Below are 59,638 nucleotides of genomic sequence, written 5' to 3'. Positions count from 1 at the left end.
TGTCAGCTGTGCGCGGAGCCAAGTCAGCCGGCAGGACGCGTTCCCGCGGAGGGTCAGGGAGGCGGGCTCACGTCCCCTGCCAGCCAATGGGAGTGTGCAGACCAAGCCGCCCTCACCGTTCAGCGGAGACCCCGCCCCCTGAGAGCAGTTCTGCTGAATCCATTAAACTGGAAATTCAAACCGAAATAGAACCGAATATCCAAAACAGTTAATGAACAATTAACTTGAAACGGTAGGGAATGAAATAAATGTAGAGACCAAATTCACTCAAATTTATTAACAGGCACTTAAAATGCAAAACTATCAAAATTATAGAGATAAACACAGACAATCTACATGACCTTGGGTTTGGTCTGTAGATTATGAGCTTTGAGTTTTAACACACAATACAAAAAGCCAATCCACAAAAGAAAAAAGTAATATTGTGGACTTTATAAAATTAAAGATTTCTATGCTGAAAGACCTTATTCAGAAAATCAAAAGACAAACCACAAACTGGGAGAAAAATATTCGCAAAACTTGTATCTGATAAAGGATTTGGACTCAAAATATAGAAAGACCTCTAAAACATCCCCATAAAAAAATGGGTAAGGATCTGAACAGACACCCAGCCAAAAAAAAGATACATAGATTGTAAAAGTCATACAAAAACATGCTCAACATAATAAACTGTTAGGGAATTACAAATTAAAATCATGATATATCAAACCACACCTATTAGGACTGCTAAACTCCAAAAATATGACAATACCGATTGCTAGAAGGTGAGGAACAACAGAAACTCTCCCTGCTTACTGGTGGAATGCATGTACAGCCACTTTGTAAGACAGTTTGGCAGCTTTTTCCAAAGCTAAACATTAGTCTTACCTTGGGATCCAACAATTGTACTTCCAGTATTTAGGCAACTGCTTTGAAAATCTATGTCAAAATGCAAACAAGGATGCAATTATGCACAGCAGCTCTACTCATAATGGCTAAAAACTTGAAGAAATCAGAATGTCCTTCAATAGATGAATGCATAAGCAAATTGGGGTACACCCATGTCAAGGCGAGTAGAATATACCACCCTAAAATACACCTCTCTGGCATAAGAATGATTTTGGTCTGCTTTAAAAACAAACAAACAAAAAAAAACACAAAGAATCTCAGAAAACTGAGATTGCCCTTTTGTGAAGGACATTTACAACAGAGAAATCTCCATTTGTAAGAGTATGTCCCTCTTTGCACCAGAAATAGAAGGATAATTAAATCTCAAGTAATTCTTATCAATGGAGAAGTCCTGACTTAAATCTGCAAGCAATCATACCCTGTGCTTTGCATGATAACCTACCATAACTAGCAGGTTTACTGTGCTTTGCATGATATCCTGCCATAACTAGCAGGTTTACTGTGCTTTGCATGATAACCTGGCATAACTGGCTTCCCCCCTTCCCCAAAATCTTTCTTCTGTTTTTAGCTGAAGATGGTATTTAAGGTGATGGCTTTGGTCATTTCAGGGAGTGACTCAGTTTTCCTTGGTATCTCCCCTGTATTCAGAAGGTATACATGTTATCAAACTTGTTTTTCTCCTGGTAGTCTGTCTTTTATTAAGGGTGAGGGGAGTCTCAACCAAGAACCCAGAAGGGCAGAGTGAAAATTGTTTTTCCTCCCATACATATGCAATGGAATACTACTCAACAGCAGAAAGGAATGAACCATCAACCTATGGAAAGACATGGATAAATCCTCAGTATATACTGCTAAGTGAAAGTGTCCAGTCTGAGGAGGCTGCACACAGTATGACCCCATTGATGACATTCTGGGAAAGGCAAATGTACATAAGTAATAAGCAGATCACTTCACTGGTTTGAAGTGATACTTTAGGATACATGGCACTATGCATTTGTCTAAGCCCACAGATTTGTATAGCCCAAAGGGTCAATCATAATCTATTCAAATTTAGTTATTTAGGGTGTAAGAGTGCCACAGGGTGGAATACACAATGCAACAGCATCTAACTGCATTAGAAATGCATGGAAAAAACCTCACTGTAGGGGATGGGGTATAAGGTGCTGACCTAAGTTACTTTTGGAAATGAACAAAATCTGTAGACTAAAGGCAAAATGGACCGTACATAAACAGTGGGCTTTATTTTATGAAGTTCTTTCCAGAGTGTAGTAGCTAACAATTATGAAAACTTTGCACATGTAATCTGAAGAGGAGAAATGAATTGATAAATGGCAGATGGTGGGAGCCAGGCACCTCACTGTGGGAGTGGGAAGTTACAGATAGCAAAGGAACAAGAGAATGAGGCTGAGCCCCTGATGGCCACCCCTTTTTGGCTCTGAGTTGCTTCCAACAGGACCGCAGTCACCTGCACGTAGTCTGCTGTGACCTACCTGCCCCCATTGGCCTTTCCTCTCCCTCCCTGGGATGATTCCAGTGACATTTCCAGCCCAGACCCCTCTCCTAGGCCAGATGCATCTGTCCAGCCACCGCTTCCCCATCTCACCTTGGGGGCTAACAGGCCCCCTCAGAGGACTGTGATCCTGCAGCTCCCCACACCCAGGAGCAGCCCCACCTTCCCAGGTTGCCGAGCCCAGACACCAGGTGTAACCGAGCAGGATCCTACGGGGCCTTCCCAGGACAGACCCCTCCCCCATATCCTCTGCTGTAGCTCCTCTCTGAAGTACCTGGATAATAGTATCTGATGCACGCTTCCTGGGTTGTTTTACAGATGCTAAAACCACCACCAAGTGGAAGAAATTAACTACTTGATGATCATGAACACGTAGCCCCAGAGCTACTGGTACCTAAGAATTTATAATGTTAACCACCTGTTACCTCTCCATCAACCAATCAGAGAATTGTGTGCCAGCTGATCATATACCCTGCGAACCCCTCCTCCCTCACCAGGCCTTTAAAATGCTTTGCTGAAACCCTTCAGGGAGTTTGGGGTTTTAGAGCACAAGCCACCCGTCCTCCTTGTATTGGCACTTTTACAACGAACGCTGCACTTTCCTTCACCACAGCCGGTGTCAGTAGGTTGGCTTTACTGCACTCGGGCAAGCGGACCCAAGTTCAGTTCAATAACACTGGGGTTTCCCAGTCTCCCCATTCCTTGTGCCCCAGTGGCTGTCAGCTCCTCCTCCAGAGTCTGTGGCCAGTCCCCACACTAATTCCCCTCTACACCCACAGCCCTGGCCCTAGTCCGATCTTGTGCCTGATTTCTCCATCAGGCCCTGACAAAGCTCCCCACCCCACGGTGCATCTCACATCCCACCCCAATGTGGTCTTTCTGAAGCACAAACAAGACCTTGACTCTCTCCCTTGTGTGATCCCCCAAAGGTTTTCCCTCATTTGCTGGAGTGTCTGGTGGGGGAGGCGTCCCCCATGGCCCTGAGAGTCCCCGGCATCCCCACCAGGCCGCCGGTTCCTAGGTTCCCTGACACCGAGCACCTCAGCAGGCCAGAAGACCCCGGGGGCCAACAGGCCCCTCAGAGGACTGTGATCCTGCTGCGCCCCACCTCCCCTGCTTGCTGAGCCCAGACACCAGGTGTAACCGAGCAGGATCCTACGGGGCCTTCCCAGGACAGACCAACTGCTCACCTCAAGAGGGAGCCGGCACTGCCGCTGCCTGATCGAAGGGAGCGGAGAAGGCTTCCCCAGCTGGGACACAAACACTGCAGGAGTGGTCTCTCCCTCGGCCATCACATCACCCCCGTGGGACTTGAGGAAAGGAGGGACCGAGGCACATGTTAGTTCCTAAGCAGGATGGTGTGGGCTCAGTCATGTCCCCCAAAATTCACATGCTTAATCCCTAACCCCCAGGACCCCAGGATGTGGCTGTATTTGGAGATGAGTTTTTAAAGAAGTGATCAAGGTAAAATGCAGTCACTAGGGTGGATCCTAGTCCAATAGGAGTGATGTCCTACAAGAAGAGATTAGGACACAGATTGGCACAGGGGGAGACCATGTGAGGATATGGGGAGAAGATGGCTGTCTACACGCCAAGGAGAGAGAGGCCTCAGGAGAAACCAGCCTGCAGACACCTTGATCTCAGACAGCATCCAGGACTGGGAGATGTCTGTTGTTTAAGCTGCCCTGTCTGTGGTGTTTGTTATGGCAGCCCCAAACAGACTCACACACAGGGTAACTCAGGGCTCTGACTGGACAGAGCCCACTCTCCATTCCCCCTGTATGTGAGTTCCAGGAGCCTCAGGAACTGAGGAGGGGGGTCCCTGAGGAGAGGCACAAGATACAAGACCTTAGGCACAACACGACTGCATTCACATTAAACATGCCTGAACTACACTCACACAAGATGGTTTTGTCCTGTATATACACCCACACTGGCACCTTCAGTCTGAACTGCAGACCTTTGGCTTCACCACCTCCACTGAGAGCATTAGCTTCACCTGCTGTGAACCACCTCCTATAGGATTTCCAGAACCACAAAGCATCGAAGAGCTCATGCTAATGTGTAATCACATTTCATTAGCCCACAGGGACTGTGGGCTAGTGTCCTGGCAACTCTGCCACAGCAGAGCTGCCCAGCTGCTCACCAAAACCTGTTTTCATTTTTCTTGCTCACGGCTACGCTGCGCCTCCCAGCGATCCCACTCCTTGCAGCTGGGACCACCAAAATGTCTGTGGCACTGTGTCTCATGTTACCAAGGGGAAGGGGTGGAGGTGGTGAGGGCCTTGGCCAGCCTGCACCCTAGGATGGAGGGCATGGTGCCCAGGTGGTCACCCCACCCTGCTGGTTGGACCCCTCACCCGGAAGCAAGGAGGAGAAACAAGGTGGACACAGCCTGGGCCCTGGCACCCACCTGCCCTGGACTTTCACATGAAGGGGACAGAGACACCTTGAGCTTCAGCCCATTTTTGGGGGGACACTTTGTTCCAGTAACAAACATTTGCCCTAAAAGCCGAAGTGCTTTACAAAGCCCTCCCCAACTGTAACAGAAAGTAAGGCTTACTTTATCACACTTTTCTCAAACCATAGCCCAGGCTGAGACCACCACTCTGGTAATGGTGCTTCAGAGCAGCGCCTTTAAAAGATCCCTGGAGTTCAGCTCCCCGAGCTCTGCCTTCGGCTTAAAGGGGAAGGTTCCTTGACAACCTTGACAAACCTGCTTGGTTTCCTTGACAACAAAGTTTCACAATCTCCCGAACTCTTCTCCTTCAAACATTCCTATTCTAGGCTTGATGAGCCTAAAGTGACAGTGCCATCATCACGTGCCAGAAAGCAATTCCTCCAAGCCCATAGTTATTGGTTACATGATTGTAACCTATTGATGATGAAATCCCAGAAGAGCAAGCTTTGCAAGGTAACCACTTCTGCACTTGGCACTAGGTCCCTTTCCACAGGCAGGATGGAGTGGCTGCTTTCACGGGCCCTATGGTGGAAGAGCTCACCTTCTGATGAAGCCAGGCCTTGATCCTTTCCAGGTGATTCCAGGGTTCTCATTCTCCCCAAACCCCCACCCACATGGCTGCTGTCTGTGCCAGTCTATACGGGACCTTAGTAATCTCCTAAAATGAGGGTTATTTTATACACAGATACCGGGTTGAATGGTGGCCCCAAAAGATGGTGGCCCCCAAGAACACATGAACAGGACCATATCTGGGAAAACGGTCTTTGTAGATGTAGTTAAGGATCTCGAGGTGAGGTCATCTTGGGTTAGGGTGGCCCTCAATCCAATTGACAAAGTCCTTATAAGAGACAAAAGAGGAGAGACAGACACAGAGGAGAAGACACGTGAAGACGGAGGCAGTGATGGGAGGGATGCAGCTGCAAGCCTGGGGACGCCTGGAACCCCCAGACTGGAAAAGGCAGGAAGAACCCTGTCCTGGAGCCTCTGGAGGGACTTCGCCCTACAACACCTTGATCTCAGATGTCTGGTCTCCAGGACTGGGGGAGGATGAATTCCCGTTGATTTAAATCACCCAGCTTGTGGTCATTTGTTACAGAAGCCACAGAACAGTCACACAGACCCTGCTTGGTAGGATCCTGGAAGTGTGGGTCTCACTAAAGGCCGACAGAGGCTGGATTACAGAACCCTTAGAGTCAGCATTGGGCCCCCGGAAACCCTAAAGCAGTGGCTGGACACCAGAATGTTGAGGGGTCAGTCAGAAGCCCATCCCTAAGGGTGCCGGCTGCACACGGCCTCCCCAGGTCCTTACACCTGTACATGGGGGGTAAGGTACCTCAGTCCTGATTGAGGATATTGAATGTCACCATTCACGTTGCTAATTAAGAACCCGCCAGTTACACAGATGAAAACCCAATCAGGACACTTACTACACCGACGAACAATTCTGAAGATGTTCGGAGGTGGGGAATTGTCTCACATGCAGCCAGCAGACCCCACAAGGAGGGTCCTCACTGGAAAGCTCGTGGGCCCTGCGGAGGCGTCTCTGAGTAAACAGTAGCTGAACCCCAGGCCAGCTGCTCCTGAGCTTTACCCACCCTTCCCAGGGAAGCAGACCTAAATACGTGCAAGGACCTTACAGGCTGGAGGAAAGGGCTTGGAGCCACGCCAGTGACAGCACGCTTGCTGAATTGGCTCCTGCAGGCCATGTGGGATGGTCCTGGCCCAGAGCCTCTTCGGAAAGCTTTCCATTTACCTACCTGAGTTACCCCTGCTGTCCTGGCTCCGACTTCTTTTTTTCTTGCTTCCTCACCTCTGCCTGGGGAGAACTTTCAACAGCATGTACAGGAGACACACCTTCTTCCTTAGCAGGTGGCAGCCTGGCAACTCCTATAGGCAGTCCAGCAGAGGCCCACTTAGGCCGGGACACCCACAAAGCCGTGGCCGCTCACTCCCTCCCACCAGCCCAGCCCAGCCCCGCGGCTGCTGATGGAGCAGACAGTATGGCGTCAGGCACAGCTGCAGGGGATCTTGATGCCTGGAGGGGGCCGGGGGTGGGGGTTATATTGACCTCAACCCAGGCACACCTGGGGAGGGCTGGCCGGCCGGGTCAGGCTGCCCAGATCAGCCAATCCTCGCCCATCAGGGGCTCATACTTGCAGAAAATGGCCTTGCTGAACCGGCCAGGTCCAAGGAACAGGTGTAGGGTCCTGAGAGTCAGGATAGACAAGGGGTTGCAGCTCTGGCTTGTTTTCTAATCATTTTAACTGGCCCATGAGTAGGAAACAACTTCAAGAAGACCCTCTCCACACAAGAGAAATCTGGAAGTCAGGGAGAGGAGGGGTGGTGGGTGGAGACAGAGGCCTGGTTCCCCGGCTGCAGTGGAAGCCTCTGGAAGACCTGGCGGAGGGAGGCCGCAGAGAGTGAAGCCCAGGGTCACAGACCTGTCCAGGAGCTGCTGTTTGTTAGTTCAGATCCTGCTCTGAGGTGCTCAGGCTGGGGGTGCTCTGCAACAAGGGCTATGGGCACGGTTCCTGTGCGCTGAGCCCTGCCAGGTGCCTGCCCAGGTGAGCTCCATACTCTGGGAAGGGCCTGCCCACGAGAGCCCCGTGGGCTGGGAGGGGCATGTGAATGAGCATCCTGTCTTTGCAGGCAGCACAGCTGCTTAGCAACTCCCCCGTGAGTGGTGCTGGGGTGAGATGAGAGCCAAGAGCTACTGCGGGCCCCCTGAGCCCCTGCCTGGGCCCGTCCAGAGTGATGAGGTCAGTAGGTGGGTGCTGGCCTCTGTGCTGCATGAGGGGAGCCCCACGGGTACCTCTTGTTTCTTCCACCTGACACCACGGAGGCCTCCCCCGGACAGAACAGACAGCCTGCTTGGGGCAGGTGGGAGCTCCTGGTGACCCTGCAGGGGACACGGAAGGGAAGGACCAGGCAGGATAGGAGTGGGTGCCCAGGTGGAGCCGTGGGGTGGGGACCGAGGGGGCATTTCTGGGTCTAAGCTGGGAGTGGACAAGCAGGTGGTGAGTGTGACCCAGGAAAGCTGGCCTGGTGACGTGAGGCTGAACCCACTTCAGGGTGACAAGCCTCCCGAGTGACTGCCCCGCCTAAAAAAAGGATTGTGAGACGAATCCTGTTAAAAGGTTTTGTAACGTGAATCTGCTGAAGGGAAGGTTTTGCAAAGTGAATCCCCCTAAGACGAGGCTCTGTGAGCTGTCCCCTCAGAGGGGACACGTGGAACCTGCCGGGTGTGGGCAGTCACCCTGGGCGGCTGGTGGGTTCAGACCCCACTCTGGGGCCTCACCTTGTGCTTTGCCTAATAACCTTCCTTAACTGGGTACCCCCTTCCCCCAACATCTTTCTTCTGTTTTTAGCTGAAGATGGCACTCAAGGTGATGGCTTGGGGCCATTTCAGAGAGTGACTCAGTTTTCCTGGGTATCTCTCAAGTATATAAGAAGTATACACGCTATTAAACTTCTGTTTTTTCTCACTTATTACAGGAGGGCCTAAGCCAAGAACCTAGAAAGGTATAGGGAAAATTATTTTTCATCCTTCCCCATGCAGTTGAGTACTATGCAGCAATAGCAAGGAATGGACCATCAACCCATGCAAAGACATGGATGAATTTTATGTATGCATTGCCAAGTGACAGAATCCACTCTGAAGAGGCTACACAGTGTGACCAATTTACACAACATTCTGGAAAAGGCAAAACTACACAGAGGGTAAACAGTTCATGGGGTGGGGGTGGGGTAGAAGTATTCCATGCAATTCTTTACTGATACACACCACTATGCGTTTGTCAAAACCCAGAGATTTTTTTCCAGCCCAATGAATAAGGTAGGACATCCAGTTGGTGTCAGAGTATCGGTCGTTGGTGTGGGAAAAACTGCATGCACACCACACGTGCCTCTGTACCTAAAACCAGCATTTCCTTTATGGGACACATGCTGGTCTGCTTTACTGTCTTGTCCACACATGGCCTTTTTACTGGAACCTCCTTTTCATTCCCAACTTTGCCCTCCTGGACTTTATCTCATTCTACAGGAGTCTGCTTACTTAGGCAGTCTCCTTCTGAAGAAAAAAAAAAAAGAAGACTTTTTTTTTCTAAATTCAATGTATGGCTTGCAAAGTGAAGTAAGCACCAACCTCTATGGGAAATACCCTAAGAGACTTAAGGGCATGAGGCTACCTGGGATCCACAGAACTGTCCCAAGGCCTCTGTCCAATTAAGTGACACTCAGAAAGTGATCAGGGGATGCGTAGAGGTGTCTCACTTAGGGTCCAGGGATTAACTACCAGTCCTCCAAGCTCCCTGTATCTCCCCTTTCCCATATTACATAGTCTGAGATTCCCGCCTCCTAGGTTTGGGGACATGCATCTGTGCATATCATGGGAAAAGACTACCCGGGGCAGCAGAAGAGGGAATGCTGAGAAAACGAGAGAAACTCTGCTCATGACTGCTTAAACCTGGGAATTCTTGAGCTCTGGTTTTAGGTACAGAGGCATTTACAGAAAGAGCTCTTCAATGCAATTAGAGGGGTAAGTTGAGCTCGGGGGACATGAACTCAGCCCTAGAGACCTGGAGGAGCAGTGAGCAGAGCTGCTCCCCCTCCTCTGTATGAAACCCAGGGTAGTTCCAGTTCTACTGCCTAAGAGAAAGATATCTTCCAAAATTTAAATTGATTTTGGTTCACATGTTAATATGAAATAAATGTTAAACTTGGAGAAGATGGTATTTGTTCTATCAAGCAAAAAATAATGCAGGAGGCTGCAAACAACAAAAGAGTTTATTTTGGAGGGGTCTTAAGAATTGCAATTCAGGAGACACAGACTTGGTAACCCCACAGGAGTGTTCAGGAGAACAGCAAGAGTCAGGGGCTTATAAAGACAAAAAGCCACAAGGTTGTTAAAACTTGCCTGGTGAGAACTGTAATTAATGCTGATGCGAGTCAGAAAATATTTGTCCTTGGGAATCACAAGTTGTTTTAGGGTAGGGGTGCAATACGTAGATAGGCTGTCATGAGTTTCTGGCAGATGTTCTGGATGACTTCATCAGGTCAAAAGGTCAGATTCCATCCAGGCTGAGAGATGCATTAGGTCACACTTCCTTAAGGGTCTCCAGGCTCCATTTTAGAGAACTCTCTCAGCAATAGTGACTCCATTTTGATTTTCCTTTCACAGTTCTGGGAAAATCAGAAGTGTGTCTTCTTTTGGAAAAATCTCTGTAGCATGAATAATTGGGATCTGATCTTGCCAAATTCTAGCCAGCATGAACTTCAAATTTTCCAAAATAAATAAATAGATAGATATTAACTTAAAACATTCTTTTTCTATTATTTATCTATTTTATATGTATTAGTGTATATATGTCAATCCCAATCTCCCAATTCAGCCCACCCACCACCCCCATTCGCTTTCCCCCCTTGGTGTCCATACGTTTATTCTCTACATCTGTGTCTCTATTTCTGCTTTGCAAACCAGTTCATCTGTACCATTTTTCTAGATTCCACATATATGTGTTAATATACGATGTTTGTTTTTCTCTTTCTGACTTACTTCACTCTGTATGACAGTCTCTAGGTCCATCCACATCTCTACAAATGACCCAATTTCGTTCCTTTTTATGGCTAATATTCCATTGTATATATGTACCACATCTGCTTTATCCATTTGTCTGTTGATGGGCATTTAGGCTGCTTCCATGACCTGGCTATTGTAAATAGTGCTGCAATGAACATTGGGGTGCATGTGTCTTTTTGAATTATTGTTTTCTCTGGGTATATGCCCAGTAGTGGGATTGCAGGGTCATAAGGTAATTCTATTTTCAGTTTTTTAAGACACATCCATGCTGTTCTCCATAGTGGCTGTATCAATTTACATTCCCACCAACGGTACAAGAAGGTTCGCTTTTCTCCACACCCTCTCCAGCATTTGTTGTTTGTAGATTTTCTGATGATGTCCATTCTAACCGGTATGAGGTGATACCTCATTATAGTTTTGATTTGCACTTCTCTAATAAGTAGTGATGTTGAGCAGCTTTTCATGTGCCTCTTGGCCATCTGTATGTCTTCTTTGGAGAAATGTCTATTTAGGTCTTCTGCCATTTTTTGATTGGGTTGAAGACAAACATTCTTTGCTTGACCAGACTTTAGGCTCCTAAAGCTTCTCTTATGCCCATCTATGCACTTCCTTGTAAAATCCAGTTTTAGCAAGAATACTGCTAAGTCAGTTCAGCCAGAATCCACCACCCTCGCTATCTGCTCTGGTTCCTCATTCTCTACTATTCCACAGGTGATGTCTGATCACCATGGAGTATCTTCTGAAAGAAACCTGCTCATCAGTTTAGCCAGAATTCCCCTTACCCATGATGTTTCCTCTTAGTAATTTTCTATCCACTGACCCCCCGACCCTGCTCGTTGGCTATAAATTCCCACTTCATCCTGTATTTGGAGTGCAGCCCAATCTCTCTCACCCAATACAAAATCCCATTGCAGTGGTTCCTATACCAGTGTGGAGATAGCCCACCCCCAGAATAAAATCTTCCTTACGATGCTTTGTCGAGGAACATTCAATTAACTGTCAAGTTAAGAAGAAAACTTGATAGTTAATTGAATTAAGAAGAAAAAAGGGAATTTTTTTTTAACCAAACTGAGGATTATAAGCCGGGAAGCAGATTCTCAGAAAGCTCTGAGAACTGTTCTGCCTGTTAGAACTCTAGGACATAGTCAAATACATTTCTGAGACAAAGGATCATACATCAAAATGACACACTGATATTTTACAGAAGTTCACCAAGGATACATAGTCCAGGTAAGCCCATACAAAGCAAGCTGCAAGTCATCATTACCCCCTACAGAGCTGGGAAAGAACATTATTCTTTTAAGAAGTTACATTGCGGGCCTCCCTGGTGGCACAGTGGTTGAGAATCTGCCTGCTAATGCAGGGGACATGGGTTCGAGCCCTGGTCTGGGAAGATCCCACATGCTGCGGAGCAACTAGGCCCGTGAGCCACAATTACTGAGCCTGTGCGTCTGGAGCCCGTGCTCCGCAACAAGAGAGGCCGCGATAATGAGAGCCCTGCGCACCGCGATGAAGAGTGGCCCCCACCTGCCGCAACTAGAGAAAGCCCTCGCACAGAAACGAAGACCCAACACAGCCATAAATAAATAAAAATAAATAAATAAAAATTAAAAAAAAAAGAAGTTACATTGTTAGCTTAAGAAGAAAGAAAAAAAAATTTATCTTTATGGTTGAGCAGGCACCCCCATCTTTGAGGAGCTCTGGTTAACGTGTAATGCAGATGCACACAGCACATTATGGAGGGAGGAGGTCCAAACACAGAAAATTTTATGTTTAATTTTTTTCTTGTCCCGCCTTAAAATATAAACTTATTTCATCAGCTTTAACAAGTATCACTGAAGTTTTTTCTTTAACACAAACATTCTTTCAGATAGCTGGGGAAATATAGATAAGGAAAATGGGAAAATATTTAGAAATTAATGACAAATTATGGGATGCCATCCACGCTTGGCCCCATGAAGTCCCCGATACTGAGCCCAGGGCTGCGTCTCTAGTGAACAGGGAGCAGAAATGGAAATAACGTTAGCTCTGGTTTCCATCGCCCGCACAGACAATTCCAGCCCTTGCTAAACTGAATAACCCATTGCAAGCGCAGGAACCACAGACGTTGGTCGGGATCCCACCACGGCCCACTTGGACCCAGCGAGGTCCCCGCCCGAAGCCGAGTCGCGCCCAGAGCACTCGCAGGACGAGTCTCCAGGCGCGAAAGGGGATTTCGACCTAAACCGTTTTCAACATGTTAACAGGGAAACATCCCAGCATTCACTAGGAAGGCCTCACAGCTCTAAGCTCGTACCTGGAGTTGTCCGAAACATTTAACTTGAAGCCCCGAGGAAGCAGCCCGGCTCCCCGGACACCAGACGAATCAAACGCACCCAAACGCTGAGACTGGAGGTGTGCCTGGCCGGGGTAGGGGCCGACCCGGAAACGGCCTGGGGCGGGGCGGGAAGGCTCAGGCCTCACCCACGCTGCTCCGCCCCGCCTCTCCCTGACTAAGGCCCCGCCCCGCGTGCGTGATTTCCTGCCGACGCGGAAGCGGATTTCGGGAGCAAAGGGCCCCTCGGGTGAGTGAGCCCCTGGGCTCTGAGAATCAGAGCTGCGCTCCACAGCCCCCTCCCGACCGCATCCTTCACACGCAGGTTCCGGGGTCCCCGTTCTCTCCCCTCCGGCCCGCGTCGCCCTGAGACTCGGGATGCCGGGCGCTCGGCTGCCGGGTCCGAGTCCGCGTCCGTTTCCGGTCAAAATCGCTCCGAGGCCGTCCCCGTCAGGCCTTTCTGCCTTCGGTCTCTTCACCGTCTCCCGGCCCGACCCGCGCCGTGTCAGGTCCCCACTCGCGACGTGGACTCTTCGCCCTTCGCGCCCCGCATCGCCCCTCTCGGCCCCTCAGGGCAGCCCGGGACGCCGCGCCCTCCCGCGGCCCTGGGTCTCCGCAGACCCCAGTGTTCTCCTGAGACCAGCTGCCCATCCTGGGCCTCCTGCGGCCGGGCCCTGCCGCTCGCTGCCGTTCGCGGTCACCGCCTCAGAAAGGCCCTAGAGCCCCGGGCTGGGGGCAGGGGCCCAGTCCTGTCCAGTGACGCCGCGTGTCCTTCTGTCCCAAATCCTATCCGCTGGCGATACCGGCCAACGTGTGTCCACATTCCCGATGTCTCACGGGAAAGTGTGCTCTTCTGGGCAGAGCATCTTTGTTCCACCCCTGTGGATGTCGAGTGGGCAGGGGAGGATGAGACAGAACAAGAAGACCGATGGAGTAAAGGAGAGTGAGGACTTGAAAAGTAAAATAGAGGAGGGAGATAGGTGGGTGCAATGGAATTGGAAAGACAAAATACAGGTGAAAAAGAACGTGACCTGGGCAAGAAGCAGTATGGTACATGAAAACAGACAAAAAGGAGATCAAGAGGGAGATGGCCAAGGACAGAGTAGATGCGGGGAATTTCACCAACAGTAGCGGTTGGGGAAAGTAGAAGGATAGATTACAAATTCATTAGATTTTTTTTTAATTTTGAAATTACTTTTCTTTTTAAATGTATTGTGTCAGATTCAGATCATGAGGCCTCAGTGCTTTTCCTGTCTTTATTGTATACTAAAAGCATTCTTTAGTGCTTAGTAAAGAAGTTTTACACTATTTTTCAGTGCAGTTGGTAGGGATATTGATGATTTTTGTCTTAAAAGTCAAAACCAGGTAGTTTAAGCAGGTAGTCCAGTATTCAACAGCATCCTTTCTTCTGTATGTGACTTTTTAATTTATTGGTCTGTGAGCTAGTTTCCAACTAAGTATATGCTCTTTTCAAATTCCCTTTGTTTTTTTGTTTTGCAAATATTGAACGATAGGCTGGATGGTTCTAGAACTTTGTTCTCACGGATCTCATTTGTTCATGATGAATACATTATTAAGAGCTATTTCCACAGCTGAACTTTTGTGTTTTCCAATGCCGATAATTAAGTGTTCTTAATATTATATTTTTTGATATATTCATGGAAATGTATATTTTTATATTTATTATGGAAAAGAGAAATTAAATGATTTTAATCAGTATGATTAAAAACATGACAGAGAACTTGCCCTTGCTTGGGAGAATTAAATATTATCTGGAATCTTTAGGGGCAGGGGTGAGAATGGTAAGCCTTGCCACTATCCAGTCCAGACCACCCCATGCCTGTGAGGCCAGTAATGGTTACTCTCTCCTGTTGACATCTCTTCCTGCCCCCAAACACACACACATAGTACAAAGGCAGCTGGTAGGGAAAGACCAAGATTTTTTAAACTAAGCACAGAGCAAAGGTATTTCTCCAATGAGGAGATGACACTTGGCTCTGGGAAGGGAGCTTGGAGGAGAAAGGGCAGTGCAGTTTGGATGTTAAGGAATGGAAGAGAGCCTGGGGAGCTCAGGAATAGGAGAAAAGGAGACCTCTGCCCATCCTTACTTGGGGATCCTGTGCTCAGCAGGTACTAGAAGACACTGTGAGGATGGTGACTTGAAAGGGAGGGTCACACCAACTCACATTCCCATATCTGCCATGTGATATGTGGGCTTTACAGTATAGAAGGGTGTATGGAGTAAAGGGCAGAGAAACTTAGCTGTTGGTCTCCATGTAGGAGTTTATCGTCCCTGCTCCCTGATAGTTCAGCAGACAGCAGAGGACTATTTTTTCCAAATGTTGAATTTCTCCCTACATATGTGGTGTGGCCAGGAAGGGGATAAGTTATTTGAAGACCTGAATGGCACATTCTCAACACTCAGGAGTGACTTCTTGCCTGAGAAAGACACTCAGAGGAGGAAGAAGATGAGGAGTCAGGAATAAATCTTTATCTGGAAAAGGTCATATTATCTGTTGATTGTTCTGTCCTCTCCTTCCTGAAATGCTGTTTTTAGGACGTGCTAAAATCTGACTCTCAGATATCCTGCCTAACACATTTCCTCACTCACTGATGGCCTCTCCTATCTCCAGACCAATTCTATCTCGCTGTCAACCAGTGACATGGAACTTGTGAAGTGGCTCCATTTGGGGGATCATTATGAGAAATGCTGCATGCCCAGACATTGATTAGAGACAAGGACTGGGCACCATAGTGTCAGTAAGATTTGCCAGTAGGGATTGCATAGTGACCAGATCTGGATGTACTGTAGACCAAGATTAAAGAAATTGCACACATTAGTACTGAATTAATGTCAGGAATACCTAAAAAATCATGGAGAAGGGGCAATTTGTTCTACCTGATTTTGTAATACATTTGAAGCTTAACAAAGTGAAGCTGTGTATTTGGCCTCAAAATATTAATGATTTGCAATAGAAGGGAGAGATTAGAAACTTAGCCCTGACAAATTAAGGTGGCATTTCATCCACATCATGTAGTATATTTTATTCCGTAATTGTTTAAAAATAGAATCAACCCAAATGTCTAACAGTAAGAGGATTTAACACTGTTCACATCACATCCGTCCCAGGGAGACCTTGGTGCTGATGGATTTGTAAAGAATTGACGTTTCTGCAGATATTTGAGGGTTCCTCCTCTTTGGGTATGTTGGGGTTTCATTGCTGGGCCAAGAGATGGTACGTTTCATTTTGTAATAGATTCTGGCACGATCCCCCGTACACACATAATACACAACTGTAAAGAAATCCTCATCCATCATCAACTCCTGAGGTTTCCCCCATACTTTAACCAGGATTCATTTAAAATTTACTTATTTATTTATTTTTGGCTGCGTTGGGTCTTCGTTGCTGTGCGCGGGCTCTCTAGTTGCGGTGAGCGGGGGCTACTCTTCGTTGCGGTGCGCAGGCTTCTCATTGCGGTGGCTTCTCTTGTTGCGGAGCACAGGCTCTAGGAGCACGGGCTCAGTAGTTGTGGCTTGTGGGCTCTAGACGCAGGCTTAGTAGTTGTGGCGCACGGGCTCAGTTGCTCCGCGGCATGTGGGATCTTCCCGGACCAGGGCTTGAACCCGTGTCCCCTGCACTGGCAGGCGGATTCTTAACCACTGTGCCACCAGGGAAGCCCCTCATTTTATTTATATAAACATGTGGTTGTAGATTTGGATAAAATGACAACTCTGTTTTTAATTTCCATTTTCCTAATTACTTAAGAGACTGAATGAATGTTGTTCTTTATAGACATGTATATGTAAAATGAATTTTTCTACTTATTTTTCTGCTTATATTTTATAGTTTATAGTTTAATTATACACACACACATATGTGCACACTTTGGTCTGATAACGTTGGTGAAGTGAAACCAAAATCCTTCCTTCATGGCCTTTGCTTTTTTTTCTTTCCTTTGTAAGGTGTCACCTATTTCATAGTATAAAATATTATGTTCATTTAGTCATAATATATTGTTTGTTTCAACTATTTAATTTGAATTATTTTAAAGTTTCACATAATATAGGTTCAGATGTAATTTGACCTATTTTTTTTTCCCTTTTCACAATTATTTTGGCTGTATCCTCATCCCAAATCAAAATTGAGACAAAATTGACCTTTAGGATAATTCTCATTTTTTTATGTGAAATATCACATATGACTTTGGGGGTGGGGTATACTTGATTTACAATGTTGTGTTTCAGATGTACAGCAAAGTGGTTCAGTTATACATATACATATATACATTCTTTTTTAGATTCTGCATATGACTTTTAAATTTGAGTCGCACCAAATTTCTGCAGTCACTGAGACATTTTTGTCACCATGTCCTCTAGTCTAAGAATTTGGTTTGGCAGGCTTTGTTCATGTCGTATTTATGTCCTCAAAAAGTTTTAAAATTTCTTTACATGGGTTTGCAAATTTATTTCAAGTGAGTCATAATATTTTGCTGTTGTACATAGAGACTGGCTTTTGTGTGTTTACTTAGTTTTTAAATTTTGTTACTAAACAGGAAATATTGATTTCAGTATATTAAGATTGGATTTGTTCTCTTTAAAAAATATTAGGTATGATAGTTAAAATGAATTCTCCTGTTTTTTTTTGTTTGAAATCATGTCTTCTGAGAATCAATACAGTTTCAGCTCTTTGATGCTATTTTTGAATTTCCTCTCCTTTCCTCTCTTTTCTTGGTTCTGATTCAAGCACCCAGTGCACTGATTTCTAGGATACTTCCTACTTCTATTTCCTTCTGATAATTTTTGAATAAATTAGACAGACCTCAGACAGGCCATCTTTATCCTGTGCCCAACCAAATAAGTTTAGTTCTCTGCTAACCTGTCTTTAGGTTTATATAGTAACACCGTAATGTAACTTAATATTTATGTTAATTAAATTGTAAATGCATTAAGGGGAGGAAATAATCATGTCATTGTTTTGCTTTACTGTATGCCCAGCCCATAGCACTAAGTCTGACTTGTGATCGGTGCCCAGCAGTATCTGAGAAACAACAAAAAATTGTTTTGTTTATGTTTCCTTTTCTTTTTCTCTCATATCCTTCCACCTCCCCCACCATAATTTCACTACCCACACCCTGTGCCAGACAACCATCATCTAATTCTTAAAACTCATTAAACCTTTCTGAATTACTTAACTCCATTCTTCAACAAAAGGCTCATGTACAAACACAAGTCTTCCTGTCACTTTCTTGCTATCAGTTCTCCAGTGAATTCCCACTAGCTTTAGAAGAAGGACCAATCCAATTACAGTGGCCTTTAGGCCCTGAAATCTACTTGCCTGACACCCTCTCCAGGTCTTCCTGTCACTCAGCTGCCTTCCAATGTGTTCTCATTTCCTGGGGTACAGCACATTCTGTGATGTGTCCATGATTTTATACTTGTTCCTTCATCAGAAAGAAAAAGCAAACTTCTGAACCTATTTCCGTCTCTGCAAAACTCCCTCAGACTTTTTGCCCAACTGAATTTTTAAGGTGTCATAAATAATGTGTGCGTTTCTAGAGAGCTTCCCCACCTCCACAAATGAAATACTTTAGTATATGTTCACAGAGTATCCTTGTCATTATTTCTTTTTTGTTTTTTTTGTTTTTTTTCATTATTTCTTTAATCTCTTCTAAGCTCGTATTTAACTCCATAATGACAAATGATCTCTCTGCTTTATTCATCAGTATGATTTCACTCCCTGCTACAGTCTTGGCCCTGAATTGACATGAAACATATTCATTTATGGCAAAAGGAGATCATCACTTGCCTCAAATATGTTGCAGTAAATAGGCTGAAAAGACATAGACCATCTCAGAAATACATGAAAATCAAATAGTTGATACAGTTTATTACAAAAGTAATACATACTAAATCCTTTTTTTACTGTCAGAAAAGTATAATTTTAAAAAAGAAAATTACAAAGAATTTCTTATGGGATCAAGTATTTCTTATGCCTTATACCTAAAATGAAAACATATTGCTTGATTTTCCTTCAGAAATAATATCCTTCTATAAAGTAATATCTTAAGATTTTTAAATGTTTAATTTCCTTTTTAATATCAGTTTTTAAAAATATGCTACTTAGATGGGAATTCCCTGGTGGTCTAGTGGTTAGGATTCAGGCTCTCACTGCCATGGCTCGGGTTCAGTCCCTGGTCGGGGAACTGAGATCCTGCAAGCCCCACGGCACAGCCCCACCCTCCAAAAAAAATCCTATTTAGAGACAGAAAGTAGAATGGTGGTTTCCAGGCATTGGGAGGAAGGGGAATAGGGAGTAGTTGTTTAATGGGTACAGAGTTTCAGTTTTACAAAATGAAGAGAGTGTTGGAGATGGATGGCAGTGATGGTTGCACAGTATTATGAATGTATTTAACATCACTGAACTATACACTTAAAAATGACTAAGATGGTAAATGTTATGTGTATTTTACCACAATAAAAAAAATTAAATTCTGTCTACAATAAAATCAATCCTGAAACTGATCATTTATTCTGGAAATCCTTAATATTTTGAGGATTGTAGGGTTTTTAGGACATGAGCTAGATCTGACTTGAAGAGACCTAACACTGGATGAGCTTTTTCTCACTTGGTAGTAAAAATGAAAGATATTTTCCTTCGGTAGATATTTATTCAGCACAAACACTTACACTTCTGTAGAGTCACACTTATGTCCACAGCCTGAGAAAATGTTGGTAGATTACAAATCCTCCTACAAATAAAAATAGAGAGCAGGAAGGGGTCTCTTGGCTGCAGATTCTCAGTACTGCCCTGAACAACCAAAATCCATAAAACACTGAAGTCTCTGAGAAAAGGCATGAAGTTTGCTTTTGAGACTTTTAGAAGAAGCAGAATTAAAGGATATAATTTGTTGTCCTTAATTTCATCTACAGGGTTTACCTAAAGAGGCATTTCTTGATACATTTATCTTGATTGGGACCCAAGTTAATCAGATTTGTCCTTTGGATTACAAAACTGCATTAAAAGAGAGTTCACCATCAAAATGATGCATTCTCTAGAAAGAGAAAGAAGCTCTGAACTCTGGAATGTTGTGTCAGCATCCTCAATAAATATTTGGTTTCACTGGATTTTCCGTCTGTTTGGGTTCTGGTGAGTACTGGAGATCATTTTCACCAGGAGGGATGGCCCTCCTTTATTTTGTAAATGATTTTTTGTGAGAAGTGTTCATTTTGGTAGGAATTCAGTGACAGGATCTCTGAGGAACTGACATTCAAACAGATTGAAGGAAATAAGTATGGGGTAGGAAATTGTGTTTGTGGATTTGAGTAGAAATGAAGGATAATAGTGAACAGTGTAGAAGTAATAGCAATGCTAAATTGTATTTGCGATGTTCTGAGACAGCATATAAAATGTCAACCCTTGGATGTCTGGTGGAGACATTGAAAAGTTTAGAGACTAGATAAAGAGTAATATTTGGGGAAAGTGGGAGATAATGGCCTGAGATCTATTTCCTTTCTAGTGTATGTTAGTTTCAAAAAAAAAGCAAACTCAGAAATGGAATTCAGATATGAGTTTTGTCACTTTCAATTTAGAAAAAGCAATGGAAGAAATTGAAGCAATTGAATAAATATGTGGGCATACCTGGGCAGTGTACATAAGTAGAGAAGGATAAAGGAGTAGGATGGAGTCTTGAGATCTTCCAACAATATTGTTTGAGAAGTTCTTGGCAAGTGATAAGGAGTTAGAATGACCAGATTCCTTTGAAGACTGTAGACTGAGAGATTAGAGAAACCTAGGAAAAAGTATGTTCCCAAAAAGAGGTCATGTTATACTTTTTATTAAGCTCTAGGTAAAAGCCTGAGGCGCATACGTTGGATTTATTTATGCAGATATTATCAGTACGATAAGTCAACTGGTGACTGGGATGTGAGGATTCGGCAACTGCACCTTCATCTTTTAGTTTGATTGTAAAGGCAAGAAGGGAAAAGTAGGGATGGATTGAGGCACCAGAGGGCTGGAACGGAGCTGGAGAAACTGCTAGTGCACGGAGTAAGAATGATTCAACCTGAGAAGTTCCATGGTGGTTAGTAGAGGGGGGGACACATGTGGCATGAATCAGGGATCCCTATGGATTTTAGGAGGGGATTGGACAGTTCTGAACACCAGGGGTTAATTAGCATACAAAACTCAATGGTTTTTCACATTCTGCTCTCTAAATTGAAGGTATTTATATCTTCTTTACTAACAACAGTACTCATAGCCTTCTTGCGTTTGATCCTGGTAGAGGAGAGCTGTAGCCCTATTTCTCTTAGAGCACACTGCATGTTTCTTTTGGTTGTCCAGTGGGCTACTTCCAGGTGAAGCATTGGGGCTTCATGATAAGTGAATATGGAGGTTGTGAACAGCTAGAGTCTAATGACTTTTTTCTTCCTCAGCTTTGCCTCCTGTTGCTTGGACTGTGTGTAAGTGAAAACCCGGAAGTCAGCTGGCAGCTGAGCTAGTTACAATGGAATCACAGGTAAGTAGGAAATTACTCTTTCTACTGAAATTGCATCTCTGTTTTCAGTATATGGACATATTTCTCCTACAGGCACACATGTTCTAAGCACACTCGAGAGATTTTTCAAGGATCTGAGCTTCAGTTAAGTTTCCCCAGAATTCTGGAATGGTCATGTTGGATCAAGGACTCATCAAGTGGTAACTTCTTCCCAACATCACACTAAGATATTCCAGTCTCTATTAATGCTGTGTATTCATAGAAGAGATGAGAGAGGTTTTCTTTTTCTCGTCTAGCCCATGGCCTAGTTGGCGGAAAAAAAAAAAAATTAGTCATTAACCACTTTATTAACTGTAATGAGCTTAGGATTGAGGTGAATACTGGTGATGAAGATGAGTGAGGAGGAAAACATTACAAACCAATAGAGAGGCAGATGTTCCCACAGGTGAGGTCAGTCAATCCAGTGTTACAGGTGCTGGGGGGAGTCTCAGAGCCTCTGGCTTGAGCTGCTGAATCATTTATCCTTTATAATGAACACCTCAGTTTTGTAGAGATGAAAGCCTACACCTTCTGATCCCAAGACCTGTTTGAATTCTAGTCAGTTGTGCAGAATCCTGGATGTTGCTTCAGTATTCTCTGCCATTTCATGAATAATAAACCTAAAAGTTATATTTAAGAAATATTTGCTAGATAGTTATTACTTTACACATTAGCTCATTAGATCTTTCAGAACTCATAACAGATTATTAAACCTTTTCACTGATGAAGAAACTGAGACCATAAAGGGGAATAATCTAACCATAGCCATGCTTTTTTTTTTTTTTTTTAATATATTTTTGGCTGTGTTGGGTCTTCGTTGCTGCACATGGGCTTTCTCTAGTTGCGGCGAGCAGGGGCTGCTCTTCATTGTGGTGCGCGGGCTTCTCATTGCAGTGACTACTCTTGTTGTAGAGCATGGGTTCTAGGTGCGCGGGCTTCAGTAGTTGTGGCATGCAGGCTCAGTAGTTGTGGCATGCGGGCTGTAGAGCACAGGCTCAGTAGTTGTGGCGCACGGGCTTGGTTGCTCCGCGGCATGTGGGATCTTCCCAGACCAGGAATCAAACCCGTATCCCCTGCATTGGTAGGCAGATTCTTAACCACTGCGCCACCAGGGAAATCCCACCATAGTCGTGCTTTAAAAGTGGCATATCATGGATACTTCATCCCTTGTGAGAAGTCTTTAAAAGATTTACTTGAAATTGGTTGAGAAGACTGTTTTCAATATAAGTTTTCAAGTGGAAATGTTATAATCATGATCTGGAAGTCGTAATTACAAATTTATTGGGAAATCTCCAGGGTGTATTACACCACACCTCATGTGTTATCTCTTTATAATGAAGTTTTATGTATCTAGAGTGTGTATGTCTCTGTAGGTATATCTGGAAGTCAGATGTTCATGTCAACACTGAGAATGATGTGATTGGACCCAAAATACTGTTTGAGATTTCTGTACACTCGACCCCCACCTCTTTAGTGCTTGACACCTGTACCATCCTCCCCTGGCAGAGATGGCCCTGTCTGAAACAATGTCCATAATATTTTAGGAATCAGTGACCTTCAAGGATGTAGCTGTAGACTTCACCCAGGAAGAGTGGGCCCTACTGGACACATCCCAGAAGAAACTATTCAGAGATGTGATGCTAGAGAACATCAGTCATCTGGTCTCAGTTGGTGAGTCTCTTACTCTTTATTATGTATGTATTCATTCATTCAACAAGTATGGGGAAAAACTTGCCTATTTCTTACTCCAAACTCTGTCTTGATCCTTTCATAACTCTCACAACTACCTTATCACAGTTTTCTTTACTTCTTGCTTACATTTAGTTTGTCAGTCCCATTACAGTGTAATCTTCTTGACATAATTTTGTGTCTTTCTTGCTACTCAGTCTCTGATGCTCAAACAGTGGTGGGAACTATTTTTGTATGGGTGAGTAAATGTATTGATTTTTAAAAATTTATTTCTCAGCAAGGACTGGTTTGATCAGATCACAGTGTTAAAAATAACAGATATATTGTTTTCCACATAGAACTTAGATTTTTGTGGTGTATTTATTGGAAGTTATATTCATTGGATTGTTTTTGGAGGCTGTATTTTTTGGATTCTTTTTGGATATAATATTAAAACACTGTAGAATGAAAATATTGCAGATTCCACAGTCTGTCTTTGAACTTGGGCATGGGCATTAGCTGTGATAGGTTCTTAATGTCCTTGGGAACAAGTTCAAGAGCTATCATTTTGCTGGTCAAAGAGTATACATGTTGTTTTCAACGTACTCTTCTCTGTGCTGACCCTCAGAGGTTATTGTATTCTTCCTCATTAGTCTGCCCTATACTGATGCACTGTTATGAGCACAGAACTCAAAATCCACATATCTTTCTCCTACAAACAGGCAATCAGCTCTACAAATCAGATGTGATTTCCCATTTGGAGCAAGGAGAGCAACTTTCAAGAGAAGGGTTAGGTTTTCTGCAAGGCCAGAGTCCAGGTGAGATCCAAGAAGCTGTGCTTCAATAGGAGGAGGAGCCTGGTCAGTGAGTGAATAGGCCCTAAGAAATATCACATGAAGATATCTAAGTTTAGTGATATTTTTAAAATTTAGACAATATCATAGGAGAAAAATTTTTCAGATGATGTCATACCTTGCAGGTATCAATTTTCTATTCACGGGTCGTTCTGCCTTTGTCCTTGGCTTTAGGCAAGGTGAAATTTATATACTCACTGGAGTTAATAAACATTCACAAAAAATCCCTTTTCATGGTCCTGTTCTATGAATAGGATCTTCTCTTTTCCTCCCCAACTTGCCATCTTCTTTTTTTTTCTTTCTCTTAAGTGTTTGTTTGTTTATTGGCTGCCCCGGGTCTTCATTGTGGCACATGGGCTCTTCGTTGTGGCATGCGGGCTTCTCTAGTTGTGGCACGTGGGCTCAGTAGTTGTGGCTCCCAGTCTCTCTAGTTGTGGTGCAGGCTCTAGAGTGCGTGGGCTCAGTAGTTGTGGTGCACAGGCTTAGTTGCCCTGTGGCATGTGGGATCTTAATTTCCCCGACCAGGGATCAAACCTGCATCCCCTGCGTTGGAAGGCAGATTCTTAGTCACTGGACTACCAGGGAAGTCCCCACCATCTTCATTTTATTTTTCTCATATTTCAGTCCTGAGAATGACAATTGTTATAGTCCTATAATGTGTTTCTTCTCTTTAGAATATTCCTTAATTTGATGTTCTTTCGTTTTTTCTCTTCAGTCTATTCCTTAATTTGACATTCTCTCCCATCTGTGTGTCAGTATTTGAAACATACACAAATGGGCATTGGGTCTCTTCACCATTTTAATTCCTAATACCACTATAGAGATTTATTTTTTCCAGTCATTTCAGGTAGAGAAGATGATCTGAGAAAACAAGAAATGATATCCATGCAGCATATCTACAAGAAGGACACATCTGTAATCAGTGCAATGGTAAGCTTCACGGGTGTAAACGTGTTCTTCCAAATGAAGACCTAGGAATTGAATAAGTTGGGAATTTGGCACACTTACCTGATTTAAGTTGGGATCATGGGCTCCCACAGGAGAAAATTTTAGTTAGGTGGTTTTAGGGAAGAAACATTAACCTGTAGTCAAAACCATAACTTGAGGTCTTATATAAACAGACAACTATATAATCATGGCTTATATTCCTAATCACTGAAACATAATAATGTCTTTAACATCTGTATAAACAGATGTCTCTGCAGTTGGGTTACTACAAAAGATAAAATCTATGCTTGCAAGAGAGTAATGTCCCATGTTTATGTAAATAACATAGGGACAATTTTAACTGGAGTCTGTCACTGCATGATTACTCTAGAATTTATATGTAGAGGAATGAATGAAGGAATGAATAAATGTGGGCAAACCTGTAACAGTCTCTCATTTCCTTTCAAAAAGCAGAGATCTCACAGTCAAGAGGATCCTTTGGAATGCAGTGATTTCAGAGAAAAGTTTACTGAAATCTTAACATTGGCTCAATATGTGATACCTCAAGTGGGAAAGAAACCCTTTATCAGCCAAGATTTTGGAAAAGCCATCAGTTACTTGTCATCCTTTAATATACATAAGCACATTCATGCTAGAAGTAAATCATATGAATGTCATCAACGTACGAATGCCTTTATTCAAAGTTCTGCCCTTAGGCAGCACAATAATACTCAAACTGGAGAGAAAACATTTGAATGTCATGTATGTAGGAAAGCCTTCAGTAAAAGTTCTAACCTTAGACGACATGAGATGATTCACACTGGAGTGAAACCACATGGATGTCATCTGTGTGGCAAATCCTTTACTCATTGTTCTGACCTTAGAAAACATGAAAGAATTCACACTGGAGAGAAATTATATGGATGTCATCTGTGTGGGAAAGCCTTCAGTAAAAGTTATAACCTTAGGCGACATGAGATGATTCACACTAGAGAGAAACCAAATGAATGTCATCTGTGTGGGAAAGCCTTCACTCATTGTTCTGACCTTAGAAAACATGAGAGAACTCACTTTGGAGAGAAACCATATGGATGCCATCTATGTGGGAAGACATTCAGTAAAACTTCTTACCTTAGACAACATGAGAGAACTCACAATGGAGAGAAACCATATGAATGTCATCTATGTGGGAAGGCCTTCACTCATTGTTCTCACCTTAGAAAACATGAGAGAACTCACACTGGAGAGAAACCATATGAATGTCATCTATGTGGAAAAGCCTTCACTGAGTCTTCTGTCCTTAGACGACATGAGAGAACTCACACTGGAGAGAAACCATATGAATGTCATCTGTGTTGGAAAGCCTTCACTGATTCCTCTGTCCTTAAGCGACATGAGAGAACTCACACTGGAGAAAAACCATATGAATGTCACCTATGTGGGAAAGCCTTCAATCACTCTTCTGTCCTTAGACGACACGAAAGAACTCACACTGGTGAGAAACCATATGAATGCAATATATGTGGGAAAGCCTTCAATAGAAGTTATAACTTTAGATTGCATAAGAGAATTCACACTGGAGAGAAACCACATAAATGTTATCTATGTGGGAAAGCCTTCAGTAAATATTTTAACCTTAGACAACACGAGAGAACTCATGCTGTAAAGGTAATAAATGTGGAAGATTCACCACCCATAGCTTCAAAGTATAAACACTATTGTGGACTCACACAGTGAAGAAATACTATGTTTATATTCAGTGTATAAGAGCCTTTATTCGTCCTTATTACTCCACTCAACTAAAGTTAATTCAAAGTGGAGAGAATCCACATGTATGTCACCTATGTAACAAAACATTTAGCAGTGGACTCAGGTGGGAGAACTGAAACTGCAAATGGAATGAATGTGGAAGAATCTTCATCCTCAGCTGTAACTGTTAAACTAAATGCATAAATCACATGTCAGAGAAATTCTATGTCTGTAATCAGTGTGGAAATGCCTTGAGTTATAAGTTATCCTTTAAATAAATAAGTAAACTGCACAAGAGAGAAATTCTAGACCTGTAATCACTGTGCACTCTCGTTTAACTTAGCACCACCCTTAGCATTCATGAGAAGATTCAGTGTCAGGTAACTGCTAAAAAAAGAAATAAGTGGGAACAAATTAGGACGTGAAGGAGATTGAAGACATTTGGAATGTCCCATTTCTGGAATGCCTAATATATTTACACTTACTCATGTAATGACAAAGTACTGCCCCTCCTAGTGATGCATAAAACACCCAGAAAGCTGGGAGAGCAGAAAGAAGCCAAGATAATCTGATCTTGCCCATATTCCCCTGTCACAACAGCCATGAATCCACAAATCACCAACTGGGAATGATACCCATGAGTCCCAGCCCCTCCCATATACAAATACAGAAGGCTAAGAGAGAAAAAGTTGGAGCTTCTCTGCTGCCAGGGCAACAGAAGGGCTGGTTCTTGGTACTCATTTGAACATGACTAATATCTGTGTTTCACAGGTGACAAAACTGAGAACACAGATGCTTATAATTCATTTATCCCATGTTTTTCTGAGGGATACATATGGACTCAAAGTGAAGGGATAGGAAAATATATTCCACATAAATGGAAATCATAAGAGCAGAGCTAGCTACACTTTTATCAGACAAAATGGACTAATTCAAAAACTGAGTTCATGAAGAGGATGTAACATTTGTAAATATGTTATACAATATAATACCCAGACTAAGTGCACAAGATATTTTGTAACGACGGAATAGAGGAGGTCTTCCAAAATAAAAGGAGACAACATGAAGGAAAGATTTATATTTTATCATATAAAAATTATAACTCAAATGGATCAAAGTCCAGGCACGTGTACATGTATAAGTCTGTGTGTGCACAGTAAAACTACAGAATATAAAACAGTATGTAAAATTACATGAAAAATTGGCCAAGGAAGAAAGTTAACTTATATGTACATGTCTATGAAATAAAATGCATTGATAAATTTTATTCAGTAATCAGTGATAAGGAAAGAGACAATACTCATTTTTCCACATACATAAAAAATAATGTAGTATCAAGTCCTATTTAAAGCTGAGCAAAAAGCCCACATTCTGGTTGTGGGTGAGGATATCATTGCAGCTTTAGGCAGGGGGTAGCTTGCCAAAATCTGTCAAAATATGAATGCACCATAACTTGAACCAGCAACCAAACTCCAACTTGCCCAAAGCAGGGAAACACTCAGACATCTGCAGATAAGTCATTGTGCTCAGAAACAGCCACAAAAAAATTCTTTACGAATCCAGGAACATCAAGGTCTCCTTAGGATAGATGTAGTGTTAGCTATTTTAGACATTTAGGTTGATTGAATTTTAAAAAAGCAGGGAATAAAACCCACCCCATCATGTGGATAAAATGCAGTCTTAATTTTCACTGTTACCAGTTTCTGAGTTCTCTGTTTTATTTTAAACAATATTTTGTGGCCAAATTCACACTGATTCACTTTGTTAAAGGTGGGATGTGTTATAAATTTAGGTAGATCAAGTTTTCCATTATCAATCTTGTTTTCCAGCTATTCCTGCAGATTAATAAAAAGTTTTCTGTGCAATTCCTTTAATACCTTATCCATAGAGAATTGACAGTGCATCCAGATGTGACCCCTGCTGTGCTATCTCATTTAAACTATAGTGCTCATTCCCCATTCAGGTCACATCTGAGTGTGAAGTCCTTCCCATGATTATCCCCCAAATGGAGCCAGTTCACAAGTCATGGTAAGATGGAATCTATCCTGAGGTGGAAGAGGGCTCAGGAAAGGCCATGAGTGACTGTGAGCAAATGTGTTGGTAAGATACATGAGAGTTAGAGATTAGCAGGTCCTGGGGGGGAAAAAAAAAAGCGTTTTAGGAAGAGAAGGTAACAACCAACAGAGAGGATGATTCCTAAGAAGCATTCCTGACTCCTCATTTCAAACGAGCTTTCTAAGGCAAGATCTAAGTCACTCCTGGGTGTTTGAAAATATACCTTTCAGCATACCCCCTTCCTGTGACACAACCATACAGATAAGGAGGAATTCACTTGTGGATATGACAGTCGTCTGCTGTCCACTAAAAACTGGGAATTCAGGGTCAGTAAACTACGTGGAGCCTGCAGTTTGGTTTTTCCGTCCTTCAGAAAGTCCTCCTATCCTGATGAAACCCACATATTACTTGGCAGCAGTGGGTGTGTGGGAGGGACTGACCTACCCTTGAAGTTGGAGACATCGAAGACACTTCTAGTACCTGATGAACATAGGATTCCCAGGAAAGGATGGGCAAAGATTTTCATTTATCCTAATTCTAAGCTTCCCAGTGTCCCACCCATTCCTAGCTCCTTCATCCACTATAGCATTCTTCTTTTCATTCTCCAAGCTCAGTTCACATAGCCAAGTGTCCCCTCCAAATGGGAGAGATATTTATGTTCTATGCTTAGTTTTAAAAATCTTGGTCCTCCCCTACCCAACTGACCGGGAACTCTGTGCCTGTGTTGGACAGGCAAGGAAGTCAGTGGGAGAAGCCAGTAGAATGTAGAAACCACTAGCCTCAGAGGAATAATGTAGCCTGAACGGAATAGGGCAGGGTTTACTCTATCACTCCTACATCTAAAGTTTATAGACCGTATTTCATACTCTCAAACAAGAGTACCTTCTCTTCTATGGTTTTAATAATTATCTCAAGTATTTAACATCTCTTTTCTAGAACATTACATTAAACTATCAGAAAATATACAATTAAGAACAAATTACCATCACTGGAAATCATGAAGGAAAGCCAGCTATGTAAACACCTCTATGCAGTGTATTCATCCTGAACAGATGGGCCTTGTTGGAACAAAATTCAGGTACAATTCTGTCAGTCCTTGAACATTTACAAAGAAAGGATAAAGGGAGCTTATAGACTTAGTGGGAAACTTCAGTTTACAGACCACTAAGTTAAAAGATCGCATAAGGGAATTAATGAAAATTATTATTAGACAAACTGGTTAAACAAGATTTTGACTGTTAATACAAAAAAAGTTTTGTCGATGTGCTTACCAAGTGCATATTGAAATAGAATAATATTATTTAGTAAGCTCAAAAGAATATTTTCAGCATACGATAGAGTGGAAAATGACATATAATCTGAAAGTGACACAATAAATTTAAGAGAAATAATTTTTAAAACACTGTAATGAATTTGAGATCTATCATTCTTTTACTCTCTTCCTATTCTGTCCTACTCCATCTCTCTGCTGATACCCTTTTTGTCTGTTTTCATTTAACACACTGCTTCTTGCCCAGGTCACCGTCTGACTCTTCTCGTATCTAGATAAAGTCCATCAGACCAACCTGTTCCTCCATCTTCTATGTTACCCTCTCATTTTCTCCCTCCCTGACTCACTCTGTCTCCCTGGTTCTCCCTTTGTCTTTCTTCCCCCTTCCCCCTCCCCTGCCCTTCACCTCCATATTCAGAGGGATGGAATAAAGATGCCACCTGTGCAGGAATGTAAACACACCCTGGCAGGCACCGCCAGTGGGATGGGATCTGGGACAGGACACGGGTGTCACAGGACAGGGCCAGTCACCTTTCCTAGCCAGGGCTCAGGGGTGCCAACTAAAAATCGGCACATGTCATCTGCCTCTATAAGGACTAAGTCACAGACCGCTACAGCTGCTGACCTTCAACAAACCCTGAAAGGAGATCAGGATGGAGATGAGGAAGGAGGCACTCTGTGTTCTGGGGAAAACTGGCAGAACAGGTCTTCAGATAGTTAGCTGTTCTGCTCCTTGTGATGAGCAGCAAGCCTCTGCCAGAAGGTGTGCTTGACTGCACATACCCCCTTTCCTGCAATCCTTTATAACACTGACCTTCCCCTACTTCTCTGGAGCGGTTTCTCAGAGCTATCTGAAGTGCTGTCTCCCGGGCTATTGTCCTAATTTTGCCCCAAATAACACAGCTCACAACTCTCACCTTGTGCATTTTTTTCCCAGTAGACAGGGCCTTCCCAGAGGCAGTGACCGCGAAGGGGAGACCTGTGGAGGTACAGGGCCCAGCTCCATGAAGACAAGGATGAGCAGGTTAGTCCTCTCCCGAGGACTGAGGTCTGCAGAATCCCAGGGCCAGGGAGGGTGTGGCGTCCTGGGGCTGCGTTGAGGGCCAGGATGGGTGATGGGAGGCGAAGGGTGAGAGTCCACGTCCTGAGTGAGGACCTGACACAGCACGAGGCAGGAGACGGTAAAAAGACCAAATGCGTGAAGGTCGGCAAGGACCGCGGAGTGCTTTTTAAGCAGAAAAGGAAATGACCGGAACTCTGCTGCCTGGCCTCCGGGCGTTTCAGGATGAGGCATTCTCCCTGAGGGCGGGACAAGGGGATGCAGTGCCTGTGACAACTGCAGGGACCCACAAGACCCAGGGGTTAGACACTTCAGACACGCCCTCTTGTCATAGGAGTCAAGCACTATACTTCTGCCTCTACGAACTGTCCATTCCCCCAACCCACCTTCCACGTCAAAGCCTCTGTGTTCATGTTTACATGCAGTGGGTGTCTGAGTGACGACAGCGTCTCCCCACCACATCTCTGAGACTCTATTTCCTAATGTGGGAATTAAGTCCAATGAAAGCTGAAGGGTAAAAGGAAGTGACAGTGCTTTGAAGTATAATTTAATTGGTTTTCTTTACTATTACTAGAATTAAATTTTTTTTCCAGGTATTCCTTTGCAAAGCCCCCTCATTAAAGAACTACTCCTTTGAGGGGAGAGATTCAGCCATACCTAACACATCTTGATGAGAGTCAGTCGGATGGCCTGAAAAAGATGTGGCCTCTCTAAAACATAACGCAGTGCACATAAGGGAACCTATTTCCACATTCCTGGGGTGGTGGGGGGACTTTCCTCCTCAAGGTACCCCTGGTCCTAGTACATGTGACCATCAAGTGACCTGAGGGTACTCACATGTAAGGGACCCTCAGCTTGAGATGTTTGCTGTGAGTTAAAGTACAGAACCCTGGTGAAATGAAGCAGTTCATATGTTTGGTTTAGACAGATACAATAAGGGAGATTCCAATTCCCCTTCATGGGGACATGAGCACATTAGGGGAGTTAGTGAATAGGGTGTTTCCCAGTGTTGAAAACGTTTGCAAGGCTTTTGTCCTACTGAGATTCTGCTGAGATCATCAGGATGCTTGTGCAGCAACTCTTGTCTCATTTTTTTCATGAAGAATTGTACGTTTATTTTAATATTTTAACAATGCCATGTTGGAAGTGAAGAAAACACAGCCATCCAGGAGTGGAAAGTGGGGAGTGAAGAACATAAACACAATGAGTGTTGGCTGATAACCTTCACAACCAGCCTCAGATAAACACTTTAGAGGTCCCAGAGCCCCCATCATAGGGAATCACAAGTCATTTCCAAAGACAGACCTTCGTGAACAGGGCAACACGGAAATACCCACATACCCCATATTGCTGTGGTTCACCACCACATCTGTCCAGGGGCCTCTGAGAAAGGATCAGAATGTCCAGTTCTTTGTGAGGGAAGTTCACAGTCAATATTTGAAGTTGGCTCCTTCATACTCAATCAGGAACCCTTTCCTTCTACTATTCCTGGAGGAAGAATGAGTTTTTCAGATGAAGGAAAGAATGGTAGATGGCTTCTGAGTCATCTTAAGTGTCATAATTCCAAAAAACATGTACTGGGTTCTGAGTCTCTCCTGTTGTGGATATTAGGCCACTATTTCTCGTAAGATGCCTTCCTGTCAGGATGAGTGCTGAGGACTAAGGGAAGCTGGGGGTGTGGGGATCAACAGGCCCTGAGAGCCGAGTCTTTAGTAACCTCACTTTTACTCACGGTCCCTTCAGTGCCCACTCCTGTGCACAGAGTACCAACTTGCCTCCACAGAACCAGATGCTACCCCAGAGACAGGCTCCCCACAGCACCTGTCTGACTGAGGTTCCTGCTCAACAGGCTGCACACGTGGGGAGGATCTGCAATTAGCACTCTCCCCTTGCAGGTTCAGTATCTGCAGCAGCAACCTGGTTCTTTCACTGACTCTAGACTCTAGACCCCTGGACCAGTGACAAGGTCTCAGAGCACAGCAGAATTTGTAGCACAATATCATTCTTCCACCAACTCTGAAATTTCCCCTAGATGTCCTTGCTTGCCTTCCGCCTCCCACCATTTCCACTTCTTCCTTCCTTTCATGCAATGAATATTACTAACTGCCAGGATATTGAGGATTAAATTACATAATGTATTGAGGTCCCCAGCACAGTGCCCTGTACACAGTGGAGCCTAACGAACCTGAGAGCACACAGGAGATGCTCAGTAAAGCTTGTTTTAGTGAATTGATGCATGTTGCTTCTCAAATACTGTCTTGCTCAGACACTGCTGATTTCTCTATTCTTCTCTCAATTTGACAAGGGTCAACAAATAATATAATTTGGGGGAGGGGGAGGTAATGGGTGATATTGCTGGAACCAAATCTATTTGTGCTGAGAAATGATGTTGTGTCCCAGCATTTCCATTTTTAAGTTAAAAATAAAATTTCGGGGGCTTCCCTGGTGGCGCAGTGGTTAAGAATCCGCCTGCCAATGCAGGGGACATGGGTTCGAGCCCTGGTCCGGGAAGATCCCACACGCTGCAGAGCGACCAAGCCCGTATGCCAGAACTACTGAGCCTGCGCTCTAGAGCCCACGAGCCACAACTGCTGAGCCCGCATGCCACAACTACTGAAGCCCACGTGCCTAGAGCCTGTACTCCGCAACAAGAGAAGCCACCACAATGAGAAGCCGGCACCGCAACAAAGAGTAGCCACCGCTCGCCACAACTAGAGAAAGTCCTCATGCAGCAACGAAGACCCAACGCAGCCATAAATAAATAAATAAATTTATAAAATAATATAAAATTTCATTGGTCCCTCCCAAACTTCCTGAATCATAATTTCCTAGTGTTGAACCCCTGATCTCTAAGAGATTTGCATGTACATTAGAGCTTAAAAAGCAATATTTACTTAAATAATTCTCAACACTGCTTTCCCATTGGGAAACCTTAGGTAGTTGTAAGAAATACCATCACTCCAGAAATTATTTCAGTTGTTCTGAGGATGAGCCTAGGATCAATACTATTTTAACAAAACCTTCATGACCCCTTTTTTTGCAGATCAAAGAACATTTATTAACCCTCAGGTGATTCAAATATCAGGTTGCTATCTACATTAGACCTTAAAATTCTTTGGCTCTTGTGGTCATCAGAGGATTCCAGAAAGGAGAAGTTTTTCTGTGCTTCTCTAGACTTTCAATTGCCAGAAATTAAGACCCACGACACTCTTGTTTCTGTCGTTGTTGTTGTTTCAAAATTCATGACACAGTGATGAGGCAGGAGTACCACTATCACCACTGCTGGAAATGAAGATGCAAAAAGGTTGTCTTAGGCTGCTCTGAGCCCCTGACTCTAAGCTAAATCCCCAAGGGTGTCCCGGAAAAGGTGGTGCTAGAATGGAAAGCAGGAAGACAGCAACACACCAGCAGGAACAAATGTAAAATTTTCTAAGTCCTCCAGGAAGCCCTGCAGGGTTCGTATAGGCATGTGTTACCCTCTGCTGGCCTGGGCACATTAAAAATGGGATCTACCAACAGCCCCTCTGAGATATGAAAACCAAGATGTCAGACCTCAAAGGAGCTGATCAGAGCAGAAGGTAGAAGGGCACCCAGATGGCAAGGGCTGAGACTGTGCTGGACATATAAGGTATGTTGTAGGCGAGGCTTCTCCTTGCTGGGTATGGATCTGGTTCCTGTCTTTGTAGGGGTTGGCCTAACTCCAGTGTCCAGGGATGGGCAAACCCTGGACCAGGGCCCCTTTTCCTCTCTCTGGTAGTTCTCTTCTCCTAAGTGTCTCACAAGTTCCCAAGTTTTCCCATGCTCTCCTCAGGTTGGTTTTCTTTTCCCTCCTGATGTTTGTCTTTGCCTTGCAGAACAAGTTTCCTAGCACAAACCTAGAACTAAGACTTCAGACTACCCAGTGGGCCCAATGTCATTATCTTGTTATTCAGTTAGAGACGTCTGTATTCTTTTATCTCCTTAGGTGTATTATTATTATACTTCCTCATATTAATGTCATAAGGATAATAATCACTATAGTTATTTATTATTATTAAGTTTCTTATTATGGATTTTCATGTGTGGTTATAGTTACACAGCATTGACTAGTGATTCTCTACTTAAGAAAGATGTCTGATTTTCAGAAGATGATTGCCAAGGGTTCTCGAACAGACACACATTCACAGTCTCCCAGGCTCCTTGCCATACCACTTGGTATCTTTTCAATAAGCAAAACCCTTATTTTTCAATTCCAACTCCAGAAGCAGGGACAAACCTGTGAGTAGGTGAGTTCCAGATGAGGATTCCATTGATCTTAGTGAGGCTCTGCTCACTTTACAACAGCTCTTCAGGGACCAGGAATCTCTTTTTCCATCTGAAGAGACCCAGGGAAGTATTCCTTGACCTGCTAGAGAAACCACAAAGATTTGTAAGTCAACTCAGGGATGCAGAAACCATTCTTATCTTCCTGAAAAGGTTGTAGAAGGTATCTCAACCTGACAGAGCATTGTCAGAATTTTCTATGTCACTTTAGGAGGTCCAAAGTACCATTGATGAAAACTGAGGGGCACAGAGGATGAGCCACACCTGCCAGAGCCCCTGCAAATATTCTAAGTCCTTTTGGGTGCCCAGAAAAGCCAGGGGCTGAAATGGAAGGCAGGGAGAGTGCAACACACCAGAACGATCAATTGAAGAACTTTATAAGTTCTATGTGGCTACAAGGAACCTCTAGTGCCTGCTCGTGTCACACCTTGCCAGCTGGGAGCTCCAATAGTAACATCCTCCAACAGCCCCAGAATGATATATATGAACACAGATGTCTGGACCTCAAGGGGCCTGGGTTGACCAGATGGCAGAAAGAAAGCTAGGCACTGAGAACTGAGATAGCACTGGGGGCTTAATGTATGTTACTGGTGGGGTTACTGTATCCTGGATGTAAATCTGGGGTCAAGCTTTGTCAGCCCATTGACCTGAATCCTGATATCTGGTGGGAATACTTTTTTTTTAAGTATTTATTTATTTATAGATTTGGCTGTGGTGGGTCTTAGTTGCGGCACGTGGGATCCTTGTTGCGGCATGCGGGATCTTCTGGTTGTGGCATGTGGGATCTTTTGGTTGCAGCATGCAGGATCTTTAGTTGCAGCATGCAGACACTTAGTTGCGGCATGTGGGATCTAGTTCCCTGACCAGGGATCGAAACTGGGCCCCCTGCATTGGGAGTGTGGAGTCTTAGCCCCTGGACCACCAGGGAAGTCCCTCTGGTGGGAATCGTATGACTGGTAGGCTCCAGACCTGCGTCCTCCACCTCTGCTAGGGAGATCCCTCTTCCCAGGGTTGGTACAGGAGATCCCTCATTGGCCCATATTCCCCTCCTTTGGGTTTTACTTCCCTCCTGTTCTCATCCATGACTTTCAAAACACATTTTATTGTGCAGACCTAGGGTTCAAACTCCAAAATATTCCATGAGGTCCAATAACAGTATCTGGTCACTTAGGTAGGAGAGCCTGTATTCTATTCTACAATCTCCCTAGGTTTCTAATTATTATCATTTTTATAGTTACTACTTTTATTGTAATTAGGATAATCATCATTATCAATGTTGTTACTCATTATGATTTTTAGTATTACGGTTTTTTATTATGCATTATTTTTGTGGTGGTAGTTATACAGCACTGAGCAGAGTTTCTCTTTTCACCTAGGTGTCAGGTTGACTGAAGATAAGGGAAGGTCCCTCAACATACCTACACATTCACAGTTCTCCCAGGTTCCTGCAGTAGCCTTTTTTTTTTTTTACGTGAAAGCACCTTCATCAGTTTTTTTTTAAATAATATTTTTTAAATTAACTAATTTATTTTTGGTTGCATTGGGTCTTCATTGCTGTGAATGGGCTCTCTCTAGTTGCGCCGAGCGGGGGCTACTCTTCATCACGGTGCACGGGCCTCTCATTGCAGTGGCTTCTCTTGTTGCGGAGCAGGGGCTCCAGGTGCACAGGCTTCCGTAGTTGTGGCACGTGGGCTCAGTAGTTGTGGCTCACGGGCTCCAGAGCACAGGCTCAGCAGTTGTAGCGCACGGGCTTAGTTGTTCCATGGCATGTGGGATCTTCCTGGACCAGGGATTGAACACATGTCTCCTGCATTGGCAGGCGGACTCCCAACCACTGTGTCAGCAGGGAAGTCCCCCTGCAGTAGTCCTTGAGGCCTGTTTGTCAGATGAGCCTTTTGAAATATTAGAAGTCTCCTTCCAGAGGCAAACCCTGCCTGGGCATCTGGAAAATTTTACAAGTCTTATTGAGGGCCCCCAAACTGTTTTGCTGGCCTTAAGGACCCAGAAGGCTGTCTTAGACTAACCAGAGACTTCACATAATTTTCTAAAACAATTCAAAGGCACAGGAGGTGCTGTTACCTTCCTGGAAAAGCTGCAGAGGGCATCCTTGCCCACATGAGCCTCCTCAGGATTCTAAAAGTCAGCAGAGAGGCTGGAAATCTGGCTTTAAAAACAACTGAGGCTCAAGGGAGGCATCCTAGGCCCTCCTGAGCCTCTGGGAATGTTCTACAACCCCTTCGGTGTCCAAGAAAGGCTGGTGCTGGACTGGATGGCAAGGAGGGGACAACCTGTCATGTGACCTACCATCAAAATTTCTAAATCACTCAGTGAACTCAGTAACAGCTCAGGCTGCTACTGTCGCCCCTGCTGGATGAGGAGCACCGGCTGAGATATGTGAACTGAAATTTCTGGACCTGAAGAGGCTAGGTAAAGAACAAGAAAGGCAACCAGGCCATCATGAGGACTTAAAGTGCCTAGTAGAGGGGGCCTTTGAGCAGCAGGTGGATCTGGGCCCTGCCTTCTTTGCAGGGACCCAGGCCATCAGAAAATTGGCTCAACCCCTGAAATTCCGTGAGGTTCCTGTGGCTGGTTGGTTCTAAAACAGGGTCTCTCTATGTCTGCCCTATAGGGATCTCTTCCTGGGGTTGGCATGGGAGTTCCCAAGATTGCCCATGTCCTGAATATTATTACAATAATTCCTTATCTTTATTGTTGTTGTTGTTATAAAACATTGAATAAAGTTTCTTGATCCGTGAAGAACTGTCTGATTTCCTGAAGATGAAAGAGGGTTCCCAAAGCACACACTGCTGCTCTCTGGCTCCCAGGTTAGCTCCACAGTCACTTCCCCCAGGGAACTTCCAGAAACTTTCCAAGTACACTGCCAGATGCTTGGACTGGGGTTTTTTTTTTTTTTTTTTTTTCCCTCAGGAGAAACTCAGGGAGGGCATCTTGCCTGTCTGAGCCCCTGGAAAATATTCTAAGTCACCGTAGGTGCAGCTTTGAAGTGGTTGCCTATTTGAAGTGGATGCCTCAACAATCAAAGCTTAAGTCAGGCACTTGTATTACAAAAAAGAAAAACCAACTGTCACGATATACATTACAGACATTTAAATGAACAAAAATAAGAGTTGTCTCGAATGACAGATTGTTCTTCAGATGAATATTTATGCCCTATCTTGCTTTTACTTATTTCAAAGTCAGCATTTCAGAATAATGACTACATATAAATAATAGTCCATTTCATTTTTTAAATAAGAAAAATTAATATTGTTACTATGGCTTAGTTGGATTACACAAGAAATCAACATGACCAGCTAGTCTAGAACATCATTCTTGAAATAAGCAATATTTACAATAAACGAAAAATACACCATTGGCAAACCATTAATTTAATTTAATTTAAACCTCAATTAACAAATATCTACATTAAATTTGATAGTTTCCTTACATTATTTCTCCTGTTTGACAGAAACCATGAGCTCAATGAAAGTGGGTTCTGCTGCCCCCAAGTGATCTCTTTCTGTCATAGAACCTCCAGATGTAGCATGGGCCTACTTACACCTTGGTTTTGATGTAGCAAAAGCGATTTAGGACTCCCGGGTACAGAGTTGTAAGAGACTAATTTTGTGTTACTTTAAGTCACCAAGTCTGTGGTAATTTTAGAGTAACAGTAAGACATTATCCATGGAAGAATATCAATACAATCAACATTTAGATGGAATACAGTATGACCATGAGCAAGGTGCCTTGCTTTAAAACAGGTTAGGGAGCTACAAGCAGAATTGGGAAGAGCACAAACAAATAAATCAGATCACATACATTGCTATCTTTATGTTTATTTGTTTCTGATTGTTACAGATTATGATTTTTTTTTTAAACTTGACAGAGACATTGTGAAATCTTTTCTTTTTTTTAATTAATTAATTTATTTTATTTATGGCTGTGTTGGGTCTTCGTTTCTGTGCGAGGGCTTTCTCTAGTTGTGGCAAGCGAGGGCCACTCTTCATCGCGGTGCGCGGGCCTCTCACTATCGCGGCCTCTCTTGTTGCGGAGCACAGGCTCCAGACGCGCAGGCTCAGTAGTTGTGGCTCACGGGCCCAGTTGCTCCGCGGCATGTGGGATCTTCCCAGACCAGGGCTCGAACCCGTGTCCCCTGCATTGGCAGGCAGATTCTCAACCACTGCGCCACCAGGGAAGCCCCCCAGATTATGATTTTGATAAGAATAAATAAAGTAGTCCTTTAGTAACTTGATTCTATTTTGAAAAGTGTGTTGGCGCAGACATCTTCATCAGAACTACCGTATGTTATATCGTGTACAAGTTCACAGAAAATGAATTTGTCAAAACTCAATTTACCAAATATAGCAAATTTCCCACTCACCAACCTCACTGATTTACCAAAACGTAATTTGTGTCAAACATAAATACATTTTAAGGAGATTTATATTTGGAAGGAATGATTTTTTAACACAGTTTAAGGTCAGCTAGGTATCTCAGTTGACCAGTTACCACTGGATTTAACAGATCCAGTAAAATCAATTTGTTGACTTTCAGTGTGGTTTAGTCTTCTAATGAGTTAACATTCATTTAGAGATGTATACATTCTGATGTTGTGTACATGTATGCATACATTCACAATATTATTCAGCCTTTCAAAAGAAGGAAATATTGCCATTTCAACAATGTGGATGAACATAGCTGATGTTATGCTGAGTGAAATAAGCCAGACACAGAAAGACAAATACTGCATAATATCACTTACATGTGGAATCTTAAAAAGTGGAACTTACAGAAACACAGAGTAAAATGATGGTTTTCATGGGCTTGAGGTGGAGGAAATGTGGGGCTTTTTTAGTTGTAAGATGAATAACTTTTGGAGGTCTAATGTAGAGCATAGTGATTATAGTTTAAAATAGTGTACACTTGAAATTTGCTAAATTAGTAGATCTCAACACGCACAAAACAGTAATCTGTGAGGTGATGGATAGGTTAATTAGCTTGATTGAGGGAATCGTTTCACAATGTGTATGTATATCAGAACATCACATTGTACACTTTTAGTATATACAGTGTTTGTCAATCACACCTCAATAAAGCTGGAACAAATAGTTTGAAAAAAGGAAAAAAGGAAATAGAGAACAGTATGGATCCTCTTGCTGCAGGTTCTGTGCTGTAGTAATGATAACAATGAAAAACCTCAAAAACATGGGGCTTCCCTGGTGGTGCAGTGGTTGAGAATCTGCCTGCCAATGCAGGGGACACGGGTTCGAACCCGGGTCTGGGAAGATCCCACATGCCGTGGAGCAACTGGGCCCGTGAGCCACAATTACTGAGCCTGCGCGTCTGGGGCCTGTGCTCCGCAACAAGAGAGGCCGCAATGGTGAGAGGCCCACGCACTGCAATGAAGAGTGGCCCCCACTTGCCACAACTAGAGAAAGCCCTCGCACAGAAACGAAGACCCAACACAGCCATAAAAATAAATAAATTTAAAAAAAAAAAAAACCTCAAAAACAGTGAAACCTCTGGGAAAGAACAGGAAGTTTGCTTCTGAGACCTTTAGAAGAAGTGCAGAACTAGAGGACTTGGTCAGTTTTTAAAAGTTGTATCTACATGATTTACCTAAGCAGGGGGACATATTTTGTTACTGGGAATGCTTGATTGGATTTATCTTGACAGACACTCAAGTTACTTAGGATGTGTCCTTTGGGTTACATGGTGAGAGAGGTTAGATGGTTGATGGGATTATAGTTTATGAGGTTATATGATTGATGAGGTTATCAACTGCATAAAAAGAGAACTCACATCAGAGCAGTACTTTGTGTAGAGAAAGAAGTTCTGAGCTCTGGAGTGTGGTGACAGCAACCTCAGGAAAGACCTGGCTTCATTGGATTTTCCATCCATTTGATTTCTGGTAAATAATGAAGATAATTTTCACAAGAAGGGACAAATGTCATTTATTTTTAAAATGAATTTTAATTGAAAAATGATCACATAATCTGTCTACAAGAATTTGGGGTAGGCCCCTTGAGGGTTGGTTCGGTTGTTATTGACATGGAAGTTTTCTAGATTAATAATTTCTACGTCATGGTCACAGGGAATTGTACCTAACCTTAGAATTCAGGTAATATTTTTTTGCAGTTATACCAGTGGAGAGCACAGTAAATAAATAAATGAGTTGCCTAAATGAATAGTAGAATTATATTTAACACAAAGGGGAGGGAAAGAGGAAGGCTAACTGCGGTTGAGATTTAGAAAAGGGATCTTTGAGGAGTTAACATTTAAACCAAGACCGAAAGAAACTGTGTATGGTGTGAGAGTGTATGTGTGGATGAAGAATGCTAATAGGTCTCCGTGTAGGGATGAGAGCAATACCTAATTGTATTTGTGTGGTTCTCTGAGGGCATGTAAAAGATCAACCCCTAAAGGTCTGGTAGAACCATTAATTAACAATGCCAAATAGAGGAGTCTGATTTACATCTTCATTTTGGTAGGGGAGGTAATGTCCTAAAACATTTAATTTTAGTAGCACATGACTATGCAATTAGAGTTGGTAGGTCAGGATTCCATAATCCCTGGGATTAGTGTCTTGATCAGCAGAGGTGGTAAAAGTTCAGACAGACATGAGAATCGCTGGTCTTTCTACTGAAGTGAGTAAATGTGGATTAAACAGGCAGGTACAGCGAGGAAGGTGGTGGACGGCAGGTTCCCAGGTGGTAGGAGAACCTGGGTGGGGAGTGATTCTGTGAGATAAGCTGAAAGGGGAGAGGCTGGGATTCCAGGGTGGGGCCTCTGAGTCCTTCCCTGAGAGGTGATGATTCCTGGTGAAACCTAGGTGTGGCGTGTACCCCTCACGACAATCCTGCTGAGAAATTTGAGTTTGGGAAACAGACCAAAATTGAAAGGCCAGATGACCCATTTCCAAGCCGTGCAATTTTGTCACGTTACTAAAGCTCTCTAAACCCCTGTACACAACATTGGTTCCCTCAGTAAAGGATTCAAAATCAGCAGGGTTATCGTGGGGCTCAATGAAGCCTCTCTATGGAACTCTGCAAGCAGGGATCTCATTTAATAAAACTTTTTTCTTTTTCTCTAGACATAGGAACAAGGAGGTGTGTTGAAACTCCTGCAGAGAGGGCCATCAGAAGGGTGCACAGATCTCACACTCAGGCCTGAAAGATGGGGAACTGCCTCAAATCCAGCATCTTGGATGACAGCTCTGTTCCTGAGTCTCCATCCCGCTGGGTGGGCCCAGGCGGGAGGAGACGCTGGGATCAGGAACCACATCCGGAACAAGTTCCAAATCCCATCCATCTTCCAACACCCAGCCCACTTCACCAAGCAGCACAGCTGACGGAAGAGGAACAAGTGAGGTTAGCTCAAAGAATCAGCCTTAAAAAGCACCTGCCTCAAGGAGTGTACGGAACAGATGGATTTGAAGAAAAGATCCAGGAGGAGTGTGTGATTTGTTGGTTGGAGTTTATGTGTGGGGACTCCATCAGATCTCTGCCCTGCGAGCACTTCTATCACCTGAACTGCATCAATGAGTGGTTGACTAGGTCCTTCACCTGCCCCTACTGCCGGGGGCCCGTGGATGTCGCACAGCCTTCATCCCAGGACATTAATTGAGCCAGGATCTCGTTTGATTTCAAGTGTCCCATCATTTTTAGTGATTTTGATATTTTGTCATCGTGTCTAAATAGCCAGGGATTAGGAATTAAAATCATGCACAAAGACTTCCTAAAAATTCCTGTCATGTTGTAGATGATGGCAAACAATTTATAATGTTTTAGAAACTTAGGGAGATAATGGCATGTAAAGCCTTGACCAAGTGTTCAGAAGTGTAATTATATCTTAGCATTTTTCCAGTACATAGGATGTGTACCATGTTGCAGCAGCTATACATGTTGTATTGTGTCTGTTGAAGATTAGGGAAAAGATAATGGTTACTTTTCCTAAGTGATATAACTTTCTTCTCCCCAATCCAAACTGGCATTTGGACCAAGGTTTTATGAAAAACTACAATTTATACAACTGAACTAAAATGAAATCCAATTATATATGAGTGAATAAATGAAGAATCTTATTTTCAAATAACCCTCCTAAATGGTCTTATCTTTTTGTTCTCCATCATTTTGAGACATTTAACTTTTTGTCTTGTAAGTCCAATCAAGGTGAACAGAGTGTGTCACAGGGAAGAACAGTCCTGAGTAGGTTTATTAGCTGTGTAATTACGGTGTATTCATGTAATTTAGCTGTGTTTGTGTAAAGGGATAATAAAATAGTTTTCCATCTAAAGTCAGAGTTGAGGGAGTGATATTGCTGGAGACCCCACGTGGAGGAGGGAGTCAGAATGATTCAGGATGAGGGTATGCAGAGGTTTGACTTGGATTTGCAATCATGATTTGGAATTATGGAGTGAACTGAACTTCTGATCACTGTGGGCTAATGAGCATACACACCTCCGTGTTTTCCACATTTTTATCTCCCAAATGGAGGTGTTCATATATTATTCATTAGCAATAATAGTCATAGTCGTCTTCCTTGTGACCATAGGCAAGGAAAGCCCTCCCCTTCTTTCTCTTAGAGCACACTGCATGTTCCCGGTGATTAGGCCCACATCCTCGTGAAGGACTGATGTTTATGAGATGTGGGTCTGGAAATTGGAAAACTGGGGTCCCATGGCTTCTCTGTCCTTCCTCAGCTTTGCCTTCTTGATGCTTGTACTGGCGACCCTTCCCCTTTCACCCTCTCTCCTAGTTCAGATGAACTTGTGAGTCCCACCTAAACCACACAGACCCTGGGTAAATGCCTGCCACAGCTCTCAGTGCTCCATCTTGTGCAAACTGTTCCCCTCAGTTCTCTTCCTCCTCTGTCTCGGACCCTGACCCTGTGGAAACAGAGGGAGGTTAGGTGACTGGACACGCCCTGGGCACATAGAATCCTCTAGTCCACCCTGAGCCATATATGTGGGACATTCTCTCCACTGAGACTGTCCAACCAGTGCTGAGAGTGAACAAGAGGAATCTGGCTCCAGGGGATAATTGCACGACTTTCTCAGACCTCCTAGGATTATAAGCCATTTGTGATCTCCTGTTCCAAATACACCCAGCCAAAGGCACTTTAGGTTTGATTTCCCATAGCAATCCTCCCAGGATCTGCACAAACATTACAATTCCCTATCCAATCTTTGGGGATAAGTCTCTGATGACTGTGTAGGGAGTGTCTTCTCTTTTCTCTTCTTTAAAATTTCTTTTTTCTTAATTTAACTATACTTGATTTACAATATTGTGTTAGTTTCAGGTGTACAGCTTCACATTCTTTTCCATTATAGGTCATTACAAGATATTGAATATAGTTCCCTGTGCTATACAGTAAATCCTTGTTGTTTATCTATTTTACATATACTGTAGTGGTGTGGGTCCTCTACTCCTAATTTAATCCCATACTCCTAATTTATCACTCCCCCTCCCCTTTCCCCTTTGGTAACCATAAGTTTGTTTTCTATGTCTGAGGGTGTTTCTGTTTTGTAAATAAATTGATCTGCATTATTTTTTAGATTCCACATATAAGTGATATCATATAATATTTGTCTTTTTCTACCTGACTTACTTCATTTAGTATGATAATCTCTAGGTCCATCCATGTAGCTGCAAACTGCAATATTTCATTCTTTTTTATGGCTGAGTTTTATTCCATTGCATATATGTACCACATCTTATTTATCCATTCATCTGTTGATAGACACTGAGGTTGCTTCCATATCTTGGCTATTGTAAATAGCGCTGCTATGAACATTAGTGTGCATGTATCTTTTCAAATTAGTGCTTTTGGTTTTTTTGGACATATACACTAGAGTGGAATTGGTGGGTCATACGGTAGTCCTATTTTTAGTTTTTTGAGAAACTGCCATACTGTTTTCCACAGTGGCTGCACAAATTTACATTCCTACCAACAGTGTACTAGGGTTCCCTTTTCTCCACATCCTTGCCAACATTTGTTATTTGTGTTCCTTTAGATGAAAACCATTTTGACAGGTGTGAGGTGACATCTCATTGTGGTTTTGATTTGCATTTCCCTGATGATTAGCGATGTTGAGCAGCTTTTCTTGTGCCTGATGGCTATCTGTATGTCTTCTTTGGAAAAATGTCTATTCAGGTCTTCTGCCCACTTATTAATCAAGTAGTTTTTTTTTTTTTTTGATGTTGAGTTGCATGAGCTGTTCATATATGTTGAATATTAACCCCTTATCAGACATATTATTTGCAAATGTTTTCTCCCACTCAGTAAGTTGTCTTTTCACTTTGTCGATGGTTTCCTTTGCTTGCAAAAGTTTTTAAGTTTACTTAGATCCCATTTGTTTACTTTTGCTTTTGTTTCCTTTGTTTTAGGAGTTATGATATGATATCAAAAACTGTAATTGTGAGGGAAGGAGAGTATATATGAAGGATTTTAAAAATGCATTTGGAATTAAGAGATCAGCAACTTAAAACAATCATGAATATATATAGACTGATATCATATACCTATTATTTATTATCAGTATTATAATTATTTATATTTATACCATTCTGATTATTGTCAAGTAAACTCAAATCCAGACTTACATAGGGAGAGACTTTAATTAGAAAGAAAGGTTATTGCAGGAATTCCCTGGTGGTCCAGTGGTTAGGACCCCTCACTTTCACTGCCATGGCTCCTCAGGTTCAATCCCTGGTTGGGGAACTAAGATCTCGCAAGCTGTGCTGCACAGCCCAAAAAAGGGAAGAAAGAATTAAAAGCTATTGCAATAGAGAGAACTATCTGATTGCAGAGATCAGCAAGCATCTCAAAGTCAAACAAAAAAAAGGATTTTCTTTCACATGGTAAAGGGGGTAAGTGGTAAGGGGAAGTTGGGCACTAGGAGGAGCTTAAGCCAACTGTGTGACCAGTGTGGTGTGGAGGGAAATATGTCTTGCCATAGCCCATCTAGCCAGGCTTCCCATGTCTCCAACCCCCTCTGCTTGCTTTCCATGTCTGTCCTCAAGTATCTCTACCCACTGTGCCGTAGTTTGGTTATAAGTTTGCCTACTGAAGGACATCTTGGCTCCTCATAGATTTTGGTCATTGTGCATAAAGCTGCTGAATATATTGCATGCTGTTTATTCTGTGGACACAAATTTTCAAACCAGTTGGGCAAATATACAGGGACACAAATGATGCATCGTATGCTGAGACCATGCTTACGTTTCTAGGAAACTACCAAAATGTTTTCCAAAGTGGCTGTACATTATGCATTCCCACCAGCAATGAATCAAATTTCCTGGTGTTCCCCATCCTCCTTTGTGACTCACATTATCAGTTTTTTCAGTTAGCTATTGTAATAGGTGTGCAGGGTATCTCGTTGCTCTTTTAATTGGCTGTTTCCTAACGACAAGTAATATTGAGCATGTTTTTGTATGTTTGTTTCCTATTTGTATATCTTGCATGATGACCTTTCTGTTCAGATACTCAACCATTTTTTAATTGGGTAGTTTGTTTTCTCTATGTTGAGTTTTACAAGTGCCTTGTATATTTTGGATACAAGTCCTTCTAAACATTTATGTTTTGCAAATATTTTCTCCCAGTCTGGGACTTGTGTTTTCATTGCTTGAATTGTTTCTTTTGTAGAATGAAAAATTTTAATTTAATAAGGTCCATATTATCAATTTTTTTCTCATAGATTGTTGTTTTGATTTTGTACATTAAACTAATTAATGTATATTAAAATTCATGTATATTCTGTTTTCTTATGTCACTTTTTGTTTTAAATTTTATGTTTAAGTATATGAACTATTTTGAGTGAACATATATATAAGTTTTGTGTCTTTGTTCATTTCATTGCATATGGTCATCCATTTGTGCCATCATCTTTTGTTGAGAGACTGTATTTCCCACTGAGTTGCCTTTTCTTCTTTTACTACAATCATTTGACTGTATTTTCCTGGGTCTGTTTGTACACTCTCTGCTCTGTTTTTTTATTTATCTGTCTATTATTTCTCCAATGTCAGGCACTCTTGTTTACTGAAGATTTATAATAAAGTTTGGATTAGGAAGTGTGGTTCATCAACTTTGTTCTTCAATATTACTTAGTCTACTCCAAGTTTTAATAGAGTTAGCTGATAGCTTCAAAATAGCTTGATTTGTATTGGGATTGCACCAAATTTATAGATCAAGTTGGGAAGAATTAACATCATAACAATATTTTGTCTTTCAATCATGATCAAGTGATACCTCTCCCCTGATTTACATTTTCTTTTTTTTTTTTAACAATGTTTTTTTTCTACACACAGACTTGTACATATTTTGTTGGAGTTATACTTGAGGATTATTTGGGGGTATGCATTGAAAATTGCATTGTTTTTCTTTCCAATTCCAATCATTAAGTGTTAGTGTATGGGAATGCAGTTGACATACTTTGCTTCTTGTTATCTCCGTCCATTCCAATCAAAGCACGGTGTGGTAGGCTCCATTTGGTGTTAACTTTCAAAATCGTGGCCTTGAATAATCCAACACTGGATTTCAGTTACTCAGACAGAGACTAGGAGAGGGCGCCAGGAAGCACCGAACAGTGAGCTCCATGCGTCTTCTACTGCCCCCCGGTCCTTCAGCCTGCAGGCGGTGCAAACCCTCCTGCGGGGACCCTCCTGGCACGCGTGCACATTCTGCCTGCTGACGTCACGGCGTCCTCAGTGAGGAAAGCTTTTCCTTCTCCGATGACTCGCCAGAGCGTGCCGCCAGCTTCCGGAAGACATGGGACCGCGTTGCCCTGAGGAGAACGCTCCCTGTCCATGCCAAGGGCTGAAGGGGCTGTGGGCGCGTCTCCCCGACGACTTCCTTAAACTGCAGCAGAGCCCCTTGATTTCCTGGACGATCCCGCGTGGTTTATTCTCTACTTTCCCAGGTAGTATTTCAGCAGGACTGACTCTTCAAAAACAAAACCCAAGAACAACGGACATTGAGAGTTTGGATGGATAATCATAGAATACTGTGGTGTTTGCTATGGATTCAGGCTTGTTTTGAGGAAGGAACCCCTACACAGATTCGGAGAAAGGGAAACACGTGGACACTCATGACGGGAATACGCGAACTGTCGGGTCCTTCCGGGGGGATGAGGGTGTGGGCAGTGCGGGTCTGGCCGTGAGAGAAAGGGAAGTGGGGCGGCCACCCCTAGGCTTCTGTTAATTTTCAGCGGTTAGTTCCCCCACAACTGTAACGTACTTGAACAATATCAGACGGTTGCAGAGTGTATGTCTTCTAACGCTCACGTTATTTTAAGTCCATACATTATTTATACCAAAACCATAACTTATCACACTTTGAAATGAGACTACTGTCAGCTGTCTTTCTCCCAGGTCTTTATGAGATGATGTAATTTGATACAAAGAGTGGAAATTTCGGGAGAAATCTTTTAAAATGGATCAGAAAGGGATAGTGCTTTGTGATTGCGAGAATTAGAATACACATACCCCTCTCATATGATTCAAGGCTTTCTGAAAGTTGGGCCCTCTTCACATCTGCGGTGATCTTCCATCTCCTCATTCTCTGAGAGAGCTCTGCATTTTGTGTCAGAGGCCAGTGGGAGAAGATTTTTAATATGACCCTTTGCCTGACCCATGATTCTGGGGTTGTTTACTCTCCAGGTAACCAAAACCTTCAGGACTGACCACATCATTTTAATATTAAGATACAGTGAACTTTAATTTGATTTTAAGTTTTGAGAGCAATAATGGCACTTTATTATTATTATTTTTTTAAGTGGAGTCTCTGACCTGGGGTGTCAGGTCCCCTGCAGGGCCCTTAGCATATGCAGGCCTCACATCTCTCTAGAGTTAAACTAAGGAGCAGGCTTCAGAGGATGCTGCCACAGCTTTACTTTTTCTTTTTCGTTGAGGTATAACTGACATAGAACACGATATTAGTTTCAGGTGTATGACATAATGATTCAGTGTTTGTATATCTTGTGAACTGATCACTATAAATCTAGTTAACATCCATCACCACACACAGTGACACAGATTTGTTTCTTGTGATGAGAACTTGTAAGACTTACTCTCTTAGCAACTTTCAAAGATGCAGCACAGTTTTAATAACTATAGTCACCGTGCTGTGCATGACATCCCCGTGACTTATTTACTTTATAACTGACAGTTTGTAGCTTTTGAACCCCTTCACCCATTTTGTGCACCCCACACTCCCCACCTCTGGCAACTGCAACTATTCTCGGCATCTGTGAGCTAAACTTATTTATTTATTTATTTATGTATTTATTTATGGCTGCATTGGGTCTTCATTGCTGCATGCGGGCTTCCTCTAGTTGCAGCAAGCGGGGGCTACTCTTCCTTGCGGTGCGTGGGCTTCTCATTGTGGTGGCTTCTCTTGTTGCGGAGCATGGGCTCTAGGCGCACAGGCTTCAGTAGTTGTGGCACTCGGGCTCAGTAGTTGTGGCTCGAGGGCTGTAGAGCACAGGCTCATTAGTTGTGGCGCATGGGCTTAGTTGCTCCACAGCATGTGGGATCCTCCCGGACCAGGGCTCGAACCCATGTCCCCTGCATTGGCAGGTGGATTCCCAACCACTGCACCACCAGGGAAGTCCCTATGAGCTAAATTTTTAAAAGATTCCTCATGTAAGTGAGATCTTCCTCTGTCTGACTTATTTCACTTAGAATAATGCACTCAAGAACCATCCATGTGGTCACAAATGGCAAGGCTTCCTTCTTTCTTATGCCTGAATTAAAGCAAGGAAACAGTCAGTCAGGAAACGCAGAACATTTTTACTGTGTTGCTTACTTGAATTGGCTCCAAAAATGTTTGACTTTTTCCCTTAATGAAACAATCATAATAGGTAGGACTTAACTCTCTTTGTATTTTGACCCATAGTGTCCCCTAAAATAAATTGGAAACATAAAATCATATACGTTGCTGATGAGTTAGTGTGTAAACACCTGGCTCTAAATTTACCATGAGCTGAAAAGCACTGGGTGTCATTGGGTCCACCTGGGCCCATGTCCACGTGGACACCCACACCAGGGCAGCCTTTCTGGACCTGAAATACTGCCGGGCAGAACCAGGAGACCAGGGAGAAGCAGGAGGGGAAGATGGGAGGAGGCTGAGGGAAGAATCAGCTCCTCAACCGCTGCTCCAGGTGCCTGAGGAGCGAGTCCTGTGCAAGGTAGGATGTCCTTGGGCACTGCAGGGCATCGTGAGGGATGGAAGGGTGGAAGTCCTGTGGTCCTGGGCAGCTGTCAGCGCTCCTCCAAGTCACCTGCAGACCGTCCGTTGTTAGGAAGGCCTGTGAGACAGGCATGCACAGCCCCCTCCAGACACAAACTTCCTACTGGAAAGTGCTTGTGGCTCAACTAAGTCTGCATTTTATGGCCTTTTCCTCTTCATGGCCTGCTACTAGTTGCACAATTTAACCTTCATATAGTGTTCTAAATGGAAAACGACAAACTCACAGAAGCAGAGATAGAATGGTGGTTGCTGGGGGCTGGGGTGGGAAAATGGAGAAAAGGTACAAACTTCTAGTTCCAAGTTCCAAGCTTCCAGCTTAAGATTACTTCAGCTATTCAGGATCTTCTGTGGTTCCATACAAATTTTAGGATTGTTTGTTCTATTTCTGTTTTTATAAAGAAAGCCATTGGGATTTTGATAGGAATCAGTTGAATTTGCATATTACTCTGGGTTGTATGGACATTTTTGAACAATATTCTCTCAATCCCTGAGCACAGAATAATTTCCATTTATTTGTTTTCAATTTCTTTCATCAATGTCTTAGTTTTTCACTGTCTAGGCCCTTTACCACCTTGGTTAAATTTATTTCTAGACATTCTTTTTGATTCAGTTGTAAATGGGATTATTTTTTATTGTTTGTTAATGTGTGGAAATGGAACAGATATTTGTATATGGATTTTCGTATCCTGCAACTTTACTGAATATTTATTCTAACAGTTTTTTGGAGTCCTCAGGGTTTTCTATATATAATATGTCATCTGCAAATAGTGACATTTGACTTCTTTTCCATGTTGGATGCCTTTTTTCTTGCTTAATTGCTCTGGCTAGGACTTCCAATATTACACTGAATAAAAGTGGTGAGAGTGGGCACTCTTGTCTGTTTCTGATCTTAAAAGCTTTCAGCTTTTCACCATTGAGTATGATATTAGCTGTGGGCTTGTTATATATGGCCTTTATTATGTTGAGGTGTGTTCTTTCTGTACCCATTTTGAGTTTTTATCATAAATTGGTGTTCAATCTTGTTAAATGCTTTTCTGCATCTACTAATCATATGGGTTTTATTCTTCAGTTTGTTAATGTGGCCTATCACATTGATTTTGTGGATGTTGAAACATCCTTGCATCCCTGGAATAAATTCCACTTGATCATGGTGTATGTCTTTTTAATGTATTGATGAAATTGAATTGCTAATATTTTGTTGAAGATTTTTGCATCTATATTAATCAGTACTTGTCTGGTTTTTGCTATCAGGGTAGCGCTAGCTGGTAAAATGAGTTTAGAAGTGTTCCTTCCTCTTCTATTTTTTTGTAGAGTTTGAGGATTGGTATTAATTCTCCTTTAAATGTTTTGTAGACTTCACTAGGACCTTCTGGTCCTGGACTTTTGTTTGTTGGGAGGTTTTTGATTACTGATTCAGTCTCCTTACTAGTAATCAATCTGTTCAGATTTTGTTTCTTTGAGTCAGTAATGGTAGGTTGTATGTTTCTAGAAATTTGTCCATTTCTTCTAGGGTGTCCAATTTGATGAAGTATAATTGTTCAAAGCAATCTCTCATGGTCTTTTCTGTGGTATCAACTGAGACCTCGTTTTTTCTTGGTGACTCTAGCTACAGGTTTATCAATACTATTTATATTATTATACTATTTATATTATTCAAAGAACCAGCTCTTGGTTTCATTGATCTTTTCTATTGTCTTTTTAGTCTCTATTTCATTTATTTTCTCTCTGACGTTTATTTCTTTTCTTCTACTAACCTTGGGTTTCACTTGTTCTTTTCCTAATTCCTTTCTAGTTTGTATTGCTATAAACTTCCCTCTTACTATAGCTTTTGCTGCATTGCATAGATTTTGATATGTCATATTTTCATTTTTGTCTTCCAGTAATTTTTGATTTCTCCTTTGGTTTCTTCATTGACCCAGTAGCTGTTCAGTATCATATTGTTCAGTTTCCACATATTTGTGACTTTTCCAGCTTTCTTCTGGTAGTTTATTTCTAGTTTCATACCATTGTGATTGAAATTATAAGAAGCATCTTTTCCAGTCTTCTTAAATTTATTGAAACTTGTGTACCAAAATACGGTTTATTCTTCAGAAAGTTCCATATGCTCTTTAGAAGAATGTGTATTCTGTTGCATTTGGATGAAATGTTCTGTACAAATCTATCAAATCCACCTGGCCTAATGTTTAATTTAAGGCCACGATTTTCTTGTTGACTCTGTCTACATGATTTATCCATTGATGAAAGTGGGGCATTAAAGTTGCCTACTGTTATTATATTGATGTGTATTTCACTCTTTAGGTCTGTTAATATTTGCTTTATATTACTGAGGTGCTCCTGTGTTGGGTGCATAAATATGTATAGCTGTTCTATCCTCTTTTTGAATTGACCCCTTTATCATAATGTAATGCCTTTCTTTGTCTCAATAACGGTATTTTTAAAAGAAATGTTATGCACCAGCAGACTTCATTCACAAATTATCTATTTATTGACCTTTAATTCATCATTGTGATGTATGTATATATTAACAATATATAATAACACATCATCCTGTGTTCTACATTTTCCAGTTAATATTCAAAGTTACTTTCTGGTTGAACTTATTCATCATGATTATGACTATTGCTGCATGAAAAGTTGAAACTGACCAACATGGTAGTTTTTTCAGCAACAACTTTGATTCATTAAAAGAAATTATTGCTTATTGTTACAAAATTCTGCATTCAGAATTCCCAGATGATGTCACAATCCTGGATACTTATCCTACATTTTTTTAATAATAGGCCACTGGGCAATATTATAAATTAATGTCTAAATTGTATGGCAAAAATATTGATAGGTGTTTTTCCCAGTCAGGGATTTCTGATGCAAACTCCAATCTTTCATTTGATTTTTAGCACTGGTATATACAGTGTTTGAAATTGAATGTCAACTAAGGAATTAAAAATCATTGAAGACATCCCTTCATTCATTACACTGAAAGTGTTTTGTACATAGTGTGGAATCTTACATTTACAATAGTATCTCTTCAAGTAAAAGTTTCTTCAAGGCATATTGCACTGAATATGTTCTCCAGCACTAATTTTCTGTTATTACCCTAGCATGCACTCCTCCTGGTAAAGAGTTTCCCGTCTAATTTCCCATTTTAGGGAAATTAGAATATTATTCATAGTGAGTTTTGTGCACTCCACAACTAGAAATCAGCTTAAGTCTCTTCCACCTTGATTATAAATATAGGGCTCCTCCAAGTGGAGTTCACTCATGTTGTTTAAGGATAAATTATAAATGAAGGTAGTTCCATAATGAATATAGTCATAGAATTTCTCCCGTGTAGCGTTCTGATTTGTTTCAGTTTAGAGCTGTGGCTGAAGACTCTTCCGTGTTCATAACATTTACAGAGTGAGTTCTCTCATGTCTTCTAAAGCAAGAGCTTGTAACAAAGGCTTTCTCACACAAATGACATCCAAATGGTTTTTCTCCAGTATGAGTTCTCTCATATTCTCTAAGACAACAGCTTTGAATAAAGACTTTCCCACAGAGATGGCATCCAAATGGCTTCTCTCTAGAGTGAGTTCTCTCATGTCGCCTAAGGCAAGTGCTCTGAACAAAGGCTTTCCCACATAGATGACATTCATATGGCTTCTCTCCAGTATGAATTCTCCTATGTCTATTTAAAGATGAAGAATGACTGAAGGCCCTTCCACACTGATTACAGACATATGGATTCTCTCCTGTGTGAGTTATTTTGTGAAAATGAAGATGAGAGTTTTGGCTAAAGTGTTTCCCACATTCATTACATTTAAAAGGTTTCTCTCCAGCATGAATTAAGACATCTTGGGTCAGTGTGCAGTTGTGAGTGAAAACTTCATTGGTCCTTTTTTCTTACAATGACACCAATCCCTTCGTGGGAGACCCACTCTCATGACCTCATCTAAACCTAATTACCTCCTATAGGCCCCACCTCCAAATACCATTATATTGGGGATTAGGGCTTCAACATATGAATTTGCTTGGGGGAGGGCGGGACACAGACGTTCAGTCAATAATAGTAAATAAACCAAAATCAGCAGGGTTTTTATGAGGATTAATTAAGCAAATATGTTTAAATCTCTAAGCAGAAAGTAATGTTTAATACAATTTCTGTTTTCCTTATTTTCTGAACTTTAGGTATAAGGAGGTGTGTTAAATCTACTTTTTTGTGATATATCATTTTTCCATGAAACACATTTAATTTTGGTGAAAATTTCAAGTTTACCAATACTTTCAAATATTGGGTTGGCCAAAAAGTTTGTTTGGGTTTTTCCGTAATGTACCACAGCTCTTTCTTTCTACCATGTCAAGACACAGTGACAAGGCAGCCTTCTGCAAACCAAGAACAGGTCCATCACCAGGAACCAAATCTGCTGACACCTTGACCTTTCAGCCTCCAGAACTATGAGAAATAAATGTGTGAACTATGAGAAATAAATGTGTGTTGTTTAAGCTACCAAGTGAGTGGTATTTTGTTATAGCAGCCCGGGATGACCAAGACATTTACCTGTCTAACAAATGACATGAACATGGTTTCAGAAAGTTTGAGACACATCTGTTAGATGGGAATAACATGCATGGTGCCAGCAAGATAAATTTATGGGGTTATCGTTGGTGATTTTAGTAAGTCAAATCATGAGGAAATGTAAGGAAATGGTAACAACACTTTCAACTTTCAGTTTGATTGGGAAGGAACAGCAGAGCAGAAACTAGAGAGAAGATAGGTTCAGATGAAGATTTTGTTTCAAAATGGAAGAATCTTAATAGTTTAATATTGAGTAGAGAGGTCAAGGAGAATAGGACATATGTCTGGTAAAGTAGATTTAATATAGAAGCAATAGCATAAAGTTCCTAAGATAGCAAGAGAGACAAGGACTTAATTGGAGAAATTGGAATGTCCCAGGGTAGAGAGGACACTTCAATTTACAGGAGAGCAGTAGTAATGGATGGGTATGAATGCAGGGATAACTGTAGACTTCTGGGCAGTCATCTGAGGTTTGACTTACAGTTTGTCAAACGATCTAATTCATCAGTGTAGTAGGGGGCAATCCCTTCTGTGGAGACTAGTAAAAGTAAGTGTGTGTGTATGAGTGTGCGTGTGACTGTGTGTGTGTGATGAATAAGGTTTGAAGTGCTTATGGAGCTGGAAGGATACTTTTGTTGGCAGGATTTCCAGATACATATGAAAGTTTCTGGGAGTTGGCTGTATTTAAACCAGTATCAATATCCTAGTCATGTGTTTGCCAGATGCAGCCACTGGGTAGTGAGGAATTTGGAGTCACCAGGATTGGTGTGTTGATTAACAAATGTAGTAAAAGTTCCAATAGACATAAGAATTGTTTGTTTTGGAAAATTATATTTAAAACCTAAATAAATTACTATTAAATTATAAACTGCGTTAGTATATGAGGTATACCTTAAAGTATAAGTTACTAGATGATACTTTATATTTTGTTGAGGACGGCATAGAAAAGGCTGTCTGAGGAGGAATTATCTAAAAATTACCAGATTGATGAAGAGTAGGAATTAGCCTGGAAACCGGTGCTGGGTAACAGAGGAGGGAGACAGAGAACGTTCTCCATAGAAGGAACAACCCTTATTGATAAGTTGGTTAGACTGATGATTATCAGGGGGAGAGGAAGAAGTCCGTGCCATGCATGCTCCAAGTCTGCTTTTCTAATGCCTGAGTCCTACCCCCATAGATACATATTTTGGTGAGGTTGGCATAAGGCTTAACACTCTCCAGATAATGTTAATGTGCAGCAAAGTTTGAGAACCATTGGAGGTGGTGGGCAAAAATAATGTATCACTCACACAATCTTTTAGGTGATGTTCAAAGATTCACCCACAAAAACAGCCCATGTACAAATAAAAATTCACATGATTATGTTGCAATAGTGTATAAACTCTAGGAGAGTGGTTTAGGAATAATCTCCATTAAAATAAACACTGCTTACATAGGACTGTATTTCCTCCTGAAAAAAGGGACTAGTTCTTTAGCAAGGTAGTTTTTCTAAGGAATCCCTGGAAACTCTTCTTTAAATAGTAATAATGACAATGAAAACATAAACTGAAGAAATTATTCTTCAATGCAATGTCACTTCTTTTACCTTCTCAGCTTTCATTAGATCTAATCCCCAGCCAAGGAAACAGACTCAGAGATGTGGTGTAAAGACTGGTTTACTCATAAGGTACCCATCTCATGGACTCAGCTTCTCCTAGGGAGATATGTATCCCATATGGACCCAAGAGGAATCACTACAGTCGATATGGAGACCCCCAAGCACATATTATGTATAAACCTAAATGCAGAAGACTTGGTGGAGAAGGTGATTTGGAGGCTGGATGAGTTACACATGCAGATATATATCACTTGACTCTTTTGTAAGCCTCATCCTAACTTGACATAAAACATTGAGAAATAGAAAACAAAGAGATTAAAATATCTCACATTTTTTAAATTAAACACTTTCAGATAGCTCTGTGATACAGAAAAAGAAAAATGTGAAATTACAATATATTTAGAAATTAATGACAAGCATCCACGCTTGTCCCAAAGGTCTTGCATTTATATATCACCTCAAGATGAGTGAAACTGAACAAGTCAAATGTAAGGAGAAAAGAATTTACATCTACACACGCAGTACATTTTACTCTTGTAAAGCAATGCCTCAGCCCCTCAGCCTCGCAGCCCAGGTCCTGGCCCCATGAAGTCCCCGATACTGAGCCCAGGGCTGCGTCTCTAGTGAACAGGGAGCAGAAATGGAAATAACGTTTGCTCTGGTTTCCATCGCCCGCACAGACAATTCCAGCCCTTGCTAAACTGAATAACCCATTCCAAGCGCAGGAACCACAGACGTTGGTCGGGATCCCACCACGGCCCACTTGGACCCAGCGAGGTCCCCGCCCGAAGCCGAGTCGCGCCCAGAGCACTCGCAGGACACGAGTCTCCAGGCGCGAAAGGGGATTTCGACCTAAACCGTTTTCAACATGTTAACAGGGAAACATCCCAGCATTCACTAGGAAGGCCTCACAGCTCTAAGCTCGTACCTGGAGTTGTCCGAAACATTTAACTTGAAGCCCCGAGGAAGCAGCCCGGCTCCCCGGACACCAGACGAATCAAACGCACCCAAACGCTGAGACTGGAGGTGTGCCTGGCCGGGGTAGGGGCCGACCCGGAAACGGCCTGGGGCGGGGCGGGAAGGCTCAGGCCTCACCCACGCTGCTCCGCCCCGCCTCTCCCTGACTAAGGCCCCGCCCCGCGTGCGTGATTTCCTGCCGACGCGGAAGCGGATTTCGGGAGCGAAGGTCCCCTCGGGTGAGTGAGCCCCTCGGCTCTGAGAATCAGAGCTGTGCTCCACAGCCCCCTCCCGACTGCATCCTTCACACGCAGGTTCCGGGGGTCCCCGTTCTCGCCTCTCCGGCCCGCGTCGCCCTGAGACTCGGGATGCCGGGCGCTCGGCTGCCGGGTCCGAGTCCGCGTCCGTTTCCGGTCAAAATCGCTCCGAGGCCGTCTCCGTCAGGCCTTTCTGCCTTCGGTCTCTTCACCGTCTCCCGGCCCGACCCGCGCCGTGTCAGGTCCCCACTCGCGACGTGGACTCTTCGCCCTTCGCGCCCCGCATCGCCCCTCTCGGGCCCTCAGGGCAGCCCGGGACGCCGCGCCCTCCCGCGGCCCTGGGTCTCCGCAGACCCCAGTGTTCTCCTGAGACCAGCTGCCCATCCTGGGCCTCCTGCGGCCGGGCCCTGCCGCTCGCTGCCCTTCGCGGTCACCGCCTCAGAAAGGCCCTAGAGCCCCGGGCTGGGGGCAGGGGACCAGTCCTGTGCAGTGACACCCCGTGTCCTTCTGTCCCAAATCCTATCCGCTGGCGATACCGGCCAACGTGTGTCCACATTCCCGATGTCTCACGGGAAAGTGTGCTCTTCTGGGCAGAGCATCTTTGTTCCACCCCTGTGGATGTCGAGTGGGCGGGGGGTTGAGGAAAAAGGGACAAAGAGGGAGAGCCAGGGAGACAGCCAGCAAGGGAGAGTGAGGAAAAAGACTGCAAAGTAGAGGATGGAGAGTGGGTGGATCCTGTGGACTTGGCAAAACAGTAAGAGTGGGAGAGAGTGAGCTAAGCAAGAAGCAGTGCGATCAATGAAAATAGACAGCAATGGAATCAGAGAGATGGAGGAGGGCAGAATAGGAGGAGAGAGCCTTGATCAGTAGCAACAGTAGGGGCAACAGGAGGGTGGATCCCATCCCATTCTTTAGATGGCTTTCTAGTTTCCACATTACTTTCCTTTTGAAATGTATCAGGTTTGGTTAGCGACCTCAATGCTTTTCCAGTCTTTATTACATATTGAAAATATTATTTGGTACTTTACACTGTTTTAATGTGTTCTTGTTAAGGATGTTGGTAATGTTTTTATTAACAGTCAAATCTAGTTAATCATTCTAGTATATAACAGCTTCCTTTCTTTGCTTATATGATCTTTTGACTTAGTTGGTCGTGAGCTAAGGTTTCCAACTAAGTGTATGTTCTCTTCAAGTTCCTTTTGTCTTTTCTCTACAAATGTTCAAGGTTCCAGTCATCCTTGCCACTCCTAGCCACCAAGGGGGACAGGTACAAGTCTTTCCCTGGGTCCCCTGAGAACTTAAAGAATTTGTCATTTCTCAGTGTGTGCCTCCCTTAGTGCCTTCCGGTCCAGCACCAGCCTTTCCTGGGTATCTGAGGGGACTTAGAACATTTCCAGGCAGGCCTAGAAAGCTTTCCATGGGACTGCATTTGGGTAGTGGCATTTCCCAGGCTCCTGAACTGACCTAGAAAATTCTGCAGCAGGATTAACTGGCATAGGCACCCTCTCCATTCTTTCCAGACAGACACTAGTGGCTCTTGGGTCCTCAGGGCCACTTAGAAAATCTTAAGAGTGCCAGGCAGGAGATAGATGAAGTTCACTGATGTTCCATGTTAACAAAAGCAGTTCCTGGCTTGACAAACTTTTTTTTTTTCCGGTGGCTCTTACGGGCCAAAATGCCCTGCCTGGTGTTTTTACTTTTCCCATGTCCCACTGGAAAAAGAGGTTTAAATAGAGGAAGGGGGTGGTCTGATGCACTTGGAAAGACAGTAAGAGTGAAAGAGAGTGAGTAAATAGCATATTTTGGTGTTTAATTTTTGCTAGAGATATGCAGTGTCCATTTTTCCTGTTCAAAT

General features: G+C 42.9%; 1 protein-coding gene and 1 long non-coding RNA gene across 3 annotated transcripts; one reads left to right on the top strand and one right to left on the bottom strand.

Annotated features, from left to right (window-relative positions):
• Positions 1–12,958: 12,958 nt before the first annotated feature.
• Positions 12,959–26,792, top strand: ZNF596 (zinc finger protein 596). The gene is given in 8 exon segments (XM_036838929.1): positions 12,959–13,001; positions 19,683–19,899; positions 21,186–21,268; positions 22,831–22,957; positions 23,677–23,772; positions 24,647–24,738; positions 25,207–26,382; positions 26,385–26,792. Coding segments are annotated over 6 exon segments (1,566 nt in total). The 5' UTR covers positions 12,959–13,001; positions 19,683–19,899; positions 21,186–21,256; the 3' UTR covers positions 26,448–26,792.
• Positions 26,793–33,973: 7,181 nt separating this feature from the next.
• Positions 33,974–57,752, bottom strand: LOC118887930. Of its 2 annotated transcripts, none has more exons than XR_005018210.1 (3): positions 57,498–57,752; positions 35,125–35,256; positions 33,974–34,151 (listed from the first exon to the last, which is right to left on the bottom strand). It is a non-coding gene; the product is annotated as an uncharacterized LOC118887930 (long non-coding RNA). The 2 variants fall into 2 exon arrangements; XR_005018211.1 differs by having other exon boundaries at positions 35,125–35,253.
• Positions 57,753–59,638: the final 1,886 nt, after the last annotated feature.

This window comes from Balaenoptera musculus, chromosome 21 (genome assembly GCF_009873245.2).
Source record: "Balaenoptera musculus isolate JJ_BM4_2016_0621 chromosome 21, mBalMus1.pri.v3, whole genome shotgun sequence".
In the NCBI taxonomy this organism is placed as follows: domain Eukaryota; kingdom Metazoa; phylum Chordata; class Mammalia; order Artiodactyla; family Balaenopteridae; genus Balaenoptera; species Balaenoptera musculus.
Note: the sequence above shows the minus strand (reverse complement) of the source record. Positions and strands in the feature narration are given on the sequence as shown.